The sequence below is a fragment of the Hemicordylus capensis genome, chromosome 2, assembly GCF_027244095.1.
Source record: "Hemicordylus capensis ecotype Gifberg chromosome 2, rHemCap1.1.pri, whole genome shotgun sequence".
Taxonomy (NCBI): Eukaryota; Metazoa; Chordata; class Lepidosauria; order Squamata; family Cordylidae; genus Hemicordylus; species Hemicordylus capensis.
The window spans coordinates 254028508-254100446 of record NC_069658.1 but is presented as its reverse complement, the minus strand read 5'-3'; the positions used below and the strand labels follow the sequence as shown (position 1 = coordinate 254100446).

General features: G+C 46.0%; 1 protein-coding gene and 1 non-coding gene across 2 annotated transcripts; one reads left to right on the top strand and one right to left on the bottom strand.

Moving 5' to 3' along the window:
• The first annotated feature begins 14028 nt into the window (after positions 1-14028).
• LOC128346255 (von Willebrand factor A domain-containing protein 7-like) lies at positions 14029-63641 on the top strand. The gene is made up of 18 exons (XM_053299341.1): positions 14029-14605; positions 16685-16807; positions 21183-21362; positions 25708-25783; positions 26953-27044; positions 28390-28554; positions 29401-29610; positions 32003-32141; positions 33918-34054; positions 35204-35491; positions 35617-35835; positions 37282-37454; positions 43718-43832; positions 49272-49476; positions 52580-52661; positions 57003-57226; positions 62302-62406; positions 63504-63641. Exons 1-18 carry the CDS (start codon positions 14353-14355, stop codon positions 63505-63507), a joined length of 2790 nt encoding a protein of 929 aa, XP_053155316.1. The 5' UTR covers positions 14029-14352; the 3' UTR covers positions 63508-63641.
• On the bottom strand, positions 23056-23185 carry LOC128348442 (small nucleolar RNA SNORA76). The gene has a single exon (XR_008318161.1). It is a non-coding gene; the product is annotated as a small nucleolar RNA SNORA76 (small nucleolar RNA).
• Positions 63642-71939: the final 8298 nt, after the last annotated feature.

Here is a 71939-nt window from a genome sequence, read left to right as displayed (position 1 = left end):
TTAGATGTTTTTATTACCTAATGAAGGTAATAAAAATTATATTATAGATGTATTTGAAATTATTTTGTGAAACAGGGGGAAAAAACCTATAAGCACTCCTCCAGCAGTGTAAAAACAAAGCTGTTTCAGAAAAAGGCAGACATTGGTAGTCAAAAACAGAATGACATGGAGATGTATGGAGAAAAAACAATTCTCATACACAGTATAGCCATACAGAAACACGTTCACAGAAACTTATACATAGATCAGGGTTCAGCAACCTATAGCGCAGGGCTAGGCCTTGGACATGATTTCCGGCAGCACTCACTACCATGCCCGCTGCCTGCCCCTCTCTGATGTGTCACTGCTTGCTGGAGCAGGCCGCAGACTCTCAGAACCAGTGACAGAGGTCTCTCTGGCTGTGCCAGCTGGCTGGCTCTCTCTCTTGAATACACAGGTTCTGAAAAAATGAACATGAACATGCAGGAGAGATCCAGCCAGCACAGTTGGAGAGACCTCTGTCACTGATCCTGGGTGTCTGCTGCCTACTCCAGCAAGTGTTGGGGGTGGTGTAGGGAGGAAACCCCTAATAAAGGTAATAGAAAATCCATTATTGATGTTACAGATGATTTATTTAACATATTTTTATACTGCCCAAAAGGTATGTCTCCAGGCGGTTTACAACAAAACAAAATAAATGACAACAGAAAAAATTAAAGCATTAGTTAAAATAAATGACAGCAAAAAAGTTAAAACATTACAATAATTAAAAAAAATTAAAACAATGTTAAAACTATTAAAGGAGTATTTAATTAAAATCCTGGTGAACAGATGTGTCTTTAAAGGTGTTTTTTAAAAAAATTGTGAAAGATGGGGAGGCTCTTATTTCAGCAGGGAGCACATTCCAAAATTTCGGGGCAGCAGCAGGGAAGGCCCGTCTCCAAGTAGCCACCAGATGAACCAGTGGCAAATGCAGATGGACTTCTCTGGATGATCTCAGTGGGAGGTGGGGCTCATGACGAAGAAGACGTTCTTATAAATACCCAGGGCCCAAGCTATTTAGGGCTTATAGGTTACTAGCTGGGCTGGGCACAGAGCATCTGCACCTCTAGTTTGTCGCCTGTCACTGCACCCCGCCCCCCACTGTTGCTGTTTTGTCACCCGCCCATTTCTGCCTCATTCTTCCCCCCACCCGCTGCCGCCTCCTTCTTCCCCCATCCCCATCTGTCCCTATTGTCACCTTCCACCCAGTTGCCGCCGGTTTTCTTGCTGCCGTTCCCCCCACCCTGCACAGCCAGCTGGCCAGTCAGTCAGCCACTGCCACTGCCACCATTTTTCCCTCCCACCCGTCCTATGGTTAGCTTATCCAGCAGCTCTCCAAACTCTCACGAGAGCTGCCACACATGAGATTGTCCATGGGAATGCCTTAGAGAATTAAATATATAGATAACCGGCACCTTGTATTTTGCCCAGAAACTTATCGGCAGCCAGTGTAGCTCCTTCAGTACAGGAGTTATATTGTGTCTCCAAGATGACCCAGAGACCAATCTGGCTGCTGCATTCTGGACCAGCTGTAGTTTCCAGACTACATACAAGGGCAGCCCCACATAGAGCTCATTGCAGTAATCCAGTCTGGAGGTTACCAGCAGATGTACCACTGTTTTTAGTATGTTCATCTCAAGAAATGGATGCAGCTGGCATATCAGCTGAAGCTGACAGAAGGCACTTCTGGCCACCACCAGAATAGCTGACATTTGAAATGCGGGGGGGGGGGGTGGAATGGGGGGGAGCAAGAAGTGATACATCAGCCAAAGGCAGGCAGTGATCATCATAGTGGCTGGTCTTCCTCGCATGCATCCTCTCTCTCCTCTCCAACCACTTGTCTGCTCCTGAAATGGAAAAGACAAAGCACAAAAGTTTGCTGAAGGTCAGAGAGACAGACCAGCCAGTGATACTTAATGCTGGCTGAGGAATAGCACTGAACACCACTGGGAAGGTGGCGATGAGTCCAGCCGTGAGCCTGGTGGCTGGGCTGTTCTCAGGGATGCAGAGGTTGAGCAGCATCACAGCCCCCTGACACAGGGGGTGGGGCTAGAGAGGGGCACCTCCTCGAGCCGCCCCTGAAGACTTGGCACACTGCTTCTGAAAGGCTGCTGACCCCTAAAGTAGAAAGAGGATAAACAGAAGAGCTTCTATACAGAACTTTTTTTTTCTAAGCAAGGAAATGACACCAGTGAAAAAGGAAGGACATCCAAGATGTGTGCGCACATGCCCATTAATGGAACAGGAGAAGCATTGTAAAAAGAAATCTGATTTATTACAGAAAGGACAAAGAAAAGGTAAATAGATGAATGCTTATCAAGAAGAAATGAGAAACAAAACCACAGAGATTATTGAGAATCTTGCTCAAGCACACAATATTCCTTTGCGTGGTTTAAAAAACAAGCAAAACAAAACAAAAACAGAGTCCTTCAGAGTGCCAAACACGTCATCAGGTCTAATACAGGCAATCTGATAGTCATATGTCTCATTCTTGCTTGGTCAAACACATCACATGCAGGGGGAAATGGTGATGGATTCATAACATGCTGTCACAATGGAAAGGTCAATGTCTCTTCTGTAAAAAAATATATACACTTTACTAAGGCGTCCAAGATTTTTACAAAATCTCTGAACTGGTGAGCGTTTTTCACAAAAGGTGAGAATATTGATCTGTATTTCATGTCTTTCTTTTGTGTCTGTGGGAATCAATAAACACCCCAAGGGCATGGAGTATATTGCTTTGGAATACAGGGAATGATGTATCGATATAAGGAAATATACCCTGAGAAACAACTTTTGCCAACCTAATCAATGTTTAACGGTGTGGGTTTTTTTAAAGAAAACAAACAAACAAACAAACAAATATGCTTTTAAAAAGAGATTGAGAGGAGAATGTAAAGAAAGATGTACAAATTAAACAAGTCACAATGTTTTCCAGAGGTGCCCATGTTGTGTTTAATAGAAAACTGGATTGCCTCGTGCCAAACAAAAGAGCAGTGAAATAGGGTCAACCACAAAGTAAGATTTCTGTATATTCCCCTAGTATGCAGAAAAATATTACTTTGTGTTGTTTTTTAAAAAAACAAGAACAAAAATATGTTACCACCAAACTCTCCCAATGAGGGCTATGCATGAGCAAAACCTCCTTATTGGAAGAGAACCTCCCCTTTCCCCTTTTTAAAAAGCGTGTGCACAGACATATTTAGCCACCTAATGGTGCAGCGGGGAAACAACCTGCCTAGAGAGCAGGAGGCTATTGATTCGAATCCCTGTTGGTGTGTTTACCAAACTATGGGAAACTCCTATATCAGGCAGCAGTGATATAGGAAGGTGCTGAAAGGCATCAACTCAGACTGCGCAGGAGAAGGCAAGGGTAAACCCCTCCTGTATTCTACCAAGAAAACCACATAGCTCTGTGGTCACCAGGAGTCAACACCAACTCAATGGTACAGCCTGCCTTTCCCTTTACACACATATTTTCCTCCCTCTATCTTTTCCTTCTTTGTGCCACTGGTTGTCAAGGAATTGCTTCAATTGTAGGGGGCAGAAGGATGCAGGTGAGGTGGGGCAGTGATGGTAAGCATCTTGCTGCCCTGCTGGAGCCCCAACAATCTGCTGAATGAGGCTAATGACTCACCTTGCCTCATGGAAGGAACGCCCTGGAATCATGACAAGCATGGGACAACTTATGTAAACAAAGTGTTTGAACACAAGTATTATTTTAATCGAAAGACTATTAATCACTTTCTTATTATTCAATAGAACAAAATGTCATCAACCCCAGTTTGTTTGTACGTTGCCTTGGGCCCCTTTTTTGAGCGAGAGGTCATTCATTCGTTATATACAATACAATACAGTACAACGAATATTTATATAGTGCTTTTCAACCAAAGTCCCCAAAGTGGTTTACATGCAGAAATAAATAAATAAATAAAATGGCTCCCTGTCCCCAAAGGGCTCACAATCGAAAAAGAAACATAAGAAAGACACCAGCACCAGCCACTGGAGGGGTGCTGTGCTGGGTTTGGAGAGGGCCAGTTGCTCTCCCCCTGCTAAATATAAGAGAATCTCCACTTTTAAAAGGTGCCTCTGCTCAGTTAGCAGGGGATCTTACTGAGCAAAGAGGCAACTGAGCAAAGAGGCACAAAGAGGGGATATATAATATATGTATTATTTTTACATACACACATATGTGGAGCATTAATCTGAAGGAAGTCTATTTCTTCCACATATACCGTTAACAAGGAAAGAGGGCCTCTCCCAGATAGCAAGGGGAGAAGGGAGGAGTAGAAGGGGGGATCCTCCTCCTCCTCCTTGTACTGCTCAGGTTGGGGGCTAAGTGCACAGCTCCCTGTGCTGCCAGCCTGCAAAACCTCCTACCATCCTTTTCTAGTTGAATTTAGGGCTAGTTGAGTGGTGGAGTGTTCAGCCAGTCCCCAGAGCTCCCTTCCTCTACTTCTCTATAGAACTCCATTTGGGAGATTTTTTTGTTTTTAACATTAGGTCTATAAGGCACACATTCTGACCATGCAAAGTGCCTGATACAGACCCATTGTGCCTAGCTGTCACCCTTTGTGAACTGTGAGTACACCTATGGGCATTCTCCAGACTTTTTCCAGGAAGAGACAAAGCCAGCAATCCATTACCTCTCTCCTTAGAAGTATGCCCCATTGAATTCAATGGGAACTGGCTCAGTCCGAGGGGGGGGGACTGCCCCCTCTTCCCCCTACAACAGATGCCCATGAGTAAGACTTAGACTTTGCCTAACACTTCCCTGTATCTTCATATTGCATGGGAAACTCAACAGTAGTGGGCTCAGTGGTCTGTCTTTCAGGGAACCTCACCCACAATTACTGATCTTCTTTGAAAAACCCTTGATAAGCCTCCAGTTTGGAAACCATTGCACCAGGGTCAGCCATTTCATGAGACAAGGTAAGGCAGTCACCTCAGGCAGCAAGGCAGCAAGATGCCCTTCCACCCCGCACCACCACCACTTCAAAAAAAGAGAAAGAGGGGAAGGAGGGTGTGCACAAAGGGGTGTCATTTAGCTCCTTGCTGCATCAGGTGCACAGAAGTGGGGGGAGACTACACATAACCTCTGAAGGATCCATACATCTCCTTGATCATTCACCACAAACTCACAGATCTGGGCAAGAGTGCATTTGCAGAAAAAGTGCATTTGCCTCCCCCGCCAAAAAAAAAAAGACTACACAAGCCCCAGTGGATTTGCATAACTTCTTGACCATTCACAAATTAACTGGGGCACAACACGTGTCCCTTGCTCCACAAAACCAACTTGGACATATTGTGCATTCATAAGGAAAATAAATTAAAACCACAACACATACCCCTTGCTTCACAGTTTTCATGCAGACCTTTTGGATCACAAACCAACTTGAGCATAGTGCATTTGTAAAAAAGAAATTGTTGTTTGTTTATTCAGATGTAACTTTCACTAAGTGTGAATTACCCTATGGTTAGAGATAACTCTGGTAGCTTAAGGGGAAAAAATCATTAAAAATCACAGAACTGACCAATTTCATTGAAATAAAAATACACAGAGTCCTGCCATCTTGGACTACATGTGTGTCCAGTTTCAGAAAACGAAGCCCAGCCATCCTGGAAAGGCAAAGGGTTGGGCAGGGGGTGGGGCATGTTGCTTTTATGAAGGCAGATTCCTCCATATGGGAATTGAATGATGGTCCAAGGCGGGGATGGGTAGGCTTCAGTCCCAGAAGTTTCTGTAATTTTCTGCCATGAAAATTTTCTGCCAAGTTACTTAGAGGACTTTTTAAAAAATTGAAAATACAAAAAATCATTAGAAATCAATGGATTGACTGATCTATTTCAAAATCAATACACAGAATCCCGATAACCTGTCTTACATCTGTGCCAAATTTCAGAGCTCTAGGCCAAGCCATTCCAGAAATATAAAAGGGAACCTCTTTTTATGGAGCCCTCCAGGATAGTAGGCACATTGACCTGGCAGTGTGTGCGTGTGTGTGTGAATCTTAGGGGTGTAGCATGACCCCCGGGGGCGAGGGGACAAAATCTTCTGTGTGGGCCTTGCCATCACGCACAAAGTGTGCACGTCCCCAGCACCCTAAGCCACGCCCCCTGGATCTGACATCGGATGCAAGGGGCAGGGCAACAAACATCTCCTTGCTGCCCTTGCTCTGCCCCGCCACCCTTGCCCTGCTGTTGCTATTTCTTTTGGACTCCAGGGGGTGGGGGTGAGTGGCGGTGGCGTATAACCGAACAGCGGCGGGTGCTGTGAATGGCCAGCCTGCCGGTCTCTCCGGCCAAACTGCATGCTTGCACAGTTCAATTGGAGAGGCCTGGAGAGGCCAGCTGATCCACAGTGCCCACCGCCGGGCTCACTCCCCACCCACCCCTGAGGCCAGCAGAAATAGCAGCGGTGGGGCAGGGGTGGGGGAGGCAGTGGGGCAGAGGCAGCCTGCTTGGGGGCCCCCTGACTCTCTGGGCCCAGGGACATTTTTCCCTGTTTGTCCAATGGGCATTATGCCCATTGTGTTTATATATATCCTCTCTGTGTATATTTATTTATTTATTTATTTATTTATTTATTTATTTATTTATTTGATTTATATACCGCCCTTCCAAAATGGCTCAGGGCGGTTTACAATTAGCATATATTCTCTTGATGGATATGTCATATTTGGAAGAAAGAGATGAGGGCCAATTTTTGCAGAAATTCTGGGGGAATCATTAAAAAAAGAGGAAAACTGGGAAATGCAGGTAGGTACAGCCTAGTTGTGAATGTCTTCTGCCTAATATCCTTACTGGTGTTGAATGCAGAACCTTGCTTTTCCCCTTCAACAGTAGAGAATCCCTGATGCAGCATGCACTCAAAAGAAACACGGTTTCATATATGAATGTGAATTCTGAGAGCTGAATTCTCCTTGAAACTTTGCTTTGCCCCTTTACTTGGCACAAAAGATGGCTTCACAGGGCTGAGCCCTGGCTAGGATTAAGCCTTAATACCAGGTAAACGGGCACTGCCCAAAACAGGATTGAGTTGTAATCAGCCCCAAGGTTACAAAATTACATCAGAGCAATAAGAAGGCCAGGAAACCTGAAGGTATCTCCACACCAAAGGTCAATAGTGAGAGAATAAAAGAGCCCTGTTTGAGAGTTCAGCAAGCTGGCTCCTTTGCTTACCGAGCTATACTGACTGATTCTGTTCAGCTTTCAGGTATTCCTGGGTGTGGGCTGCAAGGGATCATCGAGGATTGTAGACTTAATCCATTCTTCCTTTTCAGTGAAGTTCATCTGGGTGAACATACATTTTGTGTCAAGGAAACTCTAGGCCTTGACACAAAGAATGCCAAAGGCTTTCTGGCCTTTTAAGGGTCTATCTAGGCAACAATGTATTCCAATATGACCAGACTCCCCCCGCCCCTCCACTCCAACGTTCCCTATAACAAGCATTCCCAGATGCCATTCAAAGGCCATTGCAGCTGGGGATTATGGAAGTTGTAATCAGCAACATCTGGGGGGATCCTTGTTATAGGGAACACTGCTCCCCCACCCCCAATAAACCAACAGAGGCAACAATCTCCTAGCATAGTCCTCTAATCACCACAACGTCACTAACCAGTCTCTCTCAATCCCCACAAAGCTCCCCCTGTCCTCTTTCACTGGAAGGGTTCTAAGGCACCAGCTTTTTCATACTTGTCCCTTGCCCTTGTGCATCCCCAAAGTGGCAGCCTCTTCTTTGGAAGCTTCTCAGTGGGTTGTCTATTAGATTAAGCCCTATCCACCCCCAGCACAGTACTTCCAGTGACTGTTGCTGCTGTCTATCTTGTGTTTCTTTTTAGATTTGTAAGCCCTTTAGGGACAGGGATTCATTTTGTTTATCTTATTTATTTGTTATTTCTCTGTGTGAACCACCCGGAGCCATTTTTGGAAGGGCTAGAAAAAGGGCTAGTATAGAAATCGAAGGGCTAGTATAGAAGGGCTAGTATAGAAATCGAATAAATAAACAAACAAACAAATAAAAGATTAGCAACAGAAGACAAGCTACTCAGCCAGATAGTTGGCCCACTATTACCCATCTTTTCCTGCAGGGTGCAGTCAAAGGTGGGGTCCTGTGCGTTCACTCTGTTGCACTCTCAGGTCACGCAAGGCAACAGTGTAGCCCAATAGTGACTGGGCCTGTGCAATGTGCATACTGAGTATGTGCAGTCTAGAGCATGTCCCAGAATCCTCTGCAACATGCTTCAGTAGGCAGAATGCTTGAAGAACACTCGCAGCATGTCCTTTTCCAGGGGCGGCTGTGTGATATCCCTGTGCACTGGGAAATCTAGACAATGGCAGGCACCAAGAGCTGCTATTTGCAAAAGCTGAGAAAAGCTGGAGGGCTTTCATATTTTAGATCTTTTATGTACATACAGCCAAGCCACTTCCTTATAATTATTTCCAGGACACTGTCTGGGAACCTTGCTCACCTCACTTTTGTTCCATACTAGCAAGCCTGCCAATGTTCTGGCTATGCAGGAATATTGGCTAGGGTCAGAGAACGGTTCCAGCATAAACACTGCAAATGAGACAGTGGGACTGCGAGAGGCTTTGCCCAGAACTAGGCCTGGAACTCTGTATTATTTGAACTGTGAATGGGATCACCGCACATAATCCAAGAGACAAAGGCTGGATCAGATTGTGACTGTAGCCCTGCATTCCCTGACAGCTGAAGAATGGGGAGGTACCTTCTCCGCGAGTGGGACATTCCTGGCTGGCCCCCTCAGTCAAGAGCATAAGACATTGCAGCTTGACATGCCCTCAGAAATGAACTGGGCACCAGAGAGCCTCCTACTTCCATAGGCTGGAACAACCTTATATCAAATCAAAACAAATGCCTAGAAGTAAGGGGTGGACGTATTTTTACACACAGTGTTCCCCAGTTCAAGCATGAGTTCCAAGAGTGTAGTGCTATTTGGCTTCTGGCTTCCTTCAGAGGAGACTCTCCTGGAGAGTTATGGAAGTCATTCACATGACCAGGTGGGCAGAGTGGTGGGCAGGAGTAGGGAAGAGTGGTTGAACTCACTTTCCCCCCAGACAAGCGCTTACTGTTGTTAGGAGCGCGGATTGTGCTCCCAGACAATCTGTCCTGTATGGCGCAGCACGGAGCTCCAGAAACCAGGGCGATGCATCCCGGCCTCCAGATACCCCACAATTGGGGGATTCCCCCAGGATATTGGGTGTTCTAGGTGCCTGTCTCTGTGTCCACTGAGACTGAACATAGCCCCAGCAGACACACAATTAACGCCCAGGTTAAGAGCTCGCTCGAGGAATCTGATCCAGGTGGTTCTCACACGCAGCCTAGCCCAGGCTGGGCTTCTCTAGCCTGGGTTAGGGTGTGCATAAGAACAGCCTCGTGGTGTCTTTGTAATATTTAGTTTATTTACAAATACACAAGCTGAACGTTTAGGTGGAACTGAAATAGCAGAGCACTCCTTCTAATAGTGGAGGCACTCCTCCAACTATAGGGTGTTTTTCACATAGCAGGCTTTATGGTGAGTTTACTGCAAGTTTACTGTGAGTTCAAAGTCACTCCCCCAAAACGATGCAAAAAGTGGAATTTTTTTAATTCTGGATATAGATTGGGCTACACTCTAATGCACAATGAAAAACCCGAATTGTGTGTGAAGTGCTCCCTGATAGCTCGGAGGGACTTCGGGGTAGATCTGGCCAATATGTAAACACACACCCTCTATTCCGGAGGAGATGTGAGCTAAAAGCCCTTTGTGGAAAGTGCCCAGGTTACATCAGTTTCCCAGAGAGGAAGTCCTGCACCCTGAGGTGCTTCTGTTCTGCCCAGATTCTTTTCCAGCCTCTCCAAAACTCAGTTTGTTCGTTTCTGTCTCACTCAGAAGCTGGGTGAAACTGCTTTTCCTTTTCACTGACTACTCACACACCCGGTTGCAGGGGTGGGAGGGGAGAAGTCGCCTTTTAGACTCTCACATTATCCCCTTTCGTCAGGTGAAGGATATGTGCATCTTACAAGTTTTGATAGTTTCCCTCCTGAAGGTACTTAAGAGCCTCTAACACACAATTCAGCAACATGTGTGCAAACTATAGCCTCTCCCTAAGGTAGGCCAAGGACAGAGAGAGAAACCTTTGGGCACGGCAGACTTGGGATTTATAGATCTTTGTAGACTTTGTCCCTTACTTGCTCCAGGAAGGCTCAGAAATCAATCTCAGGAACACCAAGGCTTAAATCGCATTCCAGAGAGCACAACTATCCAGTCCTCTGAATCAGCCACACATCTACTCAAGTTGGAACCAGATAAGAGGGAGAATTATGAAGTGCAGTGGTTTGAAACAGGAAGTGCTAAGGTTCCTGGTTCCATTAGAAGAGAGAGAGAAGTCCAGTGCAGCGCTTAAAGGGAAATTATTTAAACTGCTAGGAGGACGAGGGTGGGGAGCAGGGAAACCTTGGAAAATATATTCCTGTTAACTTTTTTTAGCTTAATGCTTCTGTTAAGAGATGGGGGGTTGCCCCTTTCCAAGCAAAAACAGAAAACTGAGCAAAGTACCGTTGTGGATTGATAAATCACACCCTTAATCGTGTCAAATGTGTTTGTTCTTTGGAATGTTTCTGTTGGGAGAAAACGAGAATTAGTTGAGTGCCAGGTTGCTCTGCCTGTCATTACCCCTGGCTCTGCCCACCATTAGCTGCCCTGTCTGTTGTCTGCCACCACCCAGCCCTAGTGGCCACCAGCCACCCCTGCTAGTCATCATTCCTCATTTTTGTTTAAAAGAACCTTCACAGCCTGAGTCATATATTTTTCTCCTCCTGCAAAGATGTTTCCATTGCCAGGAGCATCAGACTTGTTGTTTGTTTTCATTATCCCCCCCCACCCCTGTATTTTCATTATGTTCTCTGTATCATGAATACATACCCAGCGTGGTGTAGTGGTTAGAGTGCTGGACTAGGACCGGGGAGACCCGAGTTCAAATCCCCATTCAGCCATGATACTAGCTGAGCGACTCTGGGCCAGTCACTTCTCTCTCACCCTAACCTACTGCACAGGGTTGTTGTGAGGAGAAACTCAAGTATGTAGTACACCACTCTGGGCTCCTTGGAGGAAGAAGAGCGGGATATAAATGCAAAATAATAAATAATAATACCCTCTAACTGTTCCTATTTACCAGGGACAGCACCTATTTTCTGGCCCCTGGCCCTGGTAAAATTACTGCCCCTGTTTTGTCCTCACTTTTGCATTTTGGGAACTACTTTCTTAAGAGGATGTTTGTGTGAGTCACACAGGAAAATAAAGGCATGTGCATGAGCACCAAGTCACCAAACCGTGCATGGCCTGACATTTTAACACACTGCAGATGGTGCAGTGGTGGTGCATATAGAGGTACTCCCCAAGTTACAAACAGTAGCAAACAAAGTTCCATAACATATTACATTAAGGAAGTCCCCAAATTACATACTCCAACCTGCACAAACAAACAAGCCATCGCTCTTGGAAACCATATGCGTGCCGAGTTATGAACTAGGGGAGGAGCTATAATTGGATGGACCTGTTCAAAGAACACAAGCTGTCCATCTCCTGGGAGCTGCCTGGCTCGCCCCTCGCCCCTCCCTCTGAGCTCCGGACAGCCTGATTTCCAGCCAGTTTCGTTTTGTCAGCTGCATGGTGTTTTCATTCTCTCCCTTACTTGGAGCCAGGGAGAGAACGAAGAAAACACAAAGCCTACAATGAAGCTGACTGGGGAAACAGTTTCAGAGGGCCCCACACGGGCCCTTCCAGGTGTTGGCCACACCCCTTGCATGTAACATCACACACATAGGGGGCACGGGTGGCATGCATGAGCAGCCACCGAGGAGAGGGGTGAACACAAGCCCACTTTCCCCTGGCTATGCGCCTGTTATAAATATCCAATTTACAAACAAGCTTTTGGAACACAACCTGAATGTAAGTTTGGGACTTCCTATACATGGAATTTGTTGATAATATGTTATAGGATAATTATGCTTTTCTAGTATGGTATTTCTTTAACCCCCCAAAATTGCACTCTTAGCATTAAAGTCAGCTGAAGACAGGCTCCTACAGAGTAAATGAATGCATCATACAGCAGGCAGTATAGAGCTTTTGCCAATAGATAGCATCCCAAAAAGTCATTCTGTAAACTGAAGATCTGCTCTTACAAGGGACAGTTTTCACCAGTCCCTGTTTCCCTCTGTAGCCCCCTCAAAATATGTCACTGAGAGCTGGGGGAACCTCAAGAGCAAAGAGGGGGTCTGAGGGGCGTCAAAAGGGTGAGAGCGAATGGGGAATCAGCAAGCATCACCCAGGAAGAGAGCTGGTCTTGTGGTAGCAAGCACAACTTGTCCCCTTAGCTAAACAGGGTCCACCCTGGTTGCATATCAATGGGAGACTTGATGTGTGGGCACTGCAAGATATTCCCCCTCAGGGGATGCAGCCACTCTGGGAAGAGCAGAAGGTTCCAAGTTCCCTCCCTGGCTTCTGCAAGAGAGGTCTGACAGAGACTCCTGCCTGCAACCTTGGAGAAGCTGCTGCCAATCTGTGTAAACAATACTGAGCTAGATGGACCAGTGGTCTGACTCGGTATATGGCAGCTTCCTATGTTCCATTCCTCTTGCATGAGTGGAACATCTTTCACTCTCACAACTTCTAGTCAGGATTGGCCTTTGTTTGTTCTGATACAGCAGAGCTTTTTCTATGTTCTTATTGTCCCATTTTCTTGAAGTACTCTGATTAGCTCCTTTTTGCCTCCGTTCCCTGTATCCTCCATCTTTTTCTTCAGATTTTATTCTTCACTGAGCCTTCCTTCAGGTTTCTCTTTCTCAGTCCATTGCATACTCTGCATTTCTTTTACCCTCTTTTCCTCTGAGCTTCTCTAGATTCTAGGATCTCTTTCCAGCTCTCAAGCATCTATGTGGAGCTTTAATTCCAGCCAAACTGACAACTGCTGATTCACAAAAGCTGCAAACTGTTACATTCCCAATGCAATTGAACATTCCAAGCTGCCACACTTGTTCAGCCAATCAGTATTAGGGACTTCGCTGTCACACTCACAATATAATATTGAAAGGCAGCTGGGCATAAAATGCAGGATATAGTAGCAGCTTCCTAATATTGTTTTAATTTTTCAAAAAAAATCTAGCCCTTCTGGCTTTAAAGACCTTAAAATGGATAATCAGTGCCCGCTGCAATGAAATGTCAGAAGCCAGAGTCGTGACTGACTAAGATTTCCAGTGGCTGGGGGTGGGGATGTAATGCCTTACATAGCTGGCTGAGACTCCCCATGACCAAGTAAAATCAGAATAAATTATGCAAAATTAGGGGATTTATGCAAATCTGTTTAGCTTGCAAAATGCACAGAGATCACAGAATTCCGCTTTCCTTAGCACCTGATTTGGATCGTGTGGATGCAGAATTTTATTTTTATTTTATTTTTTAGCATAGAGTCCACACATTGCTATGTTCCTTTCTCACAGCACAGGCTCTGTACTTCTCTCCTGCAATGTCGCTTTACGCCTTTGCATTTTTTAAAAAAAGTCTAAACTATATCTGTCTACTAAAATGATTAAAAGAACACACACAAATTGAACACATACCTGAAGTTATTACTTGGGTAGATGTATAATAAGTGGTACAAAGGTTGCCACATTTTTTTCCAGAAGACTATCTGTCCTTGTTTGTTTGTTACAGCTGGCAGAAATTCAGTTTTTAAAAAGGAAGAGGAGAAGTATTGCAGCTGGGGAAGCTTTTCCTCCCATGACTGAATTTCCTACCTGAGAAAAGCTACCCTTTGGAAACTCTGCCGGTCATACAGCATTTATTTTATATTTTATATTTTATATTTTATATTTTATTTTATTTCTATACTGCCCTTAGGAGCTACCCTGCCATAAAACAGAGACAACTGCACAGAAGCCATTTTCAACACATTGCCCCTGATTGAGGGTTGCCAGTCCTCCAGGATTGGGCCTGAAGGTCTCCAGGAATCAGCAGCAATCTCCTATTGAAAGCAATCGTGCAGCAATCAAGCACTATATTGTGGGGCGGGGAGGAATCTCAATAGCTTCCATCAGAGTTGGCAACTGTACCTTCATCTGGGAGGTGTGGTGATTCGGCGAAAGAGCAGGGGATTGGGAGCTGGGTTCTTCTGTGTCCTTTGCCCAGTTACTTATGAGGAAATGGGCTGGGATTTTCCCTTTGCTATTTAACTCACTGGTTGAAGAGCATGCTCCTGAGCAGAGGCAGACAGGCACTGCAAGAAAGCTGAAGATCCTTCTGCTCCTCCTCCACCTGATTCTTGTTACAAAATATGGTGTTCACCAGAAACCTCCCTTTGCTCCTCTGCATGGGCATCGTGAGCGGATTCCGCCCCAACCATGAATCAGGGGGCATTGCCTCATCCGACTTTACTGATACCGACATCACGGAAATGGGGGTGCTGAGGGCCGTTGCCTGGTTCATGGAGAGGAATCCTCTGCCTGGAAAACCTCCCATGGCTCCAGGACAGCTGGAAAATATGAAGCCCATGACTGCTAGTGGACTGTTCAAGGCCTATTTCCAAGGTAGGGGACAGAAGAAAGGAACGTGAGGACTTCCTTTGCTGCAGTGTACAAGTGACGGGGTGGGGGCAGATGGGGCCTGGCCCCATTACCTTTTGGGCTAATTTCCTTAGCTATCATCTGTAGAAAACGAGGGCCATAATTTGACTTAAATGGGGAGAAATCGTGGGGCTTGTGGATTTCATTGTGGGGTCCCCTACTTTCTCCCCGGAACTCAAACTTTGTCTTGCTCAATATGACTTCCTCTCACTGCCCTACAAGGTTTCAACCTTTCCTCCTGCACAGTATCTGATCTCATCTCCTTCCCAAAGAGACAAAGATGCCTTGATTCACGTCCCCTGATTAAACCCGTTGTTACCGTCCCTGCTCCATAGACCCCAGAATTCCTGGACAACTGATCTGTCCAGACCTCATTTCCCTTCCTAGTGAGTGAGGCTGTCATGGTCTCCAACCTGAGGCTTCTCTAAAAAAAAACCCAACTCATGACGCCTCCTGTGTGATTTCTGTATTATACGCTACAACAGGGGCAAAATGCTTTGGCTTGGCAGTATCGTACTGAAACTATCCCCAGAATCTCAAACTTCTACAATGGGAAAATACAGCTGCTGCTTCTTCTTCTTCTTCTTCTTCTTCTTCTTCTTCTTTGCGACGCACATGCAACGTTGTAGCACTATAACACAAAGATAAATCCAAAATAAGGCATCGGAAATGTGAACGGCACCTTGCTGTCAGCACAGGGTGTCACAACACAAGGAAGTATGGAAGTACACTTAGCACATCCGTAGTAACACTGTTGTAGGGTTTAATCTGGAACGCGCCCTGCAGAACTAGAAAACCTGGTGATCAGTCCCCCCACCCAGCTCACTAATACTGGTTTATATTAGAGAACAATCAAGCATCTTGGTTCACTTTTAACCCACCAGAAGGTTATGAGTGCCTGTCAAGCTTTCAGTCCACCACTCATTCCTTCTTTCCTTATCTCCGGATGTGCAGACAGAGCCCCTAAATGAGCCAAAAATGCCCCAACTTGTCATTTGGGAGGCAGGCGGTCTCAGGGATGGAGCTCTTGCTGCCCCCTCTGCCTCCCCCACTATGTCTCCCCTTGAGTGCCCACACCCTGCCAGCTACCCCCTGTCTTTGTTACCATCACCGCCATGCAGCGGCAGTTGAAAAAAGTTTTCTTAAAAAAGATTTAACTTGCAGGGCAGGCTTGGGGCAGTGGTGGGGCACTGGGGAGGCCCCCCAGAATATTTTGAGCCCCCCCCCAAGAGACAGGAAGCTACGGGCCAACTTCTCAAGGTCCATGGCAAAGTGTGCCTCTGTTAGAACCAGGGATCATCTCATGAAACTGAAGGTTGGGAAATTTAGGCCTGACAAAAGGAAGGAATTTTTCACACAGTGCATAATTAATCTGTGGAATTTTCTGCCATGGGATGTGGTGCTGGCCATTAGCTTGGATGGCTTTAAAAGGGGCTTAGACAAATTCACAGAGGACAAGTCTATCAATGGCTAGCTACTCGTCTGAGCAGAGCTAGGCCACCTCCAGCCTCAGAGGCAAGATACCTCTAAATAACAGTTGCAGGGGAGCAACTGTGATTGAGAGGGCAGGCTCTCACCTCTTCCCTGTGGGCTCCCCAGAGGCATCTGGTGGGCCATTGTGTGAAACAGGAGGCTGGACTAGATGGGCCTTGGGCCTGATCCAGCAGGGTGGTTCTTATGTAGGAGATCCTCTTAGTGCTGGCAATCTGTGAAATAACTGTGAAAGAACAGTCTTTTTTCCAAATTAGATTGGCAAGCTAAGAAGAGGAGTAAAGTTCACTGGCTGACTACATAATTTTCATGTAGAAAGTCTGAGGTTCAATCCCTGGTATCTCCAAGAAGAGCTAGGAAAGGCTTCCAGCTGAAACCCTGGAGAGCTGCTGGTGGTCACTATAGACCATACTGAGCTAGCTGGACCAATGGACCGCTCTGTGTGTCAGAACATAAAATCTTTGAGTCTGGGACCATTTTTTTACTTTATACGTCTTGCATATATAAAACGTATAGTGCTATCATAATAACATGTTACTTTTCCCTGCACAGCTGAAGTCTCTGCCAATCGATTCATCAAAGCCATTCAGGAAATTATTGCTGGGAATAATCAAGTGGAGATCTACCACCTGGACGACAGTAGCTTCTTCTTCCACTGTGAAGAGATTGCCAAAAGTAAGTGGTGTGGCAGGCACCTTTTTGAGAGGTGGGGTGAGGGATGAACTCAGTCATGAATGAAGCAGATGGCATATCTTGCCAGAGTCCCTTTATTATTATTATTATTATTATTATTATTATTATTATTATTATTATTATTTATTAACTCATTATTATTTATTAACTTTACTTTGGAGTTCTCAAACTTGGGTCCCCAGATGTTGCTGGACCACAACTCCCATCATGATGGGAGTGACTGTCGCTGGTGTCTATCTTATGTTTCTTTTTAGATTGTGAGCTCTTTGGGGATGGGGATCCATCTTATTTATTTATTATTTCTCTGTGTAAACCGCCCTGAGCCATTTTTGGGAGGGCGGTATAGAAATCGAATAAATAATAATAAAATAAATCATCCCCAGTCACAATGGCCAGGAACCACTGCCTTAATGTTATACCAACATACTCATAGAGTGCTGAACCTGCAACACTATAGCCAACACTATAGTTCTCATAGACAAAGGCTGGGTAGGAGGACCTATAGAGTTTTCTTAGGAGCCTTTGGAATCGGGCGATATATAAATGAAATAAACAATAAACTAGCTGACCTGGCTCAAAGCATCTGTGCCCCTAGTTCTCCATATCTTCCCCTCATTTTTATTTCATGCTCCCCCACACACACCTTCAGCCCCATTTCGTGCTTCCTTGCTGGCCGACCTGGCCGCCACTTCTCCTCCCTTGCTTGCCACTTCTGCTCCCCAGATGCTCGGCCGTTCTCCTGGCCAGCAGTTTCTTTTTGCCCGTCCCCATTACTGATCAGCAGCTCGCTCGCGAACTCTCACAAGAGCTGTCACACATGGGATTAGTAACGGGTACGTTTAGGAGAATTATATATATAGATAAGAGGACCTGAATATTTTCTTAGGGGGGCTCACTGGTAGAGCATATGTTTTAAGGATAGGAGAAGGGCTTTCTTTTGTGGTCATGAGGCTTAGGCCATGGTGCTTCCTTAGAGACCAAGTCACACCAATGGTCCATCACACCCACTAATGTCCACCCTAACTGGCAGCAGTTCTCTCTTGGTTTTTTCACTGTCTGAGATCCTTTTGCAGAAATGGCAGAGATTGAACCTTAGACTTTCTGATCAGAAAGCCTGTATTCTTTCACTGAGCTATATAGCTTCTTCCTTCTGTACCTGTTAGCCACAGAACCTGTTTTCAATTGGCGCATAAAGTAGAATATTTGACATGAAGCAAAGCATGTGATGGAAAGTGAAACATGTGAAGTAAAGTAGCATGCCTCTGTTTAGTGCCTCATCAATAAGCAACCAGAGCCAATGGGGAGCCAGCCAACCAGGAAAAGAAAGGATCTAAACAGAGTTTTTCCTTTAAATTCTGGCTGTGTATTATCCTACTTTTCAAAATTACAGGTGAAACTCAGAAAATTAGAATATCGTGCAAAAGTCCATTAATTTCAGTAATGCAAATTAAAAGGTGAAACTGATATATGAGACAGACGCATTACATGCAAAGTGAGATAAGTCAAGCCTTAATTTGTTATAATTGTGATGATCATGGCGTACAGCTCATGAAAACTCCAAATCCACAATCCCAGAAAGTTAGAATATTACATGGAACCAAGAAGACAAGGATTGAAGAATAGAACAATATCGGACCTCTGAAAAGTATACAGTGTACTGTGCTTGATTGGCCAGCAAACTCGCCTGACCTGACCCCATAGAGAATCTATGGGGCATTGCCAAGAGAAGGATGAGAGACATGAGACCAAACAATGCAGAAGAGCTGAAGGCCGCTAATGAAGCATCCTGGTCTTCCATAATACCTCATCAGTGCCACAGGCTGATAGCATCCATGCCATGCCGCATTGAGGCAGTAATTGCTGCAAAAGGGGCCCAAACCAAGTACTGAATACATATGCATGCTTATACTTTTCAGAGGTCCAATATTGTTCTATTCTTCAATCCTTGTCTTCTTGGTTCCATGTAATATTCTAATTTTCTGGGATTGTGGATTTGGGGTTTTCATGAGCTGTACGCCATGATCATCACAATTATAACAAATTAAGGCTTATCTCGCTTTGCATGTAATGCGTCTGTCTCATATATCAGTTTCACCTTTTAATTTGCATTACTGAAATTAATGGACTTTTGCACGATATTCTAATTTTCCGAGTTTCACCTGTATAACCAGGACATAATTACAACCAGATCCAGTAATAATACTAATAGGAGCTTATAATTCGTGTCAGTGCCAAGTAATTCAAGAAGCATTAATCAGGTAATTTTTTAATGGCAGCAAAATTAATAGTATCTAAAACATGGAAAAGAAAGAGGTAACCCTCTATTAGAGTGGTTTGACACAACATGGGAGTTTACAGTATCAAGTGGTAAGATATCTCATATTAAAAATTCCATGAATTCAATGTATAGAGATCATTTTCTTGAAAGATGGTTATCCTTCCTCAACTTCACTGATATTTATTTATTTATTTATTTATTTATTTATTTGAAACATTTATATACCGCCCCAAACCAAAGTCTTGGGGTGGTTCACAACTATAAAACAACAATACAAATAAATAAAACATTAAAATCAATTAAAACTGATAGAAATAAACTTCCATCTTCAAGACCCCAAAAATTTCATTAAATATTCCTCTGATAAGAAGTAAGGTATTCCTTATAATTCTATTATAATCTAATTATAATCTTTGTAATCTAATATTATAAATTGTCAAAGTCAATTGGACAATTGACAATTGGAAAAATTTCTTCCTATCCATTGTCATGTAAATTAAAATATCAAGGTAGGTGCTGGGGAGAGTAATTATGTGGGAGCTGGGTAGGACAGTAGGGATGTGTGAACCAGCTCAACCTTGAGCCAGGTTGACCTCGAACTTGCCCTGTTCGAGGGTTCACCCTCGAGCCAGCCTTGAGCCAGACCAGCCCCAGGTTGACTTGAGGTCAAGTGGAACCATTACCACCCAGCCGGCTCGGGGGGTCTAACTAAAAATTATGTTTGTTGTAGTTTTTAATGACTTACTGCCTGGTCCAACAGCCTCTGGGGGGTTGCTGCTGTGGCTGCGGGGGATCTCCAAAGGTTTTTTTTTCCCTGCTGGCCTCTCCCCAGTGTTTTCCTGACTGTTTAGGCCCATTTTTGGGCGTTTTCAGCCATCTCCCTGCTCACGGTGGCCATTTTGGAGGCCACCGCACATGCCCAATAGCAACCTGCATGACCCAGGCCATGACCTGGGCATGCAAATAGCCTGTGTGAAGGCCGCACACGCAGTAGTCTTCAAAATGGTCACCATGAGCTGGAAGAAGGTAAGTCATGGTGGTGGTTGTTTTTACATTTAGAAACAGCCAAATTGGCTCGAATTCGAGCTGAGCCAGGGTTAGAGTTTGGGGGTGCCAAAACCGAACATGCCCCATCCAGTTCAGGTCCAGTTTGGACTCAAACTGAACCAAGCAAACTGGTTTTGTGTACAACCCTATAGGACAGACACACTCTAACTACTTCTGTCCCCAGCATTTTATAGAGCGTGAATGAAGAGACATCCTACCCAGCTCTCACACAATCAAATTTCCCCCTCCTTCTACCTTGATCTTTGTAAACACTTGACTGCCGATTAGTATTGTGCACGGTTCTCCTACCCTGGTGGGGCATTCCTCCAACCCTGTTTAAGGTCATGTGAGCAGCCCTACAATAATGCAAGCACATGTTCGACCTAGCCTATGTGTCAGCATCAACCACATAAACAATTGGGAAGCTTTTCTCTGTTTATGTTGATCTCACCAGAGTTCACCAGCCTCTGCCCCTGGACCTGACCTAGACTTCCCAACCAGACACCAGCATTTTTGACATCAAAATTGGCCAGCCCTATTGCCAGCCCTAATGACCATCTTGGGGCTCTTCCAGGTATTGATATATCCCAATATCTGCTCAAATTTCCATGAAAAATAAAATGGGGATGCCACAATAGGCAAAAGCTGTTTGCCTTATATTTATAGCACCATCTATTTGCAATCCACAACAGTCAGTGAAACCACCATATTTTTTCATACTCCTTTATTCTAACTTGGAAAAGGACAGTTGTTTCACTGATTGCTGTGGATTGCCAGCAGATGGTGCTAAGAATATAATGCAACCCTCCTTCTTCCTAGTATGGATTACCAATTTTATTTTTCATCATAATTTGAGCTGATGTTGGAATAGATCATCATCTGGAAGAGCCCTTGGACTGAAGTAAGAACTTCAAGGGAGAAGATATGACTTCATTATGCTTAAGCCTTGGCATTTCTCCGTTAGAAATTAATCATTCAGGGAAAACACGGGAGAATGGTATTTAAAAATTTCTATTTACTATTAATTCCCAGGTATTAACCAACTTCGAGTCCTACGTGATTCTGTGCTCTCTGGCCTGAAAAGCTCTGTGAACTCATCAGCTTTGGAATCGGCTCGCCTAAGTGCTGGGAAAGCTCTCCACGTGCTCCAAAAATTCTACAGCAACACAAACTGGGTTGAGCTGGGAAACACCGTTCCATACGAATACCTGTGTAAGTCACAACAAATATGGAATATGGGGAATGGGCTCCATCCAATTCTAAAACTAGGTGGTGGTGGTGGTGGTGGTGGTGGTGGTGGTGGTGGTGATAATTGCTATTATAATCATTAATCATATAGCAGTATTTGCATACATGGCACTTTACAAGAAATGAGAAAACAGTCAGTCCCTCCCCCAGTCGGCTCACAATCTAAAACTAAGGCAAGAGAGACAGCAGAAGAAGAGAAGGGAAGTGGAAAGAAAGGTAAATTCAGGAAGGATGATTATTTCATGGTTGCAGCTTCGGGGGGGGGGGGACTACCAATCCCACAAGCACCCACACTGCTCACATGGTGTAGAAGGAATGCTAAAGAAAGCCAGGGGGTGGGGGGAAACCTTTAAATCCCAAACCATGAAAGGCAGCTCTCTGCATGGGTGTCCCCTGCCCCCCACCCAATCATGGGGAAAGGAGAAGAGGAGAGGTCAACAATGGGGGAGGATCTGTTGGATCTCTGACACAGCATGACAGACGAGAGGGGCTGGCCTGGCCCCTCCCAACAGTGCCACAGTCTGGTCTGGCCAGCAGCTGGCTGGGTCTCTTGCATGTGCTCTGTCACGCTCCCCTCCATTTCGGGAGGAGACCAAGGCAGCTTGCAGCTGGAGTGGAGCAAGAGAGAGAGCACACATGCAAGAGAGAGCCAGTCAGCCGACGCAACTGTGGCAGCAACAGACCAGCTGGCACCAATGAGGAAGGCTGCATTGGGTTAGGGCAGGCCTGCTCAACTTAAGCCCCCCCAGCTGTTTTTGAACTACAACTCCCATAATCCCCAGCCACAGTGGCCAATAGCCTGGGATTATGGGAATTGTAGGCCAACATCTGTAGGAGGGCCGAAGTTGAGCAGCCCTGGGTTAGGGCATCCAGCAGCAGCCAGTCTCTAGCTGCGGCAGCTGAGCTAACTAACTGGCTAGCGCTCTCGCTCTCTCTCCCCCTCCTGCTCCCCTCCAGCGACAAACTTCTGTGCTTTATCTTCACTCAAATGTGCTTTATCTGCACTGGCCCTATCCACCCCCAGCACAGGACCTCCAGTGACTGTTGCTGGTGTGTATCTCATGTTTCTTTTTAGATTGTGATCCCTTTGGGGACAAGGAGCCATCTTATTTATTTGCTATTTCTCTGTGTAAACCGCCCTGAGCTGTTTTTGGAAGGGTGGTATAGAAATAAAATAAATAAAATAAAATAAAATAAATAAAAATGGAGAAGACAGATTGGCTGGAGGGAAGACAGAGAGAGACTGGCTGGCATGAAGCATCCTGGCTAGAGAACAGGCTTGCACAGGCTAGCCAGTGAAGGGAAGAGGGGTGGTGACTCAGTGCTGGGCTTCTGGTCCAGGTGTGCTGAGAGGGCATCTGCGAGTAGGGCCAGGAAAGTGGTAGGCAGCATCAGGGGCGGAGCCACCATTGGACCAATGGGTTCAAAGAACCCGGGCCGCTGACCAATCAGGGGCCGTGAGAGCGGCCCCGACACGCCCCCCCCCGCATCTGACGTCAGACGTGGGGGTGTTAGTTTAGCTCCCGAGCGGGGGCCATGCAGTCCCTTTGGGAGCTAAACTAAGGCTGGCGCTGCATTTGCAGTGCCAGCTAGGAGTGGCTCTTCCCTGCAAAAGCAGGGAAGAGTCGCTCCTGGCTGAGCGCTGCGAACGCAGCGCCAGCCTAACTAGCTCCTGAAGGGGCCGTGCGGCCCCTTCAGGAGCTAGTTAGTCTGGTGCTGCCTTCGCAACACAGCCCAGGAGCGACTCTTCCCTGCAGGCAAGAGCTGCTGCGCTGCAAAGGCAGCACCAGCCTTAGTTTACCTGCCAAAGGGACCGCGCTGCCCCTTCAGAAGTTAAACTGCAACTCCCAAACGGAGCCTCAAGGTTCCGTTCGGGAGCCATACCACGCCTGACATCAGACGTGGGGGCGGGGCTAGCGGGGGCGCCCACCACGGCTGCACACAGGCCACTAGTGGTCTCGCTACGCCCCTGGGTGAAAGAGACCTCCTCTGTCAGACGTCCCTAGGCTCAGTCACAGAACAGAAGTGCTCTGAATTCCCTGAGAGGGAGGGAATTTACTCTTCAACCGGTTTTAGACTGTAACTTTATGCAGACGTACTTGGGAATAAATCCTACAGGTGTTCTGAACTCAGTAGGACTTATTTCTGGGTAAAACCTGCACCGGACTGAGTTGTAAGGTTTTGGTGCAGACAGAGATGCCTTCAGGTCAGTGGCATAGCCACCACGAGACAAGGGGAGACGGATGTCTCTGGGGTGCTTTGGCCTGGGGGCTGCCATGGCTGCCCCTCCCCCAGGGCAGAACCCCCCCCTTCCCACACCCAGCTGACTAACAAAGCTCTTTCTGGCTGGGAGTGCGAGGTGTGACCCCTCAACTGCTCCCCGCCAACACTGCTGTAGGGTATCATCTGGAAAGCGCCCTGGAAACAGGTGAGTGGCAGCATGTCCCCCTTTCCCAGAGTTGGCCGCATCCCCTGCATTGGTATCAGACACATGCTGCCACAGGGGGCATGATCAGCATTGGGGAAAGGCGATACGCAGCCCCTCGGTTCTTCCCAGCCAGCACTGCATCCACCACTCAGGTACTTTCTTTTTCTCCCTCACTCTGGGCAAAAGAGAGGAAGAAAGCACCCAGCTGGCAAACCAAACACTGACTGGGAGTGGGTGAGGGGCGACTTTGGGAGGCTGATTTTCTTTGGGAATGTGGTGTGGAATGGAAGGGTTAAAAACTCTCCTCCCATCACCCCAGTCTCTATCTGGATCATGCCACTGCCCAATAAAACAAAGAAAAACAGAAGGGCATGTAGTTTGGCCCAAGTGAAAAGATTGGGGTATATCCACAGAAGAGTGAGAATGACATTTCCTGGTCAACTAGCCCTGTTCATATGCTTTGTTAAATACCGTACAATGCATGTTGTACAGTGTACAATGCATGTACAGTGTACAGATCTGTTTGCAAGTACAGTTATTCACATGTTATGTTGAACCAAGCAGTACAGTTCCTATCTGCACCATGCATTTGAGGAACCTATACCCAGCAGCTTTTTCACACAGGGCTTTTAGCTTGCATCTGCTCCGGAATGGAGGGTGTGCGTTCACATATCAGCCAGATTTACCCTGAAGTCCCTGCGAGCTCTCAGGGAGCATTTCACACACAATTCGGGTTTTTCATTGCACATTAGTGTAGCGTAGTGTAGTAGTGTTGACACTCTGAAAGAACTCCAAAAGGTTTGTGAGTGAAGATTTACCTTTGCAGAAGAACTTGTGTCTCTGGGTTCTTTGCAGAAGAACTTGCGTCTGTGGGCATGGTGGGAGAAACGACATCTACCAAAACTATTTTTTACAATTAAAATCATTTCAAACATTTTAAACATTTTAAACCCAGTATTAAAAATTATAAAACTAAAAATCTAATTAAAAGCCTGGGTGAATAAATGTGTCTTCAGTGCCTTTTCAAAAGTTGCCAGAGATGGGGAGGCTCTTATTTCAACAGGGAGCACATTCCAAAGTCCAGGGGCAGCAACGGAGAAAGCCCGTTCCCGAGTAGCCGCCAAACAAGTTGGCGGCAACTGCAGAAGAACCTCTCCAGATGATCTTAACAGACAGTGGGGCTCACAGTGAAGAAGACGTTCTCTTAAATACCCAGGGGGCCTAAGCTGTGTAGGGCTTTATAGGCAATAACCAGCACCTTGTATTTTGCCCAGAAATGTATTGGCAGCCAGTGTAGTTCTTTCAACACAGGAGTTTCTCCTCAGTGACCCAGAGACCAACCTGGCCACCACATTCTAGACAACTACAGTTTCCAAATTTCATACAAAGGCAGCCCCACATAGAGCGCATTGCAGTAATTCAGCCTAGAAGTTACCAGCATATGTACCACCGTTTTGAGGTCGTTCATCTCAAGAAACAGATGCAGCTGACGTCAGCCGAAGTTGATAAAAAGTACCTCTAGCCACCACCAGAGTGGTGTCAACTTGGGGCACCAGGGAGAGGTTTGGATCCAGAAGCACCCCCTGACTGCATACCTGTTCCTTCCGGGGCAGTGAAGATCAAAATCGGCAGATCAAAATCATCTCCCGAGTTCCAACCCTGCACAATAAGTACCTCTGCTTTATCTGGATTCGGCCTCAGTTCGTTATCCCTCAACCAGCCCATTACTCCCTTCAGGCAGGCATTCTGGAGGCAGTAATGGGCTGCCTAAACCAACTACCTAGAATCACTCTAAACCCACAGTAGTTGCTGCATTTCAGGATCATGTGACATTCAGCCAAGCCTAAAATTAAATCTTTCCTTTCTTTGTGCGCCCCACAGTAAATGCAAACAGTTCTGCTTTCCCTGCTGCCCCTGCAACTAAGAAAACTTGTGCGGACTGCAGCAAAGAACCAAGGTAAGATTATAAGTAATGCTATTAGTTTGAAGAAAACAGAGGCTTCATTTCTTCATGGCCAAACTGAGGTGATTACAAGCTATTCACAGGAGTAAAGGGAAGAATGAAAACCAAGACTGAGAAGGTTGTGAAAGCTGAGGAAGCTGGTCTGCTTACACAGATGCCTCGGGTGGTATATAGGACAGTATCAGTTCACATTGTTGGTGGAGGATTGCATGTTTAAATGTGCCTTAGGAGGGAGATTCTCACCTAGGTTTTTCTCTGCTAGTTTTCTGTATTCAAGGTTTGGGTGTGTTCCCCCCGCCCTGGTAATTTCTTCCAACTTCAGGGCAAAATTCTATGGAAGACGTAAGGACGTTTGCTCCCTGGCATCTCCAAGATAGGGTTGAGGGAGACTCCTGCCTGCAACCTTGGAGAAGCTGCTGCCAGTCTGTGTAGACAATACCAAGCTAGATGGACCAATGGTCTAACCCAGTATATGGCAGCTTCCTATGTTACTATGATATTAAAGGATGTCATATATGTAACTTCTTAGTGCCATCTGCTGGGCATCTGCTGACAATCCACAAAAATGGTGTGTCTTTTTCAAGTTAGAATAAAAGTAGTATTAAAAAAAAATGACATCCCTTAATGTCATGTCATACATCCCCCCATAGAAATTTGCCATGAGGTTAGAAGAAATTACCGTCTGGAAAAGCCCTAGGATTCATATCCCTACTAAGTCATGGAGATCCCTTGGTGACCTTGGACCAGTGTTCCCTCTAAGGTGGTCGTATATGCGCATACTCACATGTTGTTGTTGTTTTAATATCTGCTCTGTTAATGTTAGATCCTGCTCAGGTTGAATCAGGAACGCCTCCCTCTGATTGCACATGTGCACACAATGCCTTGATACTGCCTCCCAAAATAAAACTCATTCCTCACACAGATAAAGAAAATTAGATAGAACACTCCCTTGGACCAGTCACTACCTCTCAACCTGACCTACTTCACAGGGTTGTTGTGAGGATTAAATGGTGGCAAGAAAGAAAAACTATGTACCACTACCATGGGCTACTTAAAGGAAGAGCAGGATAGAAATGAATAAGAATAGCCTTGGGCCTGAACACTAACCACCTAATGAAATTTAATCCCAGCGCAATTTGTTTACCAACTTCTCTGTTTAATAGTGGCAAGTATCTATGCAATGGAAACATATTAGTGAACGACCTGCTCACAAGTGGGTACAAGTCATCAGCAACATGCAGGACCAAACCCCCAGGTAAGACTAGCTTTTGTTGGCAGAATGTATTGCCAGTTTTTGTTTTGATCTCAGGTTACTTTTGTTTGTGTGTTTCTATTTTAATGACATTTAAGAAATACATGGGGATTAGTTTAAGCAGTGGAGCTTTGACATGAGACATTTGACGTGTTCATAGAGGATCTGTGTCTGACTCCTAGATGCTCAAAATTAACTTAATTAAGGATAGGTATTCTCTTCCTATGAATTTCTCCAGGGTATCTGATTGGCCAGACACAAAATGCTGACTTAGGGGCTCTTAGCACTCCTAAATTTGAACATCAGCTCAAATTACTACCAAAAAACAAACAAAAAACCACCAGCAAATCCCCACTAGGAAGAAGGAAGTCTGTTCTTAGCACCATCTGCTGGCCATCTGTGGCAATTCATGAAACAGCCATCTTTCTGATACTCTTTTTATTCTAACTTGAACAGGGACAGATGTTTAATGATTAGGAACATAAGAAGCTGCCTTGTACCGAGTCAGAGCATTGATCCAGTATTGTCAACAGTGACTGCAAGTGGCTCTCCGAGATTACAGGCAGGAGTCTCTCCCAGCCCTACCTGAAGATGCCAGGGAGTGAACCTCGGACTTTCTGCATTGTTCCACAGATTGCCAGCAGATGGCGCTAAGAATAGAGTGCAGTGGGGATCTCTAGAACTCATCCATAGAACTTGCACTCTATCTAGGTTTTGCAATGGGGTGGATGGTCAAGGTAATGAGAATCAGAGTGGCCTTGATCCCTGGGAACAGTTCCGTGAATTATGCGTAGTTATATCCATGGGTAGGATTGAGAACTGTACTGGCACATTGAATGCTGAACACTGAACAGCTGAACAAAGTACTAATTCTGAGATGGGGGATATTCTACCCTAAAGACTGAGCACCTTCCACCTATTCAGAAAGGGGGAGTAAGTTTACTTTTCTCAAGTGAGTGTCCCTATCTGAGTATCACTGAGGGACAGACGTGGGAGAAGGTTTTTTAGTATCTGCATAACAAATGTATTTGTTTCTGTAGTTAGAATTTCCTCCTAGGGCCCAGCTCAAGTCATTTTACTTACTCAAAGACCTGATCCGCCCTTTTGTTTTCAGTGTCAAGCATGGGAGAGGGGCATTGAGGGCAAACCTTCTCTCACATTCCATTGTAAAATGTCTTTCTCTCTTTGATCTCAGGTCATGCCAATTTGGACCTGAGAAATCCTGGTACTGTCTGGGAGACCCATAAGCATATAGCTTTGGCCTAAAGTGGGGTTACTCCTAACAAGTTCAATCCAGCCCAACAGTTCTCATGACTACTGCTCACTCTTCCCTATGTTCTTTCTGCAGGCAAATGTGGGCATGGTGGGAGAAACGACATCTACCAAAACTACCACCCCACCGGAGGCATCAACAAAGAGACCTCTGACCCCCTGCTCTCCCCGCACTATCTCATGCATCAACAAGCAGCTGAGCTTGCCATACGTGCCACCAGGGACTTCTTCGTAGGAGCTGGTAAGTCCACCGCCTGGTGCTTTGTGGGTCTGGGATTTGGAGTGATGATCTAATGCAGAGAATGGGCTTCTTCAGACATCATGTGGAGCTGCAGTTAAAGCTTCGTTTCGCATGATGTCCTCAGAAGCACATCCTTTCCCCAACTCTGCCTTGCTTGAAATAAACCCACTTTAAACTTTGGGTTCATATCTAAGCTTATTTCAAGCAAGTTGGTTAAAATCGGTCGATTCAGGCATCGCAACTGATCTTGGTTTGTTTCTAAACTAAATCAGAAACAGATTTCTTAAAAGGCTCATGTGGGCAGGGGAGGGTGCACTCCTAAGGCTTTGAGACACTGTACAGAAGCAAGATTTAACCTAGTTCCATCTGATGCTTGAATCAGCCCCTTGGCTGTAGTCACTACACGGGGATGTTTCAATAGTGTCTGTCTGACGTGAAGAAATCTCTTCAACATGGCTAGGGCAGGGATTCCAAAACTTGGGTCCCCTAGATGTTGTTGGACTACAATTCCCATCATCCCCAGCCACAATGACTATGGGGATGATGGGACTTGTAATCCAACAACATGATGGGAACTGTAACAATATGATGTGAGCTGTAATCCAACAACATCGGGAGACCCAAATTTAAGAAGCAGGGCTGTCCCTGGTGGCCCGGGGTGGTCGTCCTACTTGCCCTGCCCTAAGGACGGCCCTGTTGAAAAGCTATGCCCTAAGGAATTACAACAAAACCTATTTAGAGCATCTATGGCCTTTTGTCAATAAAAGCAGCATAATCCCGCACTGAGACAAGATAAGGTGCCGGCAAGACATCATCCGATTGATTTTATTCTGTTCCTCTTCTCAGGATCTGGCCTCCTGGATCAGGTGGGCAGCAATACTTTCCAGAAGTTTTTCAATTTGGAAGGCTATTCCCTCACCTTCACAATAGATACCACCGGCAGCATGTCCAACGATATTGCCCAGGTCAAAACCATTTGTATCGAACTCCTCCGGAAATATGCTGGCTCCCCTGATGCACCCTTCGAGTACATTCTCGTACCCTTCAATGATCCAGGTGAGGAGGCAAGGGAAAGAGTTGGATTTCTACCACTCTCACCATCTCTTTAGTCCGAAATTTATTTCAGACCAAACTCATTGTTTGTTCACTTAGAACAAAGAATCCAATTAACTTTATTGCCAGCCTGCTGCATTCTAATGTTTCCTGTATTGTCTCCCCATCCTTTTTCAGTTCTGATTTCTGTTTTATGTTAACAGAAAATATGCTAATCCCACGGACACTCTGCTGCTCTGCAAGATGTTGGCTTTGTTGGGAGCAGCCTCACTGCTCAGGGATGCAGCCCCTTTATGGCAGTGGGTGCTCAACATGCAGGCCATTATTGTTTTCAAACCACTGCAGCCCCAGACTGGCCAGTGTGGACTGAGAACCTTTCTAGGACAAGTGTCTCTTTAATTAGAAGTTTCTCCAGGGGCAGGGATACAAATGTCCCCAGGACTCTGAAGGGGTGGGGGAGCCATCAGCTGGGCAACAGCTTGCTCTCCCCCTACACCTCTCTGGAGGGCATAGGATTGTGTAGCTATAATTGAGCAGATGGGTTCAAAGAACCCAGGCCTCTCAGCCAGGCACAGAGCCAGGTGAACAGTGGTTTGTGTCTGGCCCCACCCGGCAGCCCCTCTAGTGATGCCCTGTGTGCATAACATCATGCGCACGGGGCATGGCTTGGGCTCCGGAGAGCCCTGAGCAAGCTCTCCCCAATCCACTCCTGGGCTCCAGAGAGCCTGAGTGAGCTCTCCCCCATCCATTTCAGGCAGTGTGTGCTGCCTGACAGCCTTTTCCCCCCTTTCTCTCCCTCCAGTGAGGGAGAGAAAGAGAAATAAATGCTATCAGGCAGCAAGCACTGCCTGAAATGGATGGGGGAGAGTTAGCCCTGACTCTCCGAAGTCCAGGTCATGCCCCTGTGCATGTGCTGTCACATGCACAGGGGCTTTTGGTGGCCTTTTTCATTGGCGGCCCAGGTTCTTTGAACCCGTCTGCACAATGGTGGCTCCGCTCCTGCTCCCAGCTCCTGAGGGTCCCCCAACTCCACCTCTCCCTATTTTCTTCATTATCTCCTTCACTCTGAGGGGCCGCCAGTGAGAGGAGAAAACTTGGCCCCCTCTCCTCTAGCTATGCCCCTGGGAGGGAGCATGGGCCCGTCTTCACTTTTTGTCCCAGGGTCCATTCCAACTTTGCCCCGGGTGTCTTCTTTGTGGCTTCTGCCCCTGTAGTTTCTTCCTGTTCAGTGGGGATGTGCCATTATTATAATGCACTGTAATTGTGTTTTAATTAGTCAGTTCATATTAGCAAAGGAGAGGGACCTTTTAAGTACCAGTTGTTTCCTCTTTGCAGCCTAATTGATTGCTTGTTCTTTGGTATGAACTTATTTTTGTGTGAGTGCCATTATGCAATATTGAAACTGCTCTGAAAAGCCTCCACCCCACCCCCTGCAGGGAACAGGAGCTGACTAATTAAGGGTCATTTCAATAACATGATGAATAACATGAAGCATGAATAACATGAACAGGAAGCAATTAAGCCACAAAGGTAGAAGCTTCTAATCAAAGTGAGAGCTGCAGGGGACCTATACTAAACAAGATGGATATACTTCTAAGTAAACATTATTGTGGGATTGTGGCCATATGGATGAACATTGACACATCTCTATGCTTTCATTTGCACACATATCCTTGAGTCAGCGTGTGTAGATATAGGAAAACTGGCCAGCTTCATTATTCATTCAGTGAGTAGACAGGTTGTTTATTAGGGATGTGCAAATTGTTTCGAATCTGGGTGATTCGAGTAATTTAAATTCAAATCAAATCTCCCCTTAAAAGGCAATTAGGTAGGGATTTGAATCAAATTTTCAAAATTCAATTTGAATTCAATTCCAGGGCTATTTGACACCTTTTTAAAACCATTCAGACCCCCTGGCTGGTTTAAAAGGCACCCAACCAAGCTTGAATTGATTCAAATTAAATTCAAATTCAAAACAAAATTTTGAAATTCTATTTGAATTTTAATAGAATTCAAAAAATCTGATTTGTGTGCATCCCTACGTTTTATATTTATGATGTTCTGTGGTTTCATTTCTAAATGTACCTACTCTAAGTCCTTGGGAAGAATCAGTAAAGTCTAGGGCAGGAGTGGACAACCTGACGCTCCACTGCTGTTGTTGGACTGCAACTCCCTTCGTTGCCAGCGACAATCAATAATGGCTGGGGAAGATGGGAGTTGTAGTTCATCAACTTATTGCAGCTAGGGCCAATGAGAATTGCAGACTAACAATTTATTGTGGCTGGGGACTATGCAAGTTGTAATCCAACAACCGCTGGAGAGCCAGGTATTCTGTGTCTCTGAACACTTGATCTGCAATTTTCATAGCTCTTTCCCTACTGTGAATATCCTGCAGAGGTGGGACCTGTCTTTAAGACCCATGACGTGGATCAGTTTCAGTCCTATATCTCTGCACTCAGAGTTGATGGTGGTGGGGACTGTCCAGAGATGTCACTAACCGGTCTGAAGTTGGCTCTGCAAGCGAGCATGCCCAGGTAATGGTGCCATTCAATCCTTCCGCCCTTCCTTCTCAATAAATCCCTTCCTGTGGCCTTTCCCCCTTCAGTCCTACTTCAGCCACTCCTGCTGCACAATCTATCTCTCTGTCATATTTGTAGACTGTCTGATAGATGTATTCCTACAATATGCCTGAAGCAGCTTCACAGACCCCTTGTGAAGTGTCTGTACCTCATCTGTTCCATTAAATTTTCAAGTCTCGCTCTTCTAATGAAGATTGTTCTTGAATTCAATTTCCTCATTCTTGTAATAATATCTATATACATATATCTGCATGTTCTCACATTCTTCCCTTGTTACACTTGCCACTCGCTTCCCTTCCCTTCCCTCAGTTCCAGTCACCATATCTTAAGAAGGATATTGTAGAATGGGAAAAGGTGAAGAAGAGGGTGTCCAAGATGATCAGGGGCCTGGAGCACCTTCCTTATGAGATGAGACTGCAGCATCTGGGGCTCTTTAGTTTAGAAAAGAAGCAACTACGGGGAGACTTAATAGAGGTAGGTAGATTTTATTTCGGTCATTGACCAGTAAATAAAAACAGTTACAAGAAAGAATAGCAGCACAAAAAGCCGTTACGGGAGCTCAGAATGAATTTTACAGACGATATAACAAAACTTTGCTATTTTGCAAATAATCTTCTTATTGGTATTTGCCAATAAGAGATTTAGATACTTGACAGAGGTATATAAAATTATGCATGGAGTAGAGAGAGTGGACAGAGAGAAATTTTTCTCCCTCTCTTGCAACACTAGAACCAGGGGTCATCCCATGAAACTGAAGATTGGGAAATTTAGGACTGACAAAAGGAAGTACTTTTTCACACCGCGCATAGATAATCTATGGAATACTCTGCCACAAGATGTGGTGACAGACACCAGCCTGGGTGGCTTAGGAACATAGGAAACTGCCATATACTTAGTCAGACCATTGGTCTATCTAGCTCAGTATTGTCTTCACAGACTGGCAGTGGCTTCTCCAAGGTTGCAGGCAGGAATCTCTCTCAGCCCTATCTTGGAGATGCCAGGGAGGGAACTTGGAACCTTCCGTTCTTCCCAGAACGGCTCCATCCCCTGAGTGGAATATCTTACAGTGCTGCTCACAGGTCAAGTCTCCCATTCATATGCAGCCAGGGCAGACCCTGCTTAGCTATGGGGACAAGTCATGCTTGCTACCACAAGACCAGCCCCTTTAAAAGGGGCTTAGACAAATTCATGGAGGACAGGTCTATCAGTGGCTACTAGTCTGGTGTCTATGAGACACCTCCAGCCTCAGGGGCACGATGCCTCTGAACACCAGTTGCAGGGGAGCAACAGCAGGAGAGAGCGCATGCACGTACCTCTTGCCTGTGGGCTTCCCAGAGGCATTTGGTGGGCCACTGTTTGAAACAGGATGCTAAACTAGATAGGCCTTGGGCCTGATCCAGATGAGCTGTTCTTATGTTCTCTACTCTCAGTGTTTTAGGTTATTCTTGGGGCAGGGACCTTCCCCTTTGTTTTGCTTATGCTGCACTGCACAGAAAGAGCTGAAGCTAATGGACACGTGGTAATGAAGGCCACTCAATGCCACTGCTCCATTATCTGGGCAGGGCTCCTATATCAATAGCCCTCCTCCCTGCACATACCATTCCACCCTACTGGTATTGCACAACATACCACCCTCCCTGCATGTACCATCTGCCCCAACAGCCCTCCTCCCTGCACAACATACTGCTCCCATTGAATCCCACTGCATAAAATTGTTTCCACCAACACCAGATCCAAGATCTTCACCTTTACTGACGCTGGAGCCAAAGACGCATTCCTGATGGATGAAATCAAAGTCCTGCTTGATGCAACTGGGTCTGAGGTGAACTATGCCCTCACAGGATATTGCGCCAGCCGGAGACGCCGAAGTATGTTCAACCTGTCTGGGAATGTTGGGGGGGAAATTAAGGAGACTGAGGCCTGATTCTCGTGTTACTGAAAGAGAAATAGCAATCGTTGGAAAATCACTCTCCTGTAACAGATAACTTTTGGACATACTGTATTCCAGGAAGTTTTTCACACCCAGCATTTTAGTTCGCATCTCCTCCGGAATGGAGAGGGCGCATTCACCTATCGCCCAGATTTATCCCGAAATCCCTGCGAGCTATCGGGGAGCACTTCACACACAATTCAGGTTTTTCATTGTGCATTAGAGTGTAGCCCAAATTATAACCTGGGTAAAGAAAATCCACTTTGTGAAAAGGGCTTTTGGGGGGAAGGGAGGGAAGTAAACTAGTAAACTCACTTTCCCCTCCCCTTCCATCTGCCCATGTGGCAAGCTTCACATACAATTTTTAATTAATTTATTTATTCATTCAATTTCTAGACTGCCCTTACAGAATAGCTCGGGGCGGGAGGGGGTTACAAATACCACAAAACAGTTAAAATCAATCAATGATCAAAACCAGAAACTTTAAAAAAAATACAATAAGACAGCTTTAAAAAAACCCAATACAAAACCTTATGAAAAATCCAATACAAGAAGAACCCTTTAAAACAATTTTAAAACCCTGGAAGGCCGGGCTGAACAGATAGGTCTGTAGGGCTCTCTTGAATGCCAATAAAGAATTCAAATTACAGATTTCTGCAGGGAGTCCATTCTACAGTCCAGGAGCGGCTACAGAGAAGGCCCGCCTTTGAGTCGCCACTGGACGAACCGGTGGCGACTTCCTGGCTGCTTGTGAGGAAGGCGCTCGTGTGACATGTGAGCCATTTCAAGCTGAAATACGCGCCTCTCCATCTCTGACGACTTTTTAAAAGCATTTGAAGACTTACCTCTTCACCCTAGCATTTTAATCTGACTGTGGTCATAAATTGTTTTAAGGTTTTTATTTTCTGTGTTTTAACTTGTTTTATGTCACTGTAAACTGCCCAGAGATGAAAGTTTGGGGCGGTGTACAACTCTGATAGATTAATTAATTAATTAATTAAATGATTGATGAAAGGAATTCATACCCTGCCATTCCATCTCAAAAACAGCAATGCTCAAGATGGCTAAAACTATTTAATCTTCACAGGTGCTGCCGAGGACGGACCTGAAGCTTCTGACAGAAGCCATGCAAACCTCTATGAAGAACTAGCAGCATATTCCGGTGGCTTCTATGTGATGACCACCAAAAGCGAGCTCTCTCAAGTCTTGGGCATAATGGAGCTCTCCCTGAATGCTGCCCCTGTTAAGGTGGCCCGTGGTCATCTGAATGGGACTCACCTCACCTTCCCTGTGGATGAGACTCTTGCTGAAATAACAGTGTCAGTCAAGAGCTTGGGGTTCTACGGATTCAGAGTTACTGTGCTGAAGCCTTCAGGTACAGAGTGCTGAGATGCAAAGCAGAGCATTGCCTTGCAGATGGAAGGAAAGCTCCTTTTTATTTGCCAGCTCATTCCTTGTGGCTGCTGCGATTCACTCTAGCTTTGTGTCATCTCCTGGCAGGCGCCTCGCTGGAATCTACACAGATGGTGATCAACACAGCCAACCACAAGATTGTGAAGGTGTCCCCTATCGAAGAGAGGGGCGAGTGGTCTGTGACTCTGTTTCCCAGTGGAATCTATGAGGTGGAAATCGGAGGCAAGAGCTTGCTGGACTTCTCCTACCAGATTATGCAGAAGCAGAAGGAGTATGTGCTTCCAGTCCAGGGACGGCCTGTAAAAGGTACATTTTCTGGGGTGTGAAGCAGCCCCACAGTGGGTGGAACTGCATGATTACCTGCATATATGCAAAAGAAAATCAAAAATCAGCTTTTCTTAGGAAAAGCAGGGGACAATTTTAAGCAGAGAAATGGTGGGCAGGAAGGGAATATCTGTTAGGGTGGTTTCTCGCTGCACCCTTAGGAACATAGGAACATAGAAAGCTGCCATATACTGAGTCAGACCATTGGTCTATCTAGCTCAGTATTGTCTTCACAGACTGGCAGCGGCTTCTCCAAGGTTGCAGGCAGGAATGTCTCTCAGCCCTATCTTGGAGATGCTGCCAGGGAGGGAGCTTGGAACCTTCTGCTCTTCCCAGAGCAGTGGCTCCATCCCCTAAGGGGAATATCTTACAGTGCTCACACTTCGAGTCTCCAATTCAAATGCAACCAGGGTGGACCCTGCTTAGCTAAGGGGACAAGCCATGCTTGCTACCACAAAACCAGCTCTCCTCTCTTGCTCTGTGTGTCAGTCAGACATTAAGTATTATGATTATTATCAACATTTATATACCATTTTCCAACCAAAGAAGTTCTCAAAGCAGTTTACACAGAAAAAGAAATAAGATGGCTCCCTGTTCCAAAGGGGCTCACAATCTAAAAGGAAATATTAGATAGACCTGAACAGGAAGGGTGCTGTGCTGGGGCTGGATAGGGCCAGTTGTTCTCCCCCTGGAGACTTTACAGAAAGGGCTATTACCCCAAATATCCTCCAGAAGAGAATGAATGTGTTCATACACCAGCCAAACTTACCCCGAAGTCCATTCAAGATCCTTGGAAGCACTCCACACACAAATTGGGCTTTGTCTTCCGAATTCTAGCTTATCTCGGTGTATTTCTGGGTTTTTTAAGTGTTGGTTTTAAGTGGGTTTTTCTGAAAACGCCAGAGCAAATAGGGAGAGGCACTGATGTAGAGTCATTAACATGATAAGAGGGATACACTCTTTTAGGAATGCAGATATAGGCTTTAGAAATCTCTCCACCCACCATTGGCTAGAAGGAAAACACAGCCATGTGATGTGAACCTGCACCAAAACAAAACTCAAGAGCAGAGGGGAGAGGCTGCTTCCCTCAATGCCATGAGTGTAATTCAAAGTGGCTTTGCTCAACATTTACCCCACGGCATGAAGCCATGTGTGAAAAACTGCCTGCTAAATGCAAGTGAGTCTACTTAGAAGCCTGTACTAATCAGGACATGGAACTGTAACAGAGATAAAACACCCACCAACAACACATGATATTCAGAAAAAGTATATATGCTGTTTTTGAGATTCCAAAACACGCAAGGAACTTCAAATGGAGCTTACGCTACAGAAAGAAAGAGAGGAAAGCAGAAGTGTGCTAATACAGGGAAAAGGAAGGCCAAGGGATTTCAGAGGTGGTTGCTCTGCTGACAGCTTCATCTTTTCCAGGATCAAACTACACCATCTCCATGAAGCTGATGGGAGATGCTAAAAGTGTTCAAGTCGAGCGCCTGGTTGCAATTTCTGGACTCGGAGCCCCCATAGAATCAGTCTCTTTGAATCAAACCTACGATGCCCTTGGAAACCCCTTGGCTATCACTCCCTTTTCCTTCCATGAAGTGGTATGTACATCCTTTCCCCATACTTACTTACTGAAGAATAGTGTCTGTCACAGCATACTAACAGTAGAGAAGTGTGTGAATCTTGCCCTTTAGTTCTGCAGATCAGACGTGTAATCAGGGTGGGGCAGGCAGGGCACGTGCCCTAGGCACTACTTGAGGGGGGTGCAGAAATGCCACTGACTCCCCCCGCCCCCTGCCCCCCGCCGCCCCCACCCACACCCACAAAATGGTAGCTTTGGGCGCCCCAGAGCCTCCACGTCTCAGCTCTTGGCGCCATGCTACTGCCTGCTGCTCATTGGCTAGATGCTGGACCTCCTGGCACTTCCCCTGCTTGCACTTGCGCAGCGCAAGGTCTCTGACTCTGCCCCTGGCGCACGTGCACTGAACGCTCTGCTGAGTGATCGCCAGCTTTTCTCTCTGCTTCATGCATGCATGCAGCGTGGAGGATCATCGTTGCCTGGCCTGCTACTGGCCAACATCATCATTGCTGGAGGGTTGAGGTTGGAAAACATTTGGGCAGCTGCTTGAGTTGAGCTGGCTTCTTGGGGCTCTCAGGGAGGTGTCTCGGGGCGGTGGGGCGGTGGCTGGCAGCAGACATCACCTCCCTCACCCGGAGTTGAGGCAGCAGCGGTGGCAGAGAGCTTGTCCTGCTTCTTTCCCCCTAGACTGAGCAGATCATGGTGTGTAACATGTAGTTCGTTTGTTGTTGATAGGTTTTTTTTAATTATTTTAATTTACGCGGGGGGGAGGGTGGTTGAGGAAAATGGTGGGGTGGGTGTCTCACTCTCAGCACCTCTGGCCGGGCTGCCCTCCTTGCGGGAGGTGTCCCTAGAAGTTCTTGGTAAAGTTCGGCAGCAGGAAATGTGGCAGCTTTTTCTGCGAAGCGGGAGGCGCGAGTCAAAGACTCCGGTGTGTGTGCCTGGGATGAGATGGGATTCCTCTCTACCCGCCACGCTTGCTCCCTGCTGCAGCCTGGCGCTTGGCTGGCCAGGGGGCTAGCCTTGGGCTCGACCCGAAGCCCGGCTAAGGCTGCTGCTGGGGATGCGCACACGCCGCACAGGACTCCTCTGAGGAAGGGAGGCCTGGCAGCTTCCGGGCGGGCCGGTGCAGCAGCGAGAAGCTCCCCTCGCCTCGAGTCATGTGTGCCCGAGAGCGAGGGAGCCGGCAGCGCCATGGGCTTAACTACAATGGGGGGCAGGGCGGAGGAGGAGACGCACGGACGACAGCAGGCAGCTGCAGCGGCGTGTAGTGCTGCCGGCTCCTCCTCGCTCTCGCACTACTTTTCTTGAGCAGCAAGGAGTATGCCGGGTCTCCCTCCCTCAGAGACGTGCATCGTCCCCAGCAGCAGCATTAGCCGGGCTTCGGCTCTTCTCAAGCCCGAGGCAAGCCCCCCTCCCCACCAGCCTTCAGCAGGCAGAGGAATCCCATCTCCTCTCTCTCTCACACACCCCAGCACCTTTGACTCCCCCTCCCCGGAGGAAAACCACCACCACCAAGCTTTACCAAGCGCTTCTAAGGACACCCCCAGGGGACTTGCTGATGACTGCTTTCATGTTTTTAGAGATCCCCAGAATATTAGAGGTCCACCTTTAATAGTTGCTTTTTATTTATGGATTTATACTGTAATGTTGAGTAGTACAGTGAGTGTGGGGTGCTCTATTCTGACAGAACAGGCAAATATTGATCATGAAGGAAAGAACTCAGTTTATATTTATGCAGTGATAAGAAATTCTGAAACCAATTTTTAAAAAAAGAATTCTGAGCAGCTTTAATGCCTTGGTGTTTTGGACTGTGATTTGATCTTAGAAGGTTGAGAGCTAATGAATGTGAGGATAAGTTTTCTATTCAAAAGAGGCGGGGGCAGTACATTTTAAGAGAGCATTGTATTATATAGATTTAGTCTTTCTGGTCTTGGTCTGTAATAAATTACAATTACAATATGGATTCAGTATTGTAATGCAGAAAAATATTATTGTGCTGGAAGTGCACTGTATATGACTTGCAGGGGGAGGAATCATTCAACAGCAACATATATCAAATATCTCAAGGACTCCCATGTAACACATTGCCTTCCTTAATAGTTACTCAGCTTAAATATAGAAGTGCTGATACCATAATATAATTGGTTTGTTTGCAATTATAACATCCCAGTATACCTCTATAACCGAATGAGGTAAGCAATCATGAAACTTATGTAAGGTACACCGCATTGTTTAATTTTGAGATACCTTCAACACATGTGCAGCAATACTGCTGTACATGTGTTGAAGGTATCTCAAAATATGCATTCTTCTGAGACTATCCTCATAGGCTTTGAAAAGAAATTACGACTACCACTAAAAAAAAGAGGCAAATACCATAAAGGTAGCACTCTGGGTATGGGATCGAGGTTAGTGCATTTGCAAGGCACTGTAGCTGTACACAAAATGACTATAATCTGCAGTGTATTTTTAGGAGCTCAATCAATAAATTATTCTTTTAGTGCAGATAATGTCCATTGCTGTGGAGGGTGTCCACTATCTTTATATAGTGTTCGTAATGATATATGAAGCCCATTTAATGCTAAAGCCAAAAGCACCACTAAAATACATGCCACTATGTGACAGAAAAAAACAGTTCATAGCAGCTGTCATGTAAAATGCTAAATAAAGTCAATATATAGCATATAAATACAGAGGCGTAACTATAGGGGGGCAGGGGGGGCACGTGCCCCGGGCGCCATCTTTTCTGGTCACGTGGGGGGCGCCACCATGACCAAATTTTTTTTAAGTTTTTTTAAAAAAATTGTTAATACAAATGTTTTCTGCTCAGTGCAGCAGTGCTGCAGCAGTCATGGGAGCGTGTCGGTGCCCCCTTCCCCACGAGCGGTCCCTTCCGTGCCGCCTGCGCCCCCCCCCCCATTGCTTTGCTGGCGCCTGGCGGCCAGTCAGTGGCCTGGCTTGGCGGCGGCGGCGGGCGCTTGTGAGGAAAAACCTAAGGGGGGGCGTGGGGGGGGGGCGCCATTTCAGTGCTTGCCCCGGGCGCCATTTTCCCTAGTTATGCCTCTGTATAAATATAGCAAGAATGGCATTTAAGTAATAATTGCAGCAATCAGATTTACTAAAATACTGGCATCAATTCACTTCTAACTCATTCTCTAATAATCATTCAAACAAACCCATATTTCTCTGTGCTATTTGTATTATGAGTAATTATCTCGGAACAAGGTAGTTCCTAAGGATGAATATTTCTAGGTTTAATGGTCTGAGGTCACCAGCTCCTCCCACCTGGTAATTATTCATCAGGAAATACTCAATTCTTTAATGGTTATTGCTTAAATCTGGTCAAGACAAATCACTTCAATAAATAGTGTAAAATTGTGTTGCATCTTTGTACCTACACTTTAAATGCTATAAAGGTAGGTAGTGCCATAATTTGTAACTTAAAGGATCTGTCCATGAATGAGCTTGACTTGTATTTGTGAGCAGATATTATGGTAAAGCTATCTGAAAGATGGGTGTCAGATGTTGGGGGGGGGGGCACAATTTCAGTGCTTGCCCTAGGCGCTATTTTCCTTAGATACGCCTCTGCTGCAGATGTCTGCATTTCCCCATAAGATGGTCACAAATGTCTTCTATGTCCAAAGAATGACAATTCAGAACCCTGCACAATCTACATTGTGGTCCCCTATATCAGGGGTTCCAAATCCTGCATCCCCAGATGAGCTTCAGCCATTAGGCTGGGAAGGGGGAACAAGGTTGAGAACCCCCACCTTATACAACTGAACAGAGGGCATCTGGGAAAGTGAAGAGGATGGAAACTAGAAAACTACATGTTACTATATTATGTAATTGACAGGCAACACACACAAGAAGTGGACAGGAAGTATTCATTTTGAGTCAAAACACAGCCATGGGGTGCGGGGGCTTAATCTGGTTTAGGATCCTGGCACACAGAGAAGGGAGTTAACACTTTCACCCTGCACTGTTTTCTTGCCAAAAACCATTCCCTGAACCAAGCAATTGTTTTCTGCAAAATTGGAGCCTTTCTCCCAGAATAAATAGAATCCATGAGGGGTGGGTATCCAATTCATGATCACATTGAGGGCAAAGGGTTAAAGCCTTCTTCCTGAAGACCTGATCCAGATCAGGGGGTCCAGAGCATGCTGTTTATTCATTTATTTTTTTAATCAAGCACACAAGTCTCAGTCACACAGTAGATATATAGTCTAGCTTGACCCTTGGTGCGCATACTCATTGAAACTAGTAGGGCTCTGCAAAGTTTCAGTAGCCGAATCGAAACAGGTCCATTCAGCTGGATTCAAACCAAGCTGTTGTCTGGTTCATGTTCAGTCTGGCCAAATTGAATCCTATGTGGCCTGCTTTGATTTGGCCCCAATTCAGCCCTGCACTCAAACTGAATCAGTGCAGTTTCGAACAGCCCAAGAAACCAGACTCGTATCTAAAGCTCTTACAGGGACTTTTACGCACAGCAGGTTTTACCGCGAGTTTACAGGGAGGCTTTACTGTGAACTTGAAGTTGTCCCAAAAAACTGCCGCAAATAGTGGATTTATTTAACCCCAGATATAAATCGGGCAACACTCTAAGGTGCAGTGAAAAACCCAAATTGTGTGTGAATGCTCCCTGATAACTCATGGTAAAACCTGATAACTCACAGTAAAACTTCGGGGTAAATGTAGCCAATATGTGAACTCACCCTCTCCATTCCAGAGGAGATGCGAGTTAAAGGGCTTCAAAAGTCCCAAGTGAAAAGCTTTCAGGATGATCTATGCATTTTTTTCACACTTTCTCTTCCAGAATAGTGCTTACTCTCCTCCATAACATCTGAAGGAGCTTAAAGAGGTTCATCTTCAGACTAGCAACAGCAGCTAACATGATGAGGAAAACCATGCAAAGCAGTCCCATTGAAATTAAAAGGACAAATTAGGCAATGTCTAACTTTTCCATTTAATTTCAGTGGAATTACTTTGAGTAATTTTCCTCATCACATAGGCCAGCCACCAATTTGGAACTGGGGTTTTCAAATTGCAAATGCATCTAGTTCAGAAAGCTTCACCCCCATTCTGAGCCAGACTCAGACACTTCAAAATTTGATCCTGGCTCCAAATGGGACTCACCCCCTTCCACCCTCCCTATCATCATCCCTCATCGTCTTACAACAAACTTAGCAAGACTTAGCAAGGGTCAGATCTAACAGCCAAGTGAATACAATTGAGAGTGACACTTGCTCAGACAAAGACCATGCCTGACCCGAAAGAGCCTATAGCCTTACCAGGTCATGGGAAAATGTGCTGTCTGGGAAGATGGAGTCACTCTGGGGCCTGACCAGATGTCATAATCCAGCATCAGGGATAAGCATGGTTGGGCAGCTGCTGAGAGTAATGGCAGGAGAGAGGGCACGCCCTCAACTCCTGTCTGTGGCTTCCAGCAGCATCTGGTGGGCCACTGTGCGAAACAGGATGCTGGGCTAGATGGGCCTTGGGCCTGATCCAGCAGGGCTGTTCTTATGTTCTTATGAGAGCCCAAGGGCCCACAGCTGAGAACATATCTATGCCCATAGCTGGTGGTGGTGGAGCAGGAGTAGCATGGGGTGTGTGTGGAGTGGGGGCAAAGATGGGACAAATTGCATTTCTGGGTGGGCAAGCCGCGTTCCACATGTTAGATTTTTGAAACAGAAATAATAGTATATCTCAAATTAACACTCTCATGCTGAAAATATTTTCATTGGACTAATGCCTATTGATTTCATAAATCGGAGGGGCAAGTTGGGGGGGACTATTTGGGGGGGGGTGCCCCACAGAACCACTCCAGCTGGAGCAACATTCTTAGGGCCACCGAGTTAGCAGGGAGGACCATGGAATGCAGCTTGCCGAGGGCCCTATTCTGCCCACAAAACAGAAGTGCAGCCCTGGGTACCTCACCACACAGGGAGCAGAGCACAGATTCAAAGCTTCCTAGTTCTGATAGCTCCTCATAGGTTGCTGCAATACATCCTTGCTTGGAAGCATTTCCCATTAAAATCAATAGGACACTCCCAACTAAATGTGGTTAAGACAGCAGTATAAAATGTTCCACATCTGCTTAGTCTGAACAGCAAAGGTCGCTACACCTATAATGTATTAGGCATTTAGACTACCTAATAAAAATTATAGTTTCTCAGTTCCGGAGTGTCTGAGATGCCAATTAACCTTTCCAATTCATCTCATGTACACGTTGACAGTGTAGGAGAATGTTACTAGAATTCCTTTTTCTTTACATTCCAGACCACCCTATTGCGTGTGGAAGGCCTGTCTCCGGGGAATCTCTCCTTTTCACGAGTCAGCTCTGATCCCATCAGCACAGAATCTGTACAGATCATCTCTTTGGCAGATCAAAACAGTGAGTCCCTCATGAGGCGGGAAATGTCAACAAGAACTCCCCTTTCAGTATTTCATACGATGGCTGGCTGGATGTGGGCAAATTGAAGCTTAATCCAGACAGGGCCACTGTTTCCTGTAGCAGAGATTCCCAGATGCTGTTGACTATAACTCCCATAATCCCCAGCCAAAGGCCATTGCAGCTGAGGATGCTGGGAGCTGTAGTCAACAACATCTGGGAATCCCTCTAACAGGGAACACTGGACAGGGCAGTGCTTTTGGTGAGTAGAGTTGGTGATCCAACCTGCGTTGGATGGGGTAGCACATCCCTTGAAAAATCAGGTTCGCCGTTTGGGGTTGCTTCTGAATCTGGCACTGCATTTCGATTTTCAGGGGTGGCAGTGACCAGGAGTGCTCTTACCAGCTTAAACTGGTGCAGCAATTGCACACATTTTTGGTGAAGGTGAATCTAATCATGGTCTCAGTGTCTCTCCCCCCACCTCTCCCCCCACCACCACCAAAAACATCTGCAGAAGGTATGATCTTGGTCAGAGGTGTGGGCATTCTTTCACTTGATTAGCTAAAAGGCAAGATGCTTTGAAATGTTTTACCTGTGGCTGTCCTGAAATGAGCAAGGGGTTGGGTTAGATTTATTTATTTATTGTTCAATTTTATACCACCTTTCACTGCTCTTTATTTAGCAAGGGGAGAGTAACTGGTCCTATCCACCCCCAGCACAATACCTCCAGTGACCGTTGCTGGTGTCTAGCTTGTGTGTGTGTGTGTGTTTGTTTGTTTGTTTAGATTGTGAGCCCTTTGGGGACAGGGATCCATCTCATTTATTTATTATTTCTCTGTGTAAACTGTCCTGAGCCATTTTTGGAAGGGTGATATAGAAATCCAATTATTAATCATAATCATAATGATAATAATAAATAATGCATCTCAAGGCTACAAAAGTTAAAATACAATAAAATTCCATAAAAGTTACATTTAAAACCTTAAAATCAGTTAAACATTAAAAACCATAAAACACTTTTTAAAAAAACCATTTAAAAAAGATAAACAGAAGCAAGAAAGCTGAGAAGCCTGGCAGACTGTAAGGGGTAAAAGCTAAATGACTTTCAAGGTCCCTCACAACTCTATCATATTATATGGATGGTATTGTGTGGTACAAGTGGCCCTCATTATTCACAAGGGTTCTGTTCTGGCCTACAACCATGGATAACAAAACTGCGGATAATGAAACCTTAAGTCAATGGGAATTGGGGAGATAGGTTCTAGGGATGTGCATGAACCGGCAGATGGCCGGTTCCGCGGTGGAGGGTTACCTTTCAAGGAGCAGGGAGGTAGGGATGTGCAAACTGGTTTGAATTCGAACCAGGGTGGTTTGAAGATTTGAATTCGAACCGAACAAGCCATCAGGTTCGAGCTGCAGGTTCGAATTTGAACCGAACCAGGGGGTGGTTCGATTTGAACCGGTTCGAACTGGTTCAGACATCCAAAAATTGGTAGGATGGTAGCTGGCACCGAGGGGTACCTGCCACCCAAACCCCAAAGCAATCGGACACTCACGGTTTTTTTATGAATTTTTGAAAATTATTTTTATTTTTTTCTCATAGGGTATAATGGGACTCGAACCAGCCCATTATTCCTTATTGTGTAGCACCCATGGGTGCCAACAACCATGCAAACCCTGAAGCAATTGGACACCCCTATGATTTTTTAAGAATATTTGAAATATTTTTAATTCTTTTTCTCATAGTGTATAATGGGACCAGAACTAGCCCATATCCCCTATTATGCAGCACCTAGGGGCACAAAAGTGAGTTGGGTGGTAGACAACCAGGGGTGCCTACTATCCACAAAGTTCCAAGGCAATCGAACACTCCTCTGATTATTGGTGAATTTTAAAAGTATTTTGGAATTCCTCATAGAGAATAATGAGGATTGCAGCAAATGTATAGCTTCACGTCGGTAGAAAGTGGTGTCCTAGAGTAGAGTAGAGTGTGGTGGGTGGTAGTTCCCAAGGTGGGCAAGGAAGCTATCAGAATTATTTGAAAGGAATGGGGCAAAGGGCTGATTTTTAAGTGATTTTTGAAGTGTACGCGTCTTTAAGGTTTTTCTCCATAAAGAAGCATGGAGGTGTCAGCAAATGTGTAGCTTCACATCAGGGGCAAAGGGGTGGCCTAGAGCAGAGTGTGGTGGGTGGTAGTGCCCAAGGGGGGCCAGGAAGCTATCAGAATTATTTGAGAGGTATTGGGCAAAGGGCTGATTTTTAAGTGATTTTTGAAGTTTATGTGTCTTTAAGGTTAGCAATGAGCGGATTCATGGTTTGTCATTGAAAATCTTATATGCTACCAAAGAATCTACACTCAGAACACTTCAGAAACAACAAAACCCAGTACCCCATGGGTTAGCAATCCCATGGGCTGGTTCAAGTCCCATTATACCCTATGAGAAAAATATATAAATAATTTTCAAAAATTCATTAAAAATTGTATGAGTGTCCGATTGCTTTGGGGTTTGGGTGGCAGGTACCCCTGGGTGCTAGCTAGCATCCTACCAATTTTTGGATGTCCGAACTGGTTCAAAATGGTTCTAAATGGTTCAAATTCAAACCGAACCAGGAGGAGGTTCGAGCAAAACCAAACCCGAACCACCTGCTCCTGGTTCGAACCTGGTTCAAATTCGAACCGAACCGGGCAAACTGGTTTTGTGCACATCCCTACAGGGAGGGTGCTCTTACCACCACCACCCCAGCTACGTTTCCCCCACCAGTGCTATGCTGAAAATCACTGGCACCGGGCAGCAGCATACCCTCTTGCCACCCCGGTCAGCATCAGACCAGAAGTGGCCGGTGCATGATGTGCGCACACACAGAGGCCACTTCCAGTCTGACCCTGACCAGGGCAGCAAGAGGGTATGCTGCCACCCCATGCCAGCGATTTTCAGCACAGCACCAGCAGGAGAGATGTGGGGATGGGGGGTGGGTAAGAGCACCCTCCCTACACCTAAAAGTTAACCCACCCACCCACCCCGCCGAACCGGTTTGGAGGTCCAGAAAAGGACCTCCGAACCCGTCCATGTACATCCCTATTAGGTTCCAGAGCCCAGGAAAATGACTGAAAAATCACTGAAAGGGCAAAGTAAAAGCAGAAATAAGGATGGAGCACAGCACTGTACCTTGGCCACCTCATATCTTCTAGTCTCCAGCTCCTCCAGCAATCTCCCCACCCCATCTCCTCAAGTAATGAACAGTCATGAAGCTTCCTCACCCCATCGTTGAAATCCAGCACTTAGCAGCACAAGCCCCTGGCCTGTCTGGTTCTTAGGCTGGCCAAACAGGCAGCCAAAAAATTTTTTTTAAAAAAATCAATTTCTAGGAAACACACACAGAAGAGTGTGTGAGGACCAAGGATTGAGAGGAGAATCAATTTTTAATAGAGAATTAAAATCAGTTGTTTAATTTAAATTGAATTTTAATGGCAATTTAAATTAAATGATACAGTACTGCAATTATCAAAAATAAATTTTAATTAAAAATAAAAATTTCATCAAAATTTCATACATGTGATAATTAGCATCTTGCAGGGGCAGCACAATGCTGCGAGAAGCTCCAGAAAATGGCTCCAAGAAGCTCCACCGGAATGGCTCAAAAACCGCTCCTAAAGGCCCCCAATGGCTCCCGAAGGATACCAAAGGCTACCCAAGGCTGCCAAATGCTACCCAAAATGTCTTTTGGAAGCACAAAAAACTCTAAACATGAAGACCAAAGCACTCCACCATCCTCCTCCAAACTCCTCTCATTACCCATGAGCAGATGTAGCAAGAGCACAGCCACATAAGGGCAGAACTGCACTGCGGAAAACCGCAGATACACAAAACCACATACCGCAGATAATGAGGCCGGGCATATCTTGCCTGGTACCACCTAATGGCGCAGCAGGGAAATGGCTTGACTACCAAACCATTCTGGTTTGAATCCCCGCTGGTAGGTTTCCCAGACTATGGGAAACACCTACAGTATATTTGGGCAGCAGCAATATAGGACGATGCTGAAAGGCATCATCTCATACTGCATGGGAGGTGGCAATGGTAAACCCTTCCTGTATTCTACCAAAGACAGCCACAGGGCTCTGTGGGCACCAGGAGTCAACACTGACTCGACAGCACACTTTACCTTTACATATTGCCTGACCGTGGATATGCTAAACCTTATCTGTGCTGAAACCACAGATAAGGAGGGCCACCTGTACTGGGTAATGAAAATTCACTTTTCCTCCTCCTGGAATGTTCTCACCAAAAAGTCCCCCTTTGAAGCAGCTATTTGCCCTGAAGTGGTTTATGCCAGCAAGTAGCCACCTAAGGGACAATGAAACTGAAGGGGGCAACATTTAGCAGGAACAGGGGCGTAACTATAATAGGGCAAGAGGAGACAGTTGTCTGGGGGCCCCCTGCCTTGGGGGCCCCCCAGAGGCAAGTCACATGACTGACTCCCCCAGCCACACACCCGCCCGGGCTTCCTTCAGTGATATTCATCCTCCAAAATTGATGTGAATGTTAAGACCTGGAGCTACCAGAACAGCATGTCTTTCTCTAGTACCATTAAATGACTTGCATCGTCCACAATTTACATAACCATTTTAAAAATAATTTAGGATGATGGCACATAGGAGAGAGAGAGATAAATTTTACTATGCTTTTTGTTATCACGATTCAGCATCGTTTAAGATTTCTTTACTTCATGAGCTGAGTCTCAGTGGGCGGGGTGGGGGGGCATTTTAAAGTCTCTGGGTCCACTCCAACCTTGCTATGCCCCTGAGCAGGAACATAGGGTGTCAAGCACAACTTGGGGTACAGCTGGCCTCACTGTGCCCCCAGGGTCCTTTTAGCTTTATCACTAAGCTGCCACCACATCCTTTGATAGGACAGGTCTATCAATGGCGAATAGTCTAGTGGCTATAGGCCCCTCCAGCCTCAGAGGCACGATGCCCCTGCATACCAGTTGCAGGGGGAGCAACAGCAGGAAAGAAGGCATGCCCGCGCTTCTTGCCTGTGGGCTTCCCAGAGGCATCTGTTGGGCCACTGTGTGAAATAGGATGCTGGACTAGGTAGGCCTTGGGCCTGATCCTGCAGGGTTGTTCTTATGTTCCCTTGTGAGAGAAATTATCCCCCCTTTAGCCCAAAAAGGGAGTTGCCTCAAAATTATGTTTTAAAATGTCTCAGAGCCTCTTCAGTAGTGTGTGGCCAGGGGGTGCATGGATAGATCGAACTGAGCAATCTCAGAACAAGTTCAAACAATTTTACAGAACTAGTTTAATTAAAAAAAGATTAGAAGGGTACTTCTGTACTTCTACTATATCCCCAAATCACCTCCAACTGCAGGACCAGTTCTTTCCACAACAATCCTATGCCAATAACTGTCCACACTATGAGGATGTTCTTCCTGTTTTCCCAGGCACAATGTCACCCGGAGAGAGCCTGGACCTCTCTGTTCTGGTGGTGAATGATGGGGCAGCTGCATCCTTCTCTTTTAATGTCTGGGATGACCTGGGTCTCCTGAGGAGTTTCACACCATCTGGGAGTCATCTAAATCCAGGTGGAAGTATCACCCTCACTGCAACCTTTGTGGCAGCTGGAGATAATAGCAGCTTTGCCTCCAGGTAGGAGACAGCATTACCAAAATGGTGGAAACCAAAGCTCCTCAGTAGTATGGGGGAGAGGGGTAGTCTGGAGTGAGAGGTCAATGTTGTGCCAGGATTTGGGGGTTCACAGGGCAGGAAGCCACAGTTTCAGGAGCTTGACAGTAGGGGATTGTGATGGTCCAAGGCCAAGATCTGAATTCGGTTCAGGGAGATTCATTGCATACTGAAGAGGGTCAAGCACGGTCCAGTAAGAAGGCTCACTACAAGGCCCACGGGTCTACAAAAACCACAGTTTACTAATGGCCTATATGACTTATGATCCATCAAGTCAAGCACTGCCCAGAAACCTTATTTTTGTCAAGTATTTGGTATGCAGTGCAATCCCAGTCACCACAACTCCAAGGTCTGTCAGGCTCCAGATGGGCTGCATTTGGTTTGGGGATAAGGTTGCTGATTGGGCAGGGGGCGGCGGGGTGGGGGGAGTTGGCCTTGCCTGATCTTGTTGTCCCTTCAACAATGGTTTTTCATAGCATGGAGACAAGCATTACCACCTGCTGACATCTCTAGATCATCCTGTTGTCAATGGCATAAGAGCAGGTCACTGGAAAAGGTGCCGTCTCTTCTTGAAGAGAGAGGCTCCACATCTCCTGGTTTACAGGAGTGATGTATATCTGGTTTACAGGCTAATGTAGGAACATAGGAAGCCGCCATATACTGAGTCAGACACTTGGTCCATCTAGTTCAGTATTGTCTACTTAGACTGGCAGTGGCTTCTCCAAGGTTGCAGGCAGGAATCTCTCTCGGCCCTATCTTGGAGATGCCTGGGAGGGAACTTGTAAATATTACAGGCATATATTATAGAGTTTTCCTATGTAAACTGCTTTGAGCACTTTTGTTGAAAAGTGGTCTATAAACAGTAGTAGTAATAGTTATGATCGGCAATTACTTTAATGAATGCACAGATGACACAGGAAGCTGACTTCTACAGAGTCAGACCATTGGTCCATCTAGTTCAGTACTGTCTATACCAGGGCTACACAACTTCGACCCCCAGCTTTGTTGGACTACAACTCCCATCATCCCCACTTACAGCGGCTAATGGTCAGGGATGATGAGAGTTGCAGTCCAAGAACAGCTGGAGAGCCAAAGCTGTGCAGCCCTTGTACTACACTGACTGGCAGGGACTCTCCAAAGCTTCAGACCGGTCTTTCCCAGCCTCACCTGGAGATGATGGGGATCGCACCGGGGACCTTCTGCAGGCAAAGCAGGGGCTCTACCAATGAGCTGCAGTCCTTCACGCAATGGAGATACAGCCCTAGGCAAGTGCCTGTCGGATAGTTTAAAGGGGAGAAGGGAATTTACACTAGGACTCCTGAGTTTCCTGGAAAGAGTTTGGTGAATTAGAACACTACTAGCCGACCCCGCACAGAGCAACTGTGCGCTCTTTGGGGCCAGCGGTTACCTCTCCCCCACTTCTGCCCCAGTCTCAGCTTCCGGGCCCAGCCACCTCTCCTCCCCACTGCAACTTCTGTTCCCCCCCCCCCCACTTTCTTTCCCCCCTCCTGGGCCTTGCCTCCGCGGCCAGGCTGGGCCCACCACCAATGGCCTCCAAGGCTGGGCTGCCGCCGTGGCAACCAATCCTCCTGGGTGCACCTCAGCCAATCAGGTGCGTCCGCCACCCAGCCAATCAGCTAGGCTCTGGGACGCACATTCCAAGGCACACCCAGGAGAATTAATATAATAGATGAGACTGTTCTCAAGAACAGCCTAACCCAGTCCAGGGCAGCCCATTCCAGGGGCAGCCCAGTTCAGGCTGGTTGTGTGGCGCACTGGGATCCCTGCAGATCCCAACGTCTCCATGCAGCCTAGCCTTCTTAAATAACCCAACTATTAGCCGTGGTTAAGGGCACAAGTGTGTCCTTAACCTGGCTGCTGGGTATTGTGTGTCTCCTCAAGATGTATGCAGCCCGAGGAGACACAGAGATGGGTGCCTAGAACACCCATCTGATGGGGTAGTCCCCAAATGCACTTGCACGGTGCATTGTGGGATGTGTGGCAGCAGGAGCCACTAGTTCCGGCCTGAGATCCATCCGCGCTCCTTCTGGGCGCTTCCCAGACTAGGACCTACAACGGGGTCAGGACATATCTCGGAAGTGTGCTTCCACACTCCCTGCATCATGACACCGCAGTCCCTAGGAGGACAGCAGGGTGCCATTCAAATGTCCAATGCTTTGTTGCGAATTTAATCACTGCGTTATGGAGCAAGGATGCCGTATATCCGGTGTTAAAAAGTTGCTGTTTTTTCGGGTTGTTAGTTGCCGTGAGACTGACCCCCACCCCGCTGTTTACGTTCCAAATGCGACTTGCCCAAACGGAGGCATTTTGCTGCTGTTCCAGCAGCTAGTCTGGAAAGCGCCCTGGAGGGCTGAATGTGTGGGCGTGTGGGAGGCACACCAGAGAAAAACAGCTTGGTCATCTGGAGGGTGGGGGGAGTTGAAAGCAGGCTTCCCCTCGCGCCCACCCGGCCTGCTGTCAGAGATTGTGAGAACGGCCTCTGTAAACTGGACAGCTGTGCTGGGGACCTGGAGAAGCAGCACAGTTAAGTAGTTAGCAAACTAGTTTGCCAAGCAGGTGTTCTTGTGGAAATCTCTGCCACAAGATGTGGTGACAGCCAACAACCTGGATGGCTTTAAGAAGGGTTTGGATAACTTCATGGAGGAGAGGTCTATCAATGGCTACTAGTCGGAGGGCTATAGGCCACCTCCAGCCTCAAAGGCAGGATGCGTCTGAGTAGCAGTTGCATGGGAGTAACAGCAGGAGAGAGGACATGCCCTCAACTCCTGCCTGTGGGCTTCCAGCGGCATCTGGTGGGCCACTGTGTGAAACAGGATGCTGGACTAGATGGGCCTTGGGCCTGATCCAGCAGGGCTGTTCTTATGTTCATGTGCAACCCCTCAACCCTCTACACCAGAGCTGCACATCTTCAACCCTCCAGTTGTTGTTAGACAACAATTCCCACCATCCCTAACTATTGGCCACTGTGGCCCACAACAGCTGGAGGGCCAAAGTTGTGCAGCCCTGCTCTGCACACTCCGTTCATAATCACTGTGTGTCCTTTCAGCATCGCAACGTTCACAGCGACAAGCTCTGCAGCCCAGAACTACCTGAAACTGCCCATCACCGTGATTCCTGAAATCGCCCTGGTGAGTCTGGATTCCACATTGATTGCTTAATATGTTTGCTGGATGTTCTAATCAGCTGTGTTGCCTCACATGGGAGAAACATTTGCTCCCCAGAAAGAGAAAGTATTTCTTTCATCATGAAATATGGTGTCTGACATCCAGACGAACAAAGCACTTGCACTTAGGTATGGTGCTACCTCAAGGCTGTCTCACGGGCCAGTTGTGCTCAGTTCCAGAGTGCTGCACTATTTCAAACACGTTTGCACTTGTGCAACAAGGTGCGTAACCTCTAGCATGTCTCACATTTTGCTGGGAACTGCAGTTCCAAGCATCCTCGTGACTTCACTCTGCTGTGTGATCTTCTTGCACTGGTGCCACTCATTGTGCAAATGCTCCCTTAGTCTGGAGATTAGCCATTTTTTGAACTGCCTTCCAGGACTAATTCAGGATACTGCTTTTTCTTCCACAAATAGTAGAACAGCTTTGCAAAGCTTCGCTAAAAGTCCTTCTGGGAGCCCCACTGTCAGTGCTATCCTACACTGAAAAGCACTGGGAGGGACTGATTCAATGGGGGCATTAAAATGGTGAGGTACTTCTCCATGAGCTCGGAGCCTGAAATATGGTACAGATGCAATCCAAGAGGGATAATCAAACTGGATAATCAAAATCCAGTTTTGATTATTAGAAAAATCTATCCATAGAGAGATTATTTGCATGTCTGCCCCTTGAAACAGGGAGAAAGGAGTGTACCACAATCTGGGTGAAGTATTTTTTTAGGCAAGCTAAGTAGCTGAAACCACATAAGAGTGTATAAGCTGTTAGCAGCCTAAGGCACCCGATGCTTGGAACTAACTCAAGCACCAGTTTTATTCAGACATGCGTATGCACGTGTACAGATATCTGTATGCATGTACATATTCTTGAGTGAATGACTGTATATCCTTTAATTTTGGAAGTGAACCTGGGGCAGGTCCCCTCAAATGCAGAGTATAGATAGGAAGTGTACTACTGTGATATCTTTAAAGGGACAGTGGAACGTAGGAACATAGGATGGAAGCTGCCATATACTGAGTCAGACCATTGGTCTATCTAGCGCAGTATTGTCTACACAAACTGACAGCGGCTTCTCCAAGGTTGCAGGCAGGAATCTCTCTCAGCCCTATCCTGGAGATGCCAGAGAGGGAATATGAAACCTAGATGCTCTTCCCAGAGCGTCTCCATCCCCTAAGGGGAATATCTTACAGTGCTCACATGTAGTCTCCCATTCAAATGCAACCAGGGTGGACTCTGCTCAGCTAAGGGCAGCATTGGATTAATCATAAGGCAAAATAAGCATGTGCTTAGGGCATCAAGGGAATGGAGGCACCACAGAGTGTTCCCCCTAACTATCATGCCCTTAACTCTTTCACTGGACATAACAACATAAGCACAGCCCTGCTGAATCAGGTCCAAGGCCTATCTAGTCCAGCATCTTGTTTCACACAGTGGCCCACCAGATGCCGCTGGAAGCCACAAGCAGGAGGTGAGGGCATGCCCTCTCTCCTGCTGTTACTTCCCTGCAGCTGGTACTCAGAGCCATCCTGCCTTTGAGGCCGGAGGTGGCCCACAGCCCTCACACTAGTAGCCAATGATAGACCTCTCCTCCATGAAGTTATCCAAACCCCTCTTAAAGCCATCCAGGTTGTTGGCTGTCACCACATCTTGTGGCAGAGAATTCCGTAAGTTGATTATGCATTGTATGAAAAAGTACTTCCGTTTGTTAGTCCTAAATTTCCTGGCAATCAATTTCATGGGATGACCCCTGGTTCTAGTGTTATGGGAGAGGGAGAAGAATTTTTCTCTATCCACTTTGTGTACTCCATGCATGATTTTATAGACCTCTATCATGTCTCCCTGCAGTCGTCTTTTTTCTAAACTAAATAGCCCCAGGTGTTGTAGCCTTACCTCATATGAAAGGTGCTCTAGGCCCCTGATCATCTTGGTTGCCATCTTCTGCACCTTTTCCAGTTCTACAATGTCCTTTTTTAGATGTGGTGACCAGAATTGTACACAGTAATCCAGGTGTGGCCGCACCATCATTTTGTATAGGGCCTTATAATATTAGCAGTTTTATTTTCAGTCCCCTTCCTAATGATCCCTAGCATGGAATTGGCCTTTTTCACAGCTGCCGCACATTGAGTCGACACTTTCAACGAGCTGTCCACCACGACCCCAAGATCCTTCTCCTGGTCAGTCACTGACAGCTCAGATCCCATCAGCATATACTTGAAGGTGTGGTTTTTTGTCCCAATGTGCATCACTTTACACTTGCCAACATTGAACCGCTTTTCCATTATGTCGCCCACTCCCCCAGTCTGGAGAGATCCTTTAGGAGCTCCTCACAATCCATTTTGGATTTCACCACCTGAAAGAGTTTGGTATCATCTGCAAATCTGACCACCTTGCTGCTTACCCCTACTTCTAGATCATTTATGAATACATTAATAAGCACTGTTCCCAGTACAGATCCCTGGGGGACCTCACTTCTTACTTTCCTCCATTGTGAAAACTCTCCATTTATACCTACCCTCTGTTTCCTGTCTTTCAACCTGTTAGAAATCCACACATGTACTTGTCCCCTTATCCCATGACTGATAAGTTTCCACAGAAGACTTTGATGAGGAATTTTGTTGAAAGCTTTTTGGAAGTCCAGGTAGACTATGTCAACTGGATCACCTTGATCCACACACTTGTTGACACTCTCAAAGAAGTCCAAAAGGTTGGTGAGGCAAGATTTACCTTTGCGGAAGCCATGCTGGTTCTCCCCCAGCACAGCCTGTTCTTCTATGTGCTTTACAATTTTTTCCTTGAGGATGCTTTCCATCAATTTGCCTGGAACGGACTTTAAGTTAACTGGCCTGTAATTTCCTGGATCGCCCCTGGATTCCTTTTTGAAAATTGATGTTACATTGGCTACCTTCCAGTCCTCCGGTACAGAGCCTGATTGGAGGGATAAAATACATATTTTGCCAAGGAGGTCAGCAATTTCACATTTGAGTTCTCTGAGGACTCTTGGATGGATGCCATCTGGCCCTGGCAATTTGTTCGTTTTCAGTTTTCCCAGACATTTTAGAACATCATCTCTTGTCACTTCTATCTGACTCAGTTCTTTAGCCTCCATCCCTGAAAAATCTGGTTCAGAAACAGGTATATGCTCTGCATCCTTTGCCGTGAAGATGGACACAAAGAACTCATTGGGCTTCTCTGCAACCTCCATATCCTCCTTAATAATCTGTTTCACTCCCTCATTGTCTAATGGTCCAACAGCCTCCCTGGCAGGTTTCCAGCTTCTGATGTATTTAAAGAAGTTTTTGTTGTTCCTCTTGATATTTTTAGCTAAATGTTCCTCAAAACTCTCTTTTCGCCTTCCTTATTGTCACCTTGCATTTCTTTTGCCACCTTGCATTTCACTGCCACACCCAACTTCAGTCGATTTTTTTGTAATTGTTTTTATCTTCCGTGTTCGACTTTACTCTGCATTGTTAAAAAATGTTTTCTTTGGCTCGGTGAGTGACTAAAGTTTCGAGAAACTACTAAACTATGTATCTGAAGTAAAAAGTCATTGATTTGTGAAAGATTACTGTAAAGAGCAGTACAAAATATTGATAATACTTCACGTAAAAGATGGTCGAATGTTACGATGTCTGACCTTGAAGATGAAATATTTTTCTCAGTCATTCCTTCTGTTGTGGCTATTTAAAAGAAATTATAGGCAGTGGAACTGTTTTGTTTTACCTTAAAAAATCTAGAAGAAAACTTTTAAAAATGTGAATAAATATTAAGGTATAAGTAAATAATTTGCTTGAGTCTTAATGTCTTGTCAGTTAAGCAATGGAGGGGGCCGAGGGGGGGCACCATTTTGGGGCTGTGCTTAGGGCATCAGTTGCCCTTAATCTGGCCCTGGCTAAGGGGACAAGTCATGCTTGCTACCACAAGACCAGCTCTCCTCGTGGCAAGGGGAAAACTTAGGAGCCACCGCTGCAGCTCCTAGAGCTTTAGAAGCCGCCAAGGAGGCGGCAAGAGAGCAGGTGGGGGGGAGTGAGGTGCAGGGTAAAGGCAGCCCGGGAGGCGGCCCCTGACAGTAAGCCCTTGCTCGTATTCTTTGAACATATTCACTTCATTATAGCTCCTTCCCTGGCAACCATGTATCTGTTCCTGCAGAATGCAAGCTGAATTTGCTAGCACATAAATAACTCTATCATTTCCCTTCCACTTGATTGGTATACCTATGTGTTGGCGGTGTTGTTTTACTAATGGCTATCCATTGCTATTATTGTGCTCCATTCTCCCAGAAGTATTACTAACATGTGCTCCATCCTCCAGGAAACCGACGAAATCCCACCCGTCCACAAGCTGCTTGACTTTTATATGCCTTGTGTAGGCAGTATCCAGCACCAACCTGACTGCTCTCGACACATTTGGCGCATGAGATTTTCTGCTAAAGATGCTAAGAGTGCTGTCACTGTCCGGATCAATGCCAACCCTTCTGGTCTGTCTTGCAGCCCACGGAGGAGTGATGACGACAAGGATGTCATCTGTCACTATCAGTAAGTGTATCCATCATTTCTAGAAATAGATACCATTGAGAGTGCAAAAATCAACCACTGATATGGAATCCAGCTGCTGGGGAAACAATCCTGCTCATTTTCAGCTTTTACTTTTTTTAAAAAGCTGGAGGAGTGCAGAGAATAGCATTGAAAATAAGTTGGCAACTTCGGTCAAAAGATTAAATACTTGGGGAGGTTAAATGGAGCTTTTAGTGACCAAAGATGGGATGGAACTTCTGAACTCAGCAAAACTCTCAGGCATTCTTCCAACACCTTCCTTTGTCACACTGATAAAGAACGTAAGAAAAGCCCTGCTGGATCAGGCCAAAAGCCCATCTAGTCCAGCATCCTGCTTCACGCAGTGGCCAACCAGGTACATCTAGGAAGCCTGCAAATGGTGGGGAGAGGGCAATGTCCCCTCCTGTTAGTGCTCCCTAGCATCTGGCATCCAGCGGCATGCCTCCTCTGATCCTGAAGGAAATATACAGCTATCCAGGCTAGGAGCCATTGATAGCCCTACCCTCCATGGACTTGTCTAATCCCCGTTTAAATCCAGCTAGCTTGGCCGCTATCATTACAGTAGGAGAGGAGAGCTGGTCTTGTGGTAGCAAGCAAAACTTGTCCCCTTAGCTAAGCAGGGTCTGCCCTGGTTGCATATCAATTGGAGACTTGATGTATGAGCATTGTAAGATATTCTCCTTAGGAGATGGAGCCACTCTGAGAAGAGCAGAAGGTTTCAAGTTCCCTCCCTGGCTTCTCCAAGATAGGGCTGAGAGAGAATCCTGCCTGCAACCTTGGAGAAGACGCTGCCAGTCTGTGAAGACAATACTAAGCTAGATAGACCAGTGGTCTGACTCAGTATATGGCAGCTTCCTATGTTCCTATGACATTTATCCAGTAGATGTGCACAAAACTGGTTTTGGGACCGGTTGAACCAGACCAGGTTCAAGTTTGAACTGAGCCAATTAGACCAGCTCAGAGCTCCACTGGTAAAGGGGAATCTGGTGAGGATTCCCCTTTACCAGTAAAGGGGCAGGGGAGCTGGCCTAAGGTTAGGGAATCCTCACCGGATTCCCCTTTACCAGTAGAGTTCCAAACTGGTTCGGTTCAAACTCAGAACAGTCGAGGCCAGTCTGGTTCAACTCCAAACCTGTCAAGCCCGGCTCGAACAGAGCCAACTCACACACATCCCTATTATCCAGCATAAATAAGGGCCAAGCTACATGTAACAGCACTTGAAGTGTGCTTCACCCTCACAGACTTAGGTCAGGGTGTGGTCTGAAGGCATGTGAAGCAGCAGCCTTGCTGAAGCGAAGCAGGTCTGTATCTGGCCAGTGCTCAGATGGGACCTAAGACCTCCCCACCACCACTGTTGTGAGTTCCAGCATGGGATACTGTTACTACAACTGAAAATCTTTATATACCACTTTTCAACAAGTGGTATATAAAGATTAATAACCTTTCTATACAGAAAAATTAAAAAAAAATGTTTCCCTGTCCCAAAGGGGCTAGTAAATCTGAAAAGGAACACAAGGTAGACATCAGGAACTATCACAGGAGGGATGCTGTGATGGATTGGACAGAGCCTGTTGCTCTCTCCCTGCTAAATATAAAAGAATCACCGCTTTAAGAGGTGCCTCTTTGCTCAGTTAGCAAACTGACCATTTGCCTGCTTGCTCCAGGTACTTGCCAGTCCTTGTACCAGCATATGACAAAAGCTATTGTTGGTCTCAGATCCCCACCATGTGCTCATGCAGCAAAATACAGGTGTGCAACCATCACACAATAATCCTGTACATTGCTTGCTTTCTTACAAGAAAGCATTGGCTATCTGTGAAGTGCAGCCTAAGATTAGCCAACAGCGCCCTCTTGAGTTTACCATTCGTTCCGCAAAACTAATTTTGCTGAACTAATTTTGCTAAACTCAAAACTAATTGAGTTCACCATTAGATCCCTGAGAAAGGAAGGGAAATACAAGCGTCCAGGCAGCAAACACTGCCTGGAAATGAGCTCAGGAAAGCTCGCTCAGGCTCTTTGGAGCCTGGGCCCACACCCATGTGCACGTGACATTACACGCACAGGGAGTCACTTGCGCGGCCGCTGGCAGGGCGGGACACAGGTCGGCATTCAGCTGGCTCTACCAGTGTCCACGACTGTGGAATTTCATTTCCCTGCAGATTCATCCAAGCACCTTGCTAAAGCATTCTTAAAGATTTTTTCTTCAAAATAGCTTTTGGTGACCAGCACTAGACTGAATGGTGATAGAAGTTTGCATTTGTTAGTTTTCACCCATTTTTGTTTGCTTTAGGGATCTCTTATACATGCTTTGATTTGATTTTTCTTGCCCCAGGATGAGATTATGAGATGAGGCATTAATTACATGGGGGGAGGGGAATCAATATTACACAAACACACCTTTCTGTGGATCCTGTCCAGTCCCTGGGCCAGTCATGTATCTCTCAACCTAACCTACCTCACAGGGTTGTTGTGAGGATTAAAATAAGCATGTACACTGCTCTGAGCTCCTAGGAGGAAGAGTGAGATATAAATGTAATAAATACATTAAAATAAATTTAAGAAAGTTAAACATGATATTCCAAATTCTGCACCAAAAAAACCCCAAGAACTCTCCCCCACAAAACAAGAAATACAGACCAGACTAAGGTATGTGAAAATTTCAGAAAGGTGCTAGACTATTTTGATATGAAGATTTAAATATCCACCATAAATATCTGATTATGCCACTAGACCAAAATAAAGAGATTTGATTTGATTTGATTTGATTATGTCACTCAGTCTCAACTTGAGAATTCAGCCAATGTCTTTCTGTCTGGACCACTCTATACCTAAAGCTGCCAGGTTCCTCACAAAGGATTCTTGGCCTATTGCTTCCCTTAAAAACTGGTACATTACAGATTGGATTTTAAATCAATAAAGCAACTTCCTAGCTTTAAAACTGTCAAGAGAACGAAGGTCTTGAAGAAGTGCTGGGTGTAGGACTTCCATTCCTACAAGACCACTCTGCATTCTTTCGGTCCTTCCACACAGAGCCTAGTCCCTGCATGATTGTAAATGTGTGCCCATTTCTCCTTATTCTAAGATCTCCTTTACTTTTATTCTTTGCTGTCCCAGTGCCTGACATCACAAAAGCTATAATATTTTTTTTTTAAAAAAAATTGCAAGTGAATTAACTGAGCAAAGGGGCACCTTTTTAAAGTGGCGGTTCTGTTTATTGAGCAAGGGAAGAACAACTGGCCTCCTCCATCCCCAGCACCGCATCCCTCCAGGGGCTGTTGCTGGTGTCTGTCTTATGTTTCTTTTTAGATTGTGAGCCCTTTGGGGACCTGGGACCATTTTGTTTATTTATATCTATGCAAACCACTTTGGAGACTTTTGTTGAAAAGTGATATATAAATATTTGTTGTAGTAGTAAAATATGTAAAATTAAGTATTTATGCTCTTTGACTCATTTTAATACAGCTTTAAAACAATCTCTTTAATGTGCAAAAACAGGATGTTAAAATAAAATAACCTTATAACCTTAATGAAATAACCTCAGACATGTAAGCAAAGCAAACGTTTAGTGTAAAACACCTTCCTCGTTGCTCTTTTCGGCATACCAAGTGGTAATACTTCAAGTTTTAAATACAGTGACTAAATTACAAGTGGAAACAAATGAGAAAGGAGAGAAGAAAATGAGCAAAGCTTTTAACCTTTTCAGTGACCAATATATTGTTCACGGGTAATTACCTATATAGCAGAGTATTTCAGGAGCTAACTCACTCCCATTACAGCAGAAGTTAGCAGGGTCTCAGCATGTAAATGCTAAGCATGGAGATTCATGTAAGGTTGAACTAATCTACTTTATTCAGAAGTACATGAATCATGATGACAGGAAAAGACCTGTATCTAACTTCTGGCTACATGTTGGTCAGAGAGAGCTGTATAGAACCATGGTGCTCAGAGAGAAAACTAGAAACATTCTGGGAAGAAGGAAGTCACTCCCAGGAAGTTCCTGAGTACATTTTATCAATAGAGGGGTCAGAGGCCGAGATAAACAGAAAAGAGAAAGGGACCCTAACTGTCTCTACGCCCAATGCCCCTAGTGGCTATTAGGGTTACTGGTGCAAAAGGTCGATGCCATCTGGAGCTGGATCTCCAACATATTTCTCATAGCTTCTCTCATCTCTTCCTTTACATTAATATTTGGTTGCAACTGCTCTATGAACATTGCTTCTTTGATCTAATTAAATTTGGTACCATTAAATTCCCTTCAACTGCTAATATTGACACTTGTATTACTTCTCCGTGATGTTTTTCTCTCATGTGCATCACCCATGGTTTAGTTCTATTTTTATTATGCTGCATATCAGCCAAATGCTCTCTCTATCTTTTCATTAATGGCCTTCCTGTTTCTCCGTTATAAAACACTGTACATTCTATCTTATACCTTGCACCTAGTTCGACAAATTCAAGACTTGCGATACAGTTTGTTGAATTGTGAGTTGATCCAGAAGAGACGGGCTATGTACTACCTAAGAGGTAGGAGTGTGCAGAACATTCCGAGGTCAGAATGTTCCATCCCCAAATGGGCCATTTTGAGGGTTCTGAGCTTGGAACAGAACACCCCTTTAAAGGGGGGTCTGTTCCGAACTTGGAACAAAACAACCCGCTCCGAGGTGGAATGGTCTGACCCTGTTCCCTTCTGACAGACCAGGGTAATTCCATTGGAACAACCGACTCACCTGGTTGTTCCAATGGAATGTTTTGCGCCTTTTGTGTTTTGAAAGAGATCATTTTCATTTGTGAAGTTTCGTCATGCGCATTTCATCACCATGATATTGTTTTCATTTTAATAATGTTTTTCCCTTGCCATATTTTGGCTTCCTGCCTGTATGTAATCATGCCACTTCATCCTGCACCGCACTTCTGAGAATTCCCCTACACCAGCTTCTCAGTTCCTTTGTTCCAGGTCATGTAATCTCTGCCAATGGTGAACACTCATCAGAGCTTTGCCTCCACTCAACCCTCCAGCTGAACTTATCTGTCTCATACATTTGCCCCCTGCCTTGTAGGTCAGACTGCTGTTCTCCTTATGCAGAGGTCCTGGTCAGTGATGAAAGTGGGAATACAGACACATTCACTGTGGACTACAGACAACCAAAACCCACTGCAGCCTAGTAAGTAACAACATATTAAAACTTACTAACTTAACTCATGCGGAGCATCTACGCACCAGTACTTTATTGCTCCTCTCACCTCCTTCACAGCCCCCCCTCACCTCAGAGATCTCTCCACCCTCACCTGAGCCACACTCCTGCTCCTCCATCCCCCTCACCCCACTTGGTCACTCCTCCATCCCTTTACTCCATCCCCCTCACCCCTCTTGGTTGTGGCTGCAGCACTGCTGGCACCTATTGGCCAAGCTGCAGCCCCCTATTCCCAGAGACCTCCCAACCCTCACCCGAGCCCTGCTCCTGCTCCTCCCTACAGGAGCAGGAGCAGCAGCGGTTGACCGGGCCCTTCCTCACTGCCGCCACAGCCATGGCTGCTCGTTCCCCTCACGCAGCTGACAAGCAAGTTCCCCTTGCCTGCCTCCCTCCCTCTGCCTCAGTAACCCCAAACAGCAGCAGTAGTTGACTGGGCCCTTTCTTGCTGCCAATAGGCGCCACCATTGCCGCTCGTTCCCCTCGGGCTGCTGTCCTTTAAGTAATCAATATTTGTTCCCAACTGGTTGGTCCTTTATTGACAAGTTTCATCTTTGCAGCCAGAGCAATTGCTCCTCCTCCTCCTTTTTAAAAATCACAATTACACTATAATCAGAGGTTGGCAACTTTGGCTCTCCAGCTCTTACTGAACTACAACTCCCATCATCCCTAGCTGCCAAAGGGCAACTTTTCTCCATTGCTGCTTCTCTGTGCCAGAGTTGCACCTTTTGAACTTCTGTCTCACAAGCAATTAGTCAGAGCACCAGGGGAAATGTGCGGAAGTCCTGTATTCTCTGGGAGGGAAAAATCTAGTACATTTTTAAAAATGTTTTAATGTTTTAACTTTTTAACTTTCAACTTCTAAATCTAGATTTACCTGGATCCTGTTTTTAGTTATTCACTTTTTAAAATTAATGTTTTATTATTATTTTGCCATTTTTGTGAGCAAACCTGAGCAGTGTTGCACTGGAGATATAAATATTTTAAATAAATCAAATAGAGGAAGGGAGGGCACTGGCTAAAATATTTTATGACCTTCATATAGAATCTCTCTCTCTCTCTCCTGACAGCTAAGCTGCATCACGTGAATATCCTTATGGCTAATAGGCTATGGAAGGTCACGTTGCTAGTTTTGTGGCACCATTATATTGGGAATAAGATACCACCCAAAGCCCAAACTGATCAATGATAACCTGGCCACATCTGCCATCTCCATTGCACACTGAGCCAAATAAAACAAATTTGAAAAGCAACTGTGTTTGTTTACAACTTCTCTTTTGATCACATATATGTATTTACTACTAATATTTTACTACCATTGTTTGGTCCCCAGGCACACCCCTTCCACTTTCCTGGAAGAGGGCACAACCAGTAGGCAATGTTCATTCCATACTAAAGAGATTGGGCTACACCACAGAGAGAAGGCTTCATCCTTCCCCCTCTCCAGCACAGCATGCCCCTTTGCAGCTATCTTGCCACTGGAAAAGGCCTCAGGTACAAAGGACCAGGGGTGCAGATAAATGGTAATGGCACACACAAGAGACCCTCCTTGCCTGTGATTATAAGCTGTTCAGATTCATGAGACAGAAGATTATCCTTCACTCTATGGGAAAAGATAGTCCCTTGCAGCCTGCCTGGAACCACAAACACAGGGAAGTTGTCAAATGTTTGGCAGACCACAATGCATATTAGGTGCGCTGTCATTGGCTGGTTGTACAGGCCTGGTGAGCAGCATACAATGGTGCTTCTCAGCTGTTTTGTGACAGTTGGTGGATGCAGCTTGATGGATGCTAGAGTTGCTACAGTTGCTAGAGAAGGTCCAGCCACCACAATCAGTAAAGGAAATCCAGGGGTGGAGCCACTATTGGGTGAATGGGTTAAAGAACCCCCACCCCCAGCAGCCGCGCCTCACGGCCCCAGACACACATCCCACATCTGACGTCAGACATGGGGGTTGTTATTTCACTCCCCAAAAGGGCTGCATGGCCCTGTTTGGGACTGAAATCAGCCCACGCTGCATTGGCAGTGTGGCCGGGGTGACTCTCCCTGCCTTTTAAAGGCAGGGAGAGCCGCTCCTGGCTTCGCTGCCAACACAGCAGGGCCGATCTCCCACCCAAATGGGGACATGCGTGCCTCGTTTGGGAGGGATGTAGGCCCGCTCTGCATTGGCAGAGTGGCTGGAACTTTAAAGGCATGGAAAGTCGCTCCAGCCTGTGCTGCCCAATGCAGTGCGGGCCGATCTCCCTTCCCAACGGGGCGTGCGTCCATGTTTGGGAGGGAGACCATGCCCCCGCACCTGACAAAATATGTGGGCATGGCCAACTGGCCCCCTGCGTCTGCATCAGATGCAGGGGCGGGGCCAGGGGACTGCGGCGGTGGCCAAACATGGGCCGCTGCTAGCCTCCCTCTGTACCTGAGGAAATCAATCTCTGCCTACATTGAGGACTGCTCTAGAGTGTAAGAATCTGGGTACCCACGACACTCATCATCATGTCAGCCAGTTTCTGGTGAAGATTCTGAAACATTCCTTGAAGGAGAGTAGAAAAAGCTGGAGGGTATCTGGTAATTTTTCATGGTCTATCTTTCTTTGGCCACTTCTAGATAGTAATTTATCCCAGCAACGCTTACAATGGGACATTCAATGCAGAGGTGCACCTAGATAAATTTGGAGCCTGGACCTAGGGACCTTTGGAGCCCCCTACTACCAACAACAACAACAAATATTTATATACCGCTTCTCAACAGAAGTTTCCAAAGTGGTTTACATAGAGAAACCACCACCACCAGATAAGCATCATCCCCCTACACAGACACACACCATGGCACACGCAGTATTTTTTAACACATGGATTCTTGAAGGCACAAAGAGCAACTGAACTCACAAGAATGTATGGATATAAAACAGGTACGTTTATACAAATATGCATTAGCAGAAACATAGCCCCATCTCACATATTTCTTTACCCGCTCCCCTCTCTGTCTCTAAAGCGGAGGACACATTTGGCACAGGTCACAATCACACTCTGCCACCTAGCACAATGCAGGCTGGCAGCGTGGCAACCACACCATCTGGGACAGACTATAGAGGATTTGAGGGGCTCCAGGAGGTATAGAGGCCTTGCAGAAGCGTAGGGAGGCTGGTGGCGGCCCATGTACGGCCGCTGCCGTGGCCCCCTGGCCCCACCCCTGTGTCTGATGTCAGATGCAGGGGCCGGGCTAGCCATACCCCCGCAACTGACATCAGACATGGGGGCGTGGTCTCCCTCCCAGACAGGACTACGCGTCTGATGTCAGACGCAGGGGGCGTATCTGGGGCCATGCTTGTGGCCCTATTGGTGGTGGCCTGGGTTCTTTGAAGGGGGTCCACCCCTGAGGCCCTGGACATACACCTGGAACTCCAGGGATAAGAGCACCTCTGATTCAACAGGGATGTCCATATGATGTTAAAGGTCATTATGCAATTTCTCAGCACCATCTGCTGACAATCTGTGAAAAAGCCATGCCTTTTCAAATACTACTCCAAAGTAGTATTTGGAAAGACATGGCTTTTTCATGGATGGTCAGCAGATGGTACTAAGAATGTATACAACATCCTTAATGACCAGGGGCGTAGTGAGGTTGGAGTAGGCTCTTGGACAAAAAGCAAAGATGGACCCCTGTCCCCTCTCCTTCTTCAGAGAGGCTTGAGGGGCAAGCTGTCAGCTAGCTGGTGCCCCCCCCTCAGGAATCTGGGAACATTTGTCTGCCCCCACCCCTTGTTCACCTGTGGATACACTCCTGTTAACAACATCTGATTGCCCCATTAAATCTCCTGTCGGAATTTGTGCTGAAGCTGGAGTAAACTACTGTAGTGTCTGGAAGACTCCTTGTAATGGCTAATTTTCCCTAGACGATGAGCAATTAGCTGCTACAAAGAGATAAGATGAGCATTGATAAACAACTGACAGAGAAAGGTGGTCAGTAGTTTACAACGGGCTCCAACTATTTACTAGGGACAGTCCCTATTTTCTGGAATCTGTCCCTCATAAATCACGGTCCCAATTTGTCCCTGTGTTTACCTCTTGGAGATGACTTGTTCAATTTTTCTCCACTCAGTTTTTACAGAAAAAACAGACAATGTTGTGGCCAACATTCCAGTGGCTGACATACCAGACAATGCAATATGGGTGGTAGGAGCACAGACTGTGCTGTTGCACATGCATGACCAACTGAAAGTTGCACAAATGCAGTTGTGATGAGGGGAGTTGTAAAAGAGTGTGTGTGTGGAGGTATTTGTGTGCAGCCCTCCTATGGTTGCTGAAGGTATTTGTTTTTGTATTTCCTTCTGCTTCCTTTACCTTGCTGCTACCATCTAAAGACATTGTGTTTATGTACAAGATTTCAGGATCTGTATACATTTTGTTCGTTCATTCATTCATTCATTCATTCATCCATCTATCATATTTTTATACTGCCTGATATGTATATCTCTAGATTTTATCTTCCATTGAGGTAATGTGGTGTTATAGGCATTTGAGGGGGGGTGGTCAATCAATTGACTCACAGATTTCTTTTAGTTGAATAAAACAAAAGTTTATTTACAAGCTCTGCTATTGTCTTGGTTCACTACTGAAAAATGGGGTTGCTGTCTTGCTGGTTACAAAACTGTTATTACACTCTACAGTATCTTTTCTCACATACAGGAGGTATACACAGCCCCATAAGGGTCCCCTCAAACGATTTCTCCCCACAGTTTTTACAGCTGGTCCAGTCTTTATACTTTTGTATCACACAACCACACACAGGTCTCCCAGCCTCTTCTCACTCAGGCTGTTCTTAGTAACTCCACACAGTACCATATTTACCCAAATAGAATACAGCTCTTAATTTAAGATGACTTAAATCTTAGATTTAAGTTATATCTGTATTTACCCCAAAGGAAGAGGATTCTGAATTTAAGATGGCCTCCTGTCATAGCTCCTACCAGAGGAGGAGGGAGGAGGTCACTGGGATGAATCCTTGACTGTAAGGGATTTATAGTAGGCTACCAGCATCCACTTTATTTTAATATGGGACAAACCACTCTCTCCATAAAAGATTTGGGGGGGGTGTAAAATGGCAAAACCCTCCCTAGAAGGGGCTGAGCATTCCTAGGCCTCCAGAGGTGTGTGCCTAAGGCAGATCCAGAATGAAGAGTAGCACATTTCACCAAGGTTTTATTATTAGATTAAAAGAGAAAACACGAGTATGCAATAAGAACAATTATCTTTTCATAAAGCAGTTTATAAGAGAGAGAGGTTTTCATTAACTAGGCAACTCAGATTCAGGCAATACAATAAAGGAAAACTTCCCTCACACATCTAACTGAATTGGTCCCTTGATCTTCCTGCTGTCTCCAGCCTTCAGCAGCTTCCAAAGGCTTCCACAGGGCACTCTTGGGACAGAACAGAAAAAGCTTTCTCTTCTTCTGCTTGTGGCTGTGAGTGTCATTCCCACCCAGTCATCTGGATTGGTCCTTCTGTTTTGATTTTCCCAGACTTTGCCCCTTATTAGGAAAGGCCCACCCTCCCAGTAGTTGCTCTAACCTCCCTCAAATCCTTCCCATCACTACACTCCACAATTTCTTGTAGGTGAAGAATGGCAGTTCAGTCCCCAAATAGCAAAGCAAAACCAGTTTGGCGAGAAAGTAGCAAAGCAAGAGGACTTGAGACAGTTCTTTAGTATTGAAGAACTACATGGATTTATTTAAAGAAAAGGTTACAAACAAATGTGAAAAGGCCTGCAGCATAATTTGAACTGTAGCTTATGGCTGAAGAGAGAGACCAAAACAGCCATCTCTGGAGAGACAAAATGGAGACTAACACTGGAGGAACAAAGAGGGGAGGAGTCTGGCACTTTTATCCATGACCCTAACCCAGGGATTCTCAAACTTGGGTCCTCAGGTGTTATTGGACTTCAGCTCCCATAATCCCCAGCCTCAGTGGCCTTTGGTTGGGGATTATGGGAGTTGAAGTCCAATAACACCCGAGGACCCAAGTTTGAGAATCCCTGCCCTAACCCCTCCCCTAGTGGTCACTATGAGACAGTGCAGCTGAGAGCTGAAGCTGCCAGGGTCCTAGCTCCAAAATTTCTATCAAGGAACTTGGGAAAAACCTAGTCTTGGATTCAGGTAAATACAATAACTGAGCTTTTTTTCCAAACAGCCCCTCACCCCCCCCTTCTCTTTCCCATCTGCTAGGAGTTTCCCACACTGGCAGCAGAGGTTTTCTTTGCTGGTGCAGATAATATGGAAATTACCCCCTTCCATACCAAAGTAAACTCTAAACATAACACAATCAATTTCTCTTCCAGCCTTCTTTCACCACAGGGTCACCCATTATTTCCAATGGCTGTAGAAAATCACAGCATTGTGCAGAGGTCAGCATGATGGGAAATGGATCCCACATTGAAGGATTTTTGCCCAAGTGGGCACTGCTTGAAAAAGAGTGAGGCTGTTCACATGAGCAGCCCTACCTGAGCTTGTGCAGCCCTACCAAGGTAGGGCTGCTCATGTGAAGTGCCAGGATCATGGCCAGTCCCAGCGCTGCTCCGCTGAGTAGCCCAGGAATTTTCCCTGGACTATTACCCAGATAGGAGTGCATGAATGTGCCCTTCTACCAGAGATTCCGATTGTGTGGATCACAAAGTCGGGTGCCTAGAGCACCCAGCTTGAGGGGGAATCCCTGAATATATCACACTCCTTGTGCATTGCATTGTGGGATTTCTGGAGGCCAGGCAATGTTTCCCCAGCATCCAGAACACCACACCTGCGGCAGCAGTAACCGTGTGTGCAGCGGTGCAGCACCGGGCTAAGGAAGATCATTGGGAGGGTGGAGTGGGTATATTCCTCCTGCCTTCCCCTCCCCAGCTCTCCCTAGCCACCAGGGATCTCGGTCATGTCAACAACCTTAGTGAAGATCTCTGCTGTAGTTCTTCCTCAGTCGTGTTAGTTCAGTATCAAGCCTAAGGTGAACAACCCTGCTATTACTGAGGCTTTTGTAGAATATTAGCTAGAAGTGGGAAACAGACTCGTCATAAACGCTACCGGTGGCAAAGTCCAGATGGATACCCTAGTGTCATGGTCAGGCTGGACTCATGAAGGCTTTCTCCAGAATCAGATATGGGAGAATGTTGTGTTTGGACTAAGATTACAGCAGTAAAACTGAAGGACAAAGGCTGGGTCAAGCCAATAAAAACTGCCAGCGGGGAGCACAGTGGCAGCTGGGAGAAAGTGAAGGCAGAGTCAAAACAGCAAAACTTAAAGCATAGCTAAGAAGGCATTCAGGAACCTGGGAGGCCCATGCATGATGAAAGTGAGTGAAGGGAACCAGAATATGGAGAGAAGCTAGAAATCCTTACTCAGCAATTAAACTAATTGGGCGCTTTCCGCATTACACGCTGAAACTGTTTCGCAACGTATCCACTAAGTGTGTTTCTGTACTGCCAGAGATCCGACACCACTTGCAGCGAGGTGTGGTCCATATTTCTGATGCCCTAATTCAGATTTTATTACTGCACTGCAGAACTACAATGTTGCATCTGCATTGCAGGGAAGTGCAGTCTTTTTCTGTTGTAGGAGAGTTGCAACCATGTTACCCTGGTGTAAGTGGCATGGTGTGGACAGTTAAAGAACATAAGAACAGCCCTGCTGGATCAGGCCCCAGGCCCATCTAGTCTAACATCCTGTTTCACACAGTGGCTCACCATATGCCTCCAGAAGCCAAAGGCAGGAGTTGAGGGCATGCCCTCTCTCCCGCTGTCACTCCCCTGCAACAGTTTGGGGGGGCACCTGTCCATATCGTCCTTTCCCACTTCAATTTTATTTGTCTCTTTTTGTCTCTTTTCATTTTATCTCCTCCCCCCTAATTTCTTATAACTTTTACACTGTGCGAAGGGGGAGCAGCAGGAGTGTGGGCGGAGCCTTAAGAGCTGAGAGGCTCTGCCCGAGCTTGCTTTACTCACCACTTTGGAGGAATAAAGCAAGGGGGACAGCTACCTTAACTCCCCTGTCGTGACCCTCTTGTTCAAAATTGACCCGATCCCCAACTCCCCTGATGTCTATCTAGGGGCCCTCTCCGCCTTTGTTTGTTTTGCTGGATTGCTTGTGCAAGGGTGCAACGCTGCAGGTAAATTTTTGTTTTTGAACTGCGCTTTCCCTGATGGCTTTGCACAAGGGAGAAGGGGGGGGATTTAAGACATCACGTCATTCCCCCCGCCTCATCCACAACCCCACTGGCGCAAAAATTGGGCAGGAGGAGGGGGCAGATAAGGCAAATATGGACAACCCCCCACCTGGAAACAATGTTGCAATGGACAGCAATATGAACGGCCACCAGCCTACCATTAAGTATTGAACAACCCTTTACTCGCGGGTTGAAACCGTTGCATCATTCCATTGCACCTTACAATGCTTCTACCGGAGCAAAGTTCATAATCTGGAAAATGCCTGGGTGACATTTGGCCAGTCATAATCCCTCACCTTAATTTACCATACAGAGATGTTGTGAGGATAAAATGGGGAAACAATGCATACCATTCAGCTTGTTGGAGGAGGAGCAAGATTAAAGATGTAATTTTTAAAACAAATCTTCCTTCCTGCCAATAGTACATCACCTCCTGTCTTCAGATCTGTCTGTTGTTTGTGAGCAGAATCTAAGTTCTACAAAACTATAGGTAACAAGTATAGATTTTTTTTAAAATGAAAATTAAACAAATATGGATTAACTTATAAATTGAGTGTGCATGGAATAGTATTTCAGAAGGACTGCTATTTGTTTTCCAGCAGGCCTTCTGTTCTGTGCTTTTCACATCTGCAAAAGGGCTTTTCCAGATGTGAGTTTATTGCATACTTTTTAAAGCTTCTACAGTCGTTACTTACAGGCCCTTGTGGACAGTCTTCTTACTTCTGTAAATTATCATGCTGTCTCATAGGATGTTTCCACAATCTGGCCATATGCTGAGCCTGCCCCTTGTGTTAGTTCACAGCACCACCTGCTGGCCTTTTCAAATCTTTTCAAATCTGCCGCTTTTCATTATTACTTTTTAGTAATGAAAAGAGATGGTGCTGCAAGCACTGGCCAGCAGGTGGCACTGAAATAATAGTGCAAGGGCCATGCTCAGCATGTAGCTAGAGTGTGGAAACACTAAGGATAACTAGTCAGTAAGAGCAGGAGGTGCACAGCCCCCCTTCCCAGCAAGAAAACTAATGTCTGTACTTAGACAGGATTCAGAGACAGCCTATTTCCTGGACTAGAAGAGAGAAGGAAGTTTTCTTTTTCAATCCCTCCTCCGTGCTGCTTCTTGGCTCTCTCCTGATTGGGCAAAATGACTAGCATTTAAACTCTGCCTAACAATTGCTTGGGAGCGATCACATCACCGTCACTCTAAAGCAGTGATTCTCAAACTTGGGTCCTCGGGTGTTATTGGACTTCAACTCCCATAATCCCCAACCAAAGGCCACTGAGGCTGGGGATTATGGGAGTTGAAGT

What these genes read in the sequence shown, in the direction of transcription:
- LOC128346255 (XM_053299341.1), top strand. Translation starts at nt 14,353, where the DNA reads ATGGTGTTCACCAGAAACCTCCCTTTGCTCCTCTGCATGGGCATCGTG. An exon ending in CGTACCCTTCAATGATCCAG is followed by an intron (nt 29,611 to 32,002) that starts GTGAGGAGGCAA and finishes AATATCCTGCAG; the next exon opens with AGGTGGGACCTGTCTTTAAG. An exon ending in TACTGTGCTGAAGCCTTCAG is followed by an intron (nt 35,492 to 35,616) that starts GTACAGAGTGCT and finishes ATCTCCTGGCAG; the next exon opens with GCGCCTCGCTGGAATCTACA.